Source organism: Polyodon spathula, chromosome 12, assembly GCF_017654505.1.
Source record: "Polyodon spathula isolate WHYD16114869_AA chromosome 12, ASM1765450v1, whole genome shotgun sequence".
Lineage (NCBI taxonomy): Eukaryota > Metazoa > Chordata > Actinopteri > Acipenseriformes > Polyodontidae > Polyodon > Polyodon spathula.
The window spans coordinates 8,005,292-8,075,577 of NC_054545.1; the positions used below are offsets into that span (position 1 = coordinate 8,005,292).

At 36.1% G+C, this 70,286-nt stretch overlaps 6 protein-coding genes and 1 pseudogene across 14 annotated transcripts; 3 read left to right on the plus strand and 4 right to left on the minus strand.

Moving 5' to 3' along the window:
• Positions 1–462: 462 nt before the first annotated feature.
• LOC121324998 (proteasome subunit alpha type-6) lies at positions 463–5,494 on the minus strand. Its single transcript, XM_041267277.1, has 7 exons — positions 5,309–5,494; positions 4,642–4,736; positions 4,003–4,084; positions 3,397–3,552; positions 2,798–2,976; positions 1,079–1,173; positions 463–644 (listed from the first exon to the last, which is right to left on the minus strand). The coding sequence occupies exons 1-7, from the start codon at positions 5,382–5,384 to the stop codon at positions 587–589; spliced, it is 741 nt and encodes a 246-aa protein (XP_041123211.1). The 5' UTR covers positions 5,385–5,494; the 3' UTR covers positions 463–586.
• Positions 5,495–7,750: 2,256 nt separating this feature from the next.
• Positions 7,751–24,006, minus strand: LOC121324092 (annotated as a pseudogene).
• Positions 24,007–25,039: 1,033 nt separating this feature from the next.
• ppp2r3c (protein phosphatase 2, regulatory subunit B'', gamma) lies at positions 25,040–33,142 on the plus strand. The gene is made up of 13 exons (XM_041267128.1): positions 25,040–25,181; positions 25,532–25,656; positions 26,097–26,201; positions 26,437–26,549; positions 26,638–26,735; positions 27,466–27,536; positions 27,908–28,040; positions 28,604–28,659; positions 29,617–29,692; positions 29,837–29,973; positions 30,450–30,587; positions 31,846–31,905; positions 32,041–33,142. The coding sequence occupies exons 1-13, from the start codon at positions 25,133–25,135 to the stop codon at positions 32,227–32,229; spliced, it is 1,350 nt and encodes a 449-aa protein (XP_041123062.1). The 5' UTR covers positions 25,040–25,132; the 3' UTR covers positions 32,230–33,142.
• A 101-nt stretch (positions 33,143–33,243) lies between these two features.
• On the minus strand, positions 33,244–36,088 carry LOC121324505 (protein FAM177A1-like). Its single transcript, XM_041266479.1, has 5 exons — positions 35,708–36,088; positions 34,847–35,020; positions 34,269–34,335; positions 34,042–34,139; positions 33,244–33,788 (listed from the first exon to the last, which is right to left on the minus strand). The coding sequence occupies exons 1-5, from the start codon at positions 35,774–35,776 to the stop codon at positions 33,588–33,590; spliced, it is 609 nt and encodes a 202-aa protein (XP_041122413.1). The 5' UTR covers positions 35,777–36,088; the 3' UTR covers positions 33,244–33,587.
• A 207-nt stretch (positions 36,089–36,295) lies between these two features.
• On the plus strand, positions 36,296–42,422 carry LOC121324504 (F-box only protein 33-like). The gene is made up of 4 exons (XM_041266478.1): positions 36,296–36,904; positions 37,898–38,008; positions 38,350–39,032; positions 40,149–42,422. Exons 1-4 carry the CDS (start codon positions 36,537–36,539, stop codon positions 40,412–40,414), a joined length of 1,428 nt encoding a protein of 475 aa, XP_041122412.1. The 5' UTR covers positions 36,296–36,536; the 3' UTR covers positions 40,415–42,422.
• Positions 42,423–44,695: 2,273 nt separating this feature from the next.
• Positions 44,696–63,833, minus strand: LOC121325054 (melanoma inhibitory activity protein 2-like). 9 transcript variants are annotated; one of them, XM_041267371.1, is made up of 28 exons: positions 63,591–63,833; positions 62,769–62,902; positions 62,319–62,405; positions 59,362–59,691; positions 59,032–59,138; positions 55,595–55,726; positions 55,091–55,112; positions 54,862–54,950; positions 54,688–54,759; positions 53,815–53,925; positions 53,509–53,580; positions 52,808–52,912; positions 52,453–52,575; positions 52,087–52,177; positions 51,766–51,809; positions 51,580–51,670; positions 50,984–51,122; positions 50,776–50,877; positions 50,533–50,593; positions 50,374–50,409; positions 50,094–50,161; positions 49,871–49,953; positions 48,347–48,481; positions 47,604–47,762; positions 46,996–47,124; positions 46,526–46,587; positions 45,945–46,134; positions 44,699–45,781 (listed from the first exon to the last, which is right to left on the minus strand). In XM_041267371.1, the coding sequence occupies exons 4-28, from the start codon at positions 59,627–59,629 to the stop codon at positions 45,606–45,608; spliced, it is 2,667 nt and encodes an 888-aa protein (XP_041123305.1). In that variant the 5' UTR covers positions 59,630–59,691; positions 62,319–62,405; positions 62,769–62,902; positions 63,591–63,833; the 3' UTR covers positions 44,699–45,605. The 9 variants fall into 9 exon arrangements, with proteins under 9 accessions (XP_041123303.1, XP_041123301.1, XP_041123307.1 ...); XM_041267369.1 differs by lacking the exons at positions 62,319–62,405; positions 62,769–62,902; positions 63,591–63,833 and adding an exon at positions 59,775–59,882 and having other exon boundaries at positions 44,696–45,781; positions 46,020–46,134; XM_041267367.1 differs by lacking the exons at positions 62,319–62,405; positions 62,769–62,902; positions 63,591–63,833 and adding an exon at positions 59,775–59,879 and having other exon boundaries at positions 44,698–45,781.
• A 577-nt stretch (positions 63,834–64,410) lies between these two features.
• Positions 64,411–69,886, plus strand: gemin2 (gem (nuclear organelle) associated protein 2). Its single transcript, XM_041266300.1, has 10 exons — positions 64,411–64,721; positions 65,095–65,179; positions 66,108–66,197; positions 66,592–66,651; positions 66,748–66,873; positions 67,097–67,141; positions 67,439–67,507; positions 67,975–68,085; positions 69,162–69,220; positions 69,668–69,886. The coding sequence occupies exons 1-10, from the start codon at positions 64,603–64,605 to the stop codon at positions 69,702–69,704; spliced, it is 801 nt and encodes a 266-aa protein (XP_041122234.1). The 5' UTR covers positions 64,411–64,602; the 3' UTR covers positions 69,705–69,886.
• Positions 69,887–70,286: the final 400 nt, after the last annotated feature.

The window sequence follows — 70,286 nt, forward strand, 5'->3', positions numbered from 1 at the left end:
AGCTTTTCATTTTCATAAAACTAGGCTACAAAGAGCCTAATGTGTATGCAAGTCATGGTGATAAACAGTACTAACAACTAGAGTGCTATTTACATTGTAAATAATACATATCAAGTTCAGTATATACTCTGCTTCATCGGATTAAGGAAAAACAACCTGATATTTCTCAGCAGATGGGAAGGAAGCTAGAATAACCGCAACTTCCATATTTACATGTATGTCAGCAGCCAATTTCAAATACATATGACAATGTACTGTCACTGTTCAAAATGGTAACATATTTGAGATAATGTCTGAATAAGGTGTTAAGAATAATTCAATCAATAAAATAAAGACAGTAGCAGCATACATTTAGAAGGTGGGGCTACCTATACAATTTCTAAGACAACACACTTATTTTTAAGAAACAAATCACACAAAATATTACCTTTTGTTTTATTTCAAAGAAAAAAAGAAGGCATATTTTTCCAAAAACCTCAGCTTTATTTGAACAGGGTAAATGTACAGCAAACAATGGGCATACAGATCTCAACCTGCATTCTATATTCTTAAACAGTGCTCCAAGGAGCATACTCCCAGTCCACTTTCAATCTCTCTCTGCTAGGGACACCAGGTGCGTATCAATCTCTGCTTCTGAAAGAATCCTGGAAAACAGAAGAGACGCCAAACATCTTGTACTGGTTTATGTAATTTAGATAAATATGAACCATAAAATCCTGACTCAGGAAAGTATAAACATTAGTAAGAAATATAAAACCCAAAACATTCAGCCATTTTCACATTCAGTAATCCTGGCAAGATAAACAAACTTTAAGAAGACTTGGTTGTTACACTTTTAAAAACTGAAACCAACCCTTTACGACACTATTATTAAACCTGCCAAAAATCCCCTTTTTCATTAATAGCCTTTGTTTTATATAGCCAAATGAAAGTGAAATGTTTGTGGTGACTTGAACTTGGCCCACAATACTACAAACAAAAATGACAAACTAAAGTTTGTATTAGTAGTTCATCACAACACAAAAAGAATGTTCTCCTCGTCAAAAAGCTGCTTTTTTTTTATGGAAGACTCACTCACCTGAATTTGGCGTTCTCTGTTGTCACAACGCCAATTTCTAGCTCGGAGGGCTTGAAGTCAATAGACAGGACTGTTGACAGGCAGGTTATTGCGGTCTGCAGGACAAAAATAATATTCTCTCATAACATGATCTGTAATGTAAGTTTACAAAACCTAGACCAATTTACTAATCACTTCAATGAACAAAAGCAAAATATCCTCTTTGGAACACTGAAATGTGAGGGCTACTTCAGAATATATAGACAAACAGACAGACATGTGTACAATGTCACGCAACACCGCATTTGATTGAAAATATGGTTGCAAGAGGCTCCCGAGTGGCAGATCTGGTAAAGGCGCTCTGCGTGGATGCACCACATAGCTTCGAGGTTGGCGGTTCAAGTCCAGACTTATGTCGGCCAGGGTGTCCTTGGCTCACTGCGCACCAGCGACCCCTGTAGTGTCACCAGGCGCCTGCGGGCTTGCCTGTAAGCTGCCCAGAGCAGCGTTGTCCTCAGACACTGTAGCTGCGAGGTGGCTGCACGGTGCGTCTACAGTGTCAAAAGAAAAGCGGCTGGCTGAAGGCACACGCTTCGGAGGACAGCGTGTGTTAGTCTTCTCCACTCGAGAGTAGGTGCGGAGGTGGTATCAGTGAGCAAAATTAACTGCACTTGAAATCTGCATGTCCCAGTCTGATCACAGGCATTTTTAAAACACAAAAGCAAGGCGTCTTCAACATCAGGATATTCAGCAAATTGGAAACGCTGACAACTTGCATGCATAGTTTGTTTTTCATAGGCCTGTGTTATTGTACCATTTTTTCAGAATAACTGACAGTGTTTGCAGGAATGTTGAAATCTACAACATCTTTCTTTTTCTTGTATGGTGGTGCACTACCCACTGCTTCCAACACTTACACTTTAGCTGCACATAATGCATATTTCTTGGCACTGGCATGAAAATGACATTGATGTGTGAGCACTATAGCAACAAAACCTGTGACTGACCACTCTAAATGCATCATAGGATCTGTAGTCCCAAAACAGCACTAAAATACAGTACAGATGAGCTAATCTGGATACAAGTTAATACATTTCCCAGTATCCTTTACATTCAGCTGTTCAAATTAGGGCAATTAGTTTAATTCAAATTATTCTACCCTGGGGGGGCTCTAAAATAATTCAGACAAACAGGAAATTTGTGTTAAGTGAATTTTTATCATATGAAGTAATGTCTCAAATAGTCCCTGTTATGAAGAGCATCACAGGTTAGAGAAGTGCCCATCAAACTTGAAAATAACAGAATACTGTTACAAACATGGTTTCTTCTAAATTTTACTGAACACTAACAAAAATGGATTAGATCTTACACATTGCACAATCAATGTGAAACATGGTTCAGCTCCTTAATCATGAACAAAATTAAGGAAACACAGCCATTACTGAGATGATCATACAGGCTACACAAGGCATTATGGCTGTTGTCCATTGACAATAGTTTGGGTTAAATCATGTTTGCAAGCTTGTGATGTTTCTTTAGCCAGACAAGTGATGTTACACAATTAGACGTAGAGGAGCTTTGGCATAACCCAAAATACAATACAATAAAATTAAATAAATAAAAACAGTGGTCATATCTAATTGAAACACAATCTAAACATTTCTTACTTGGCTACAAGAGTCAGTTTTGGAAGATGTTTGCAGATGAACACCTCAGAAGTCATAATGATGAGCTTCTTACCTCTACTGTCTGCTCAAAAGTCCAATCCAATTTCTTCTTTACTTTCTTCTCCAGGAAGCTTGTGGCTTCTGTTTGTTTGACCCCAGCAGCAGTGGCCTTGAACCCACAGTAATAGCCTGCTGGGTCACACTTGTATACCTGAGGACCATTCTCTGCATCCACTCCAATCAGGATCATGCCTACAATGAACCAAACCTTTATAAAAACCTAATCACTTCAGCCAGAAATGTGGTAACTATTGACAATCAATGGGTTAGCAGCTGTGAGCTCACATAACGTAAATCTAAATTTGGGCAATAATAAATAAATAAATAATAAAATACAAAAGACAACAATCTGGTGCATCCACAATTGTTCATTTACTTCTTTTTATTTAGAGTGCTTGGGAGAACTGTAGGCTACCTTCTTTGTTTTTGTCCGTGTTATCTCTGTGGTGCATGGGGCTATCAGATAAGCCATCATAGGATCGCAAAAAGATAAAGTTGCAGTGTGCTACAATAACTAACATATAAACCCTAGGTGAGTGTTTACTACTTTCTTCCACACTGGATCTTTAACTTACACATGCAAATAACTTCTAGTAGTAGAATAATACTTACAACAGCCGAGAGGTCTCATCTCAGCGTTTTGTGTGTACACTTGAGAAATGTCTGCGATTCTCTTACACAGCATGTCTACTGGGATCTCATAGCCGTACTTGTATTTCCAGTTAGCAGCTTCATAGCGTGCTCTCTGGACCTGAGACCTGCTGTCCGCTGAAAGAGGAAGAGAAAACCCGGGAACACAGTGAAATACAGTAAACAATCATGTGAAATTAGAGTCAAGCACCATCTGCTGCATTTGAATAATATACACTATGACTCAACATAAAAACTAATCAGAGGGGTACAGAGCTGTATAAACTGATTATAATGGTCAGCACATCAGACTGCTGGAACCACACAGCTGACAGTGAAAATCAAAATAAAACATCTTCTTAGATAAGCACAGTACAGCTTTCACTAGCAAATATTAACTTGGAAGTATTTGTTTTTCTTGTTTCCACACTCTTTCATTCCCTATATAACAAACTGTACACCATACTCAGCAACCAATGTTTATTACTGAAAGATTATAGTTAAATATTTCCTTAATTCATCCTATCAGGATTTCTCTAAAAATGTTCAATATCTTTTTTACAGGTGTTTCTTTCACAAGTAGTTTACCTGTCATCCCTGACATTACGCAGCCAATGTTTTCAGTTATTCTGAACAAATGAGAGACAGTGTTGGAGTCCAAAAGCTTGTCCTGAAAGACAGAAATAAATTACCTAATAAAGGCTTTCTGTTTAGTCTGTGCATAATCCGTTTAAGGAAAATGCACCCCACACACTTATATCTCAAAGATGCTCTTTTTTTCATTTTTGAAAATTAAGTAATATATTACCTCATTAAAATGGGTGTGTTTCTATGAAAACCCTGGTCGAGTTGAATAAGCCAGTTACCTTTTATAATACTGGCCGTATCCTGTCATGATTACTATTATCAGCAAAATGTAGAAACGACTTATCTTTTGCACAATACATTTCAGTTCGTTTTTTTTTTGGTTTTGTTTTTTTCCCCCCCAGTAGTTATGGAGACCAATTCATTCACATTAAGTTAAACACACAGGAACACAACAAAAAATACGTATATGCAAAAACAAACAAACAAAAAAAAAAACACATTTCAGAAAATGCTTTCACAAAAGTCAAAATTGCTAACTTGACTGGTCAACACAGAGTCTCGAAGATTATTTGGTGATAAAATTGGTCTTACTGAACAGGGTTACTGCTAATTTGGGCACCTGCACCTTTACATACATACCGGTACTTTTTTCTGTGTGACAACGACTGCACATTCCTTCCCACGGACAGCTACTGAGGTAAGGCCACCTTGGTTTATAGCCTTGAATGCATATTCTAGAATATTAAAATTAATACGTTAAAAATGGTAGCAGCAGAAAATCTCCCTACATGCCAAACTCTGTTTATGAATGCAAACGCAAAAAAAAAAAAAAAGTTTCTGTAAAGATGTTAGTATATCAAAACTGTAAACACAGCAATGGTTTAGAGTGACAAGTCAATTCCTGAACAGCTAACATAGCTTCCGTTTGTACCGCTTATGAATGTAACACACATTTACAAAAACATAAAATTAAATAAGCAAATACTGTAACTCTAAACGAAGTAGTTCAAAATGCATATCCAAAGGTTACAAGTTCCTTACGTTACGCTAAATCCAAACATAAGGCCTCATAGCCTGAAATTTCCATCGCAGAACTATTCAAAATAATAACACAAATTGAAACTCGAGGCACACCGTACAAATCCAGATAATATTGAATACCTAAAATAACTCAGTTAAGATGTAAGTTAAAATAAACTCAGTTAAGATGTAAGTTGTGGGGGATGGGAGCACCATAATGACTGGGCAGTTACTAGAGATGCTGCTACAGTAATGAAAGTTGAAGGTAAATAACTTGCATACTGACCTACTTGGTAGAGTCTGCCTTCGGGAGAGAAGATGGTAATGTGCCGATCAAAGCCCGCACTGGATCCCCGGGACATTTTGATAAATCCTACACGTATTTGTATAAAATAAGATTGAACTGTATTGCAAAGTGAAGTGGAGTACACACAACATGCAGAAATTTTAGCAGAATTCACCCGGAAGAAATTTCCCGATGCACCGAAAACATTACTACCGGGGTCACCGGAGAGAGGGAGGCGCAGTTTCCTTTCTTTCCATCTATCGAGAGAGAGAGAGAGAGAGAGAGAGAGAGAGAGAGAGAGAGAGAGAGAGAGAGAGAGAGAGAGAGACTGTTTAACGATTTTTTTAATAAAGTTGATGTATTAAGTTTGATCCGTAAAAAAATAAATAAACACTGAAGCTGGAATGATTTCCTTAAAGAAAATATCTATTTTTTAAAATAATTACTGTATTTATTCACAACGCTCGACAGAGCTATTTTCCAAGTATTATGTCCAAAAGTTTTGCACCACCCAGTAAAATGAACTAATTCTGCTTCATAAAGTCGAATGAAACCTGCTGAACATAAACATATTGAATTACATACCGCGTTGTAGTTTCCCATATACTTAATAAAAAACTGACAAAATATGTGACATTTTGAAATCTAACATGAAATACTGTACCACTGTTATGGCTTCTGATAGACTTTTGCCATATTTTGTAGTTTATATGATGTTGACTAAAATATCTAAATTATATTCAATTATAGGAGGCTGTTTGGTCTAGTGGTTAAAGAAACAGACCACTGACTCATGTTGTGACCCCGAGCTTAACCTCCTTGACATCCATCTTTCCGGTGAGGCATTCTTGTAAGTGACTCTGCAGCTGATGCGTATTTCACACACCCTAGTCTTCTATCTTGTAAAGCGCTTTGTGATGGTGGTCCACTATGAAAGGCACTATATAATAAAGATTATCATTATTATATATTTATTTTAAATGATGTCACATTCCTAAAATGCAAAACTTTTGGCCATAGCTGTAGCCGGGGCCATAGAGGATAACATTAAGAAAATCAGTGGGATGATTTAGAGTGCATCATCAACAAAGAAGTGGGCTGCTTGAAAGGCTATGAATGGACTGGACACTGGTTCATTAGTAACATTGCCTCATTCACAGTATTACATAATATTTTGGCCACGACCTGCACTTAAAATAAATTCAGTTAATGGTACTGAATTTGGTAGCTTCTTAGTCTGCTAAGAATGACATATTGAAAGCTAGAGACTTTGAGGCTAAAATAGAGGTGGTGAGGCAAAAGTATATTAAAAAAAGGTTTTAGATTTTAAACTTTTAGTAAATGCATTTTATAATACCCAATATAAAATGTTCCAGTTAGACACTATCACATTAAGTCCTGTGTAAACAGAACATCAAGTCATGCTAACCTACATCAGTAATTCCTATTTCTGTGTAAAATTGAAGATTAATATTGTCTTTAAAATCAACAGTAAATTACATTACACCAGACTGTTGGAAAGATCATTTGCTTCTTCGTTACTGTTATGAAAGATTGCAATTATTATTTATGTAGGTGTGACACATATGCAAATCTGCCAGAAAAGGAAACAACTTAATTTGCATAGTAAGACTGACACACATGGCTGGTAAATTGATGTTGGTTAAACAATTCATCGTAAAAATCCATATCTTAACAGGAAATTCATACTGGAAAATAGGTCAGTTGACAATAGAATAATTTAAAGACCTTATCATTTAATAGTAAGTAATATATGCAAACTCACTTTTCAGTGCTTGATTACAGTGATAGACTAGTATAGGGAGTTTTTGTTTTGGGCAATATACAGTTCAAACTGAGCAGGCCAACAATTTTTAAGTAGACCGGTTTATTTAACATATTTATAACATTAAAATACATTAGGACTCCCTGGTTCACATAAATGATATTGAACGAGAGAATGTAGTTAAGTACTCTTGGATTAAACCACTTACAGTAGGTAGGGGGTTTGTTCTGCTCTGTCTAAACTATAGGAAGCTTACATTTATTCACTCTCTAGTCAGGAGACTGTGGCAGGCTGGTCAGTGGATAGAGGCCCAGAGACAGTCTGGAGTTCAAAAAAAATAACTATTTTATTATAAACACAAAAATGAAAGTGCACAAGGGCCAAAACAAAGCAATTTAAACACAAAATAAACAAAATAAAGGTTTCCAGGCTGGGCAATGCCTTCACTGGATTCAAAAATCACAAACACCAACCTGCTTTCTCAGCTCCCTCCTCCTCAATGAAAAGCAGAGGCCTCCTTTTATGTCAGGTGGCTGGGCGCTGATTGATCGTTAATTAAACTAATCATCTAATCAACCCCAGCCACCTGAACACAATGAACCAAGGCAGGTAGGGGAATTTAACCCCATCCCTGCCAATTTCTAAAGAGCAGAGCTGTGCTCTGCCACAGAGACATATACAAAATATATCTGTACCACCTAAACATAGTCAGACTGAGTTAAGCTCACTGCCAGGAAGGTAACTGACAACTTAACTACCACTTGTTAATTCCTGCTAAGCATAGCTTGCTATAGTTAACTGCTTTTTTTGTATTTATCTTTTTGAAAAGTGGTAGGTGAGCTACATTTGGAGTTTTAATAGGAGCGTGGCTGTGAAGGAAGAATTGAACGCATGCAGCTGCAGGTGTTTTAGGAGACATTTGGGTTATTTTATTCACAAATACAGATCTGTAGTTGAACTTCGTCCTCTTTACATCAACTGCTTTTATACAAACCCTAAAATGCAGCCCATATCAACTGATGTTCAATGGAGGATTTCCATTTATGAATTTAGTTAATAAAAACAGATCATTAGGTTACTTCTTTTATATAACTATTTTCTGGATGTGTATACTGAGATAATAAAGTTTCATACAGAAAGTTGTACACAGAACTACAGTCCAAGCATGTTTTAGAATATTTGTTTACAGAATTTGTTCCCAGCAGGGTTTTTTGTGTTGTTTGTTTTATATATCACAAAATATGTAACCCTATTATCAATATATACATACATTTTCTGAATACACCTATAGTACTGTAAGATACTGTTAGCACTTTCAATAAAAATAGTAAGGAAAGTGCACAGGGAAATACACATTTTGGTAGCTTTCCTCATCTTTTCATTTCAAGACACAACCATTTTCTTGGCACTTCATAAGAGTATCTCTCCACTCCGTCTTCATCATAAGGAATGTGCCAGGAGTTCTCTTCTGTCTGGATTATAGTGTCATACTTGGGCACAGTCTGGGAATAAAAAATAAATAAATTATTAGAGATTAGCCCTGATTAAATAAATTAAGATTACCATAAAAAGTGACAACAAAAATGTTAGATTAAAAGGTGGTTATTACATTTTGAGTTTTTTATTGAACTACCCTCTAGTAAAATCAATCAGACCTGCCGAGTTACTGGTTCTCAGGTTCTGGTTGTCCATTTCTTTACTGTTCCTTAAGTTATTCCATTTGTTTTACCTTATTTTCAATCATGCGTTTCCTGATAAAACTCCACTACCTAAAAAAGGTGTCATCATCTGCTCACAGAGGCAGGACAGAATGATTATCCCCAGTTTCACCCAAAGCAGCTTCCCCCAGTGGTTCTGCTGTATGCACTGGCCTACTTTCTTAATCTCTACTAACTCCTACATTCTGTCCATTCCCACCTCAAAGCAAATCCTCCTTCCAGCGGTGTAGCTGGACAGAACTAGCTGATGCCCGCGCTGCCACTTAAAGACGAGGCGTCGGGTGCTGCTGTCGGACAGACAGGCCTTATGGTCTCACACAAGGTCTCTACTCAGGAACTTGCATGGTTTCCTGAGTGTAGGGTGGCATACAGCAGGAATGGATCATCTTCTGAACTGGTTCAGAAAAATAAATAAAACGGTTACGCCACTAGATCTTTTGAGAACTTGAGCATTATATGTTTAAGCTTTTAATAAAGCTATGTCATTTACATTTAACAGTTTCTTTAAAACTCCATCAGTACTGATGAACTACCCGCCCCCAGGACAGGCATAATAAGTCTTGAAACTGCATCTCACTTGTGGGTGTATATTCCCTACATTACTATAGCTTGTTGAACTCACATGTTGTCGGTGAAGAAACAGTCTGCCTTTTGCTGAATAACAGACATGTTTTTCCTGACCCAACTGCGAGATCCCCTCAGCATGTGCTTGTGACCCAGAACGAGCAGTCTCAGATTCTGCTGGGCCAGATGAGACACTACCTCCAGCAGCTGAGAGGGGGAAGCAAGGATATCACATACCCGTACAAAAGAACTTACACTAAAAGCACCTCTTGCAAATGAGATTTGAAAGAACAGGTCGAGAGTGGGCGTTTGGTTTTCAGGTGTTTCCACACTGAGCTTTGCTTGCATTTCTGAGCTATCATCTTAGCAAAAGTGACATGACTGGATATTTTCAAATGCAAGCAATGAGAATCAGTAATCGTCAAGGTGTGGTTTTGCAGCTCTCCAAAACAACCTAAACACCCAACAACTAAACCATGGAAGTTTTTTTTTCATTCTCCAATTCCTTGCTATGCCCAGTTGACCAACCACTTACAGTTAACAGTGTTATATTTTAAAACAGAGAACACTTTTTTTTTCAAACTTGCTGTGCATATTACAATATTTAGAACAGCTAGACCCCTCATTACTTATGTACGGCACAAGGAGGAGAAAGGGATTTATCCCAACAGAAGCAACATACTCCATAGAACATGGTAAAGTGAAATCAGAAGGGACCAAATCAATTTATATGTCTGCTTTTTAAAATTAGATTCTCTTTATGGATTTGTAGCAGAAAGAACCTACTCCACAGACAGGCAGGCACGTTTTTATCTAACCACACTTGTCTGTTTCTACATTTCTTTTGTGCATTTCTGTTTTACCTTTTTGCAAAGGAATATTCTCTGTGGTACATACTGTATTTATTCCATCACTAAGTGGTGTTTTGTATTTGTATCTGAACCTAATGAGACCAAGAGATCTACTTGTCCGTCCCCCCCAGTGAATGAGGGCATATCTGTGAAACCTTGTTCGTCTGGTTATAGCTAGATGTACTTCTCCCTTGTGGTCCTCCCCCTAGTGTTGCATTCTTATTCTTTAAGAGATATGTGGGGGGGATTTCCTGATGACAAGGAAGTGGGCAAAATATTTTTTGCAAGGCAGTTGTGAATTGAAGTTCAGTAATGAAGAGGAAGTGTGATGTTGTAGGAGGGACAGTGTGGTGTTTTCTTTATTTTATTTTTTTTAACTTGGCAGATTAAGTCATTGTAATACCCAACTTTTCTGAAGATTTCATCAGATTTTGTAATGAGCCATAATCAGTGGCATCATAAAAAAACTTTACTACTGTCTGGAATGAGCTGAGTGAGCTATTAAATCATATTTTGTGATTATTTTTCCTGCTATTTCAGGAATCACTGGGCTGATGTTTGTATTTTGCAACATAATTTAGGTTAAAGGAGTGATAACCCAGGTTTAAAAGATTTTTTTAGCATTCATAATATTATCCCTACCTCCCTTTTGTTGTGTTTTAGGTAAGTGCATGAATTTTAAAGCCTTGGTAATCACTCAGTTAAAGCTTGCTGAGAATACCTAAATGTTAACTGAATCTACTACAAAGTACACTCAAACAAAGGCCTCCCCTGTAGAAAGGAGAACAGGGTCCTTGAGTTTCTGCTAATTCACTGCAAGGAAGTGGTGTACAGTTAAAGAGGTTTAATGTTTTACCTGGGAAACCACCACTGGCTGAACTTTCCCCTTCCATCACTGACATTGACATGAATAAGACAGACTGCAATACAAACATAGCAGACATTCCTCTGAAAATTCCCCTAATGTCCATTGTTTCACTCGCATGGAGTTATGAAGGATCTACAAACGGATGCACTTCATAGCTATGTGACTTACAGTGATATGAGTCATAAAACAGGGACAGAATTATAACTTGCATTGCATAACAATCTAACACATTTCAGGTTTTACTAAGGAGTTAATTATTCGCGCCTGAGGTTAATTCAGGAAAACCTTGGTGCAAAACCATTGTGCTAAAATATGTGACAGTAGAAAGGGATTTGCTTTGTAAAAGAGCCTACCGTAATCCTTTACAATGTGAAATGGACAACAGCTCAGACATATATTGGAGATTCTAAAGGGTTAATGTGCCCAGTTGGAACCTACCCAGTAGGGACCCGGTGTCATGTGGGTCGGCTATGCGATTTCATACTGCTTTTGATAAAGCAGAGTCAACCTAGGTCACAGAAGCAAATACACAACGTGCATAGGATTGAACTGTCGGCTCAAATGTTGATTAGAGCAAATGTTTCTTCATCCCTGCTGCAATTTGGCTCCATCAACAAAAATATGGCTAAACAGAATAAAAAGAAATGTTCCTTGCGGATGTGAAACCTTCACGCAGGCGTGGCTGTCTGTTATTTCATCAGTTTACAAACGGCCGTCATGCATTTTGTCTCGCTCGACCTGGATCAAAGTGTGTCGACCCACATCCTGAGGTGGGTCACTGCGCCTGGGTCAACCGAGGTACGGCCCAGGTACGTGGTTTCACACTATGCGGGATTGTGACCTGGGTAGCCAGAACCCGGGTCAGGACCTGGGTAGGAGTGCCAGTGTGAAACGGGCTTTAGCAAACAAGTGCAATTCTCAAGTCTAAACTGTACTAATACTGTAGTATCATAACAGCACCTTAAACAAGATTAGAAGTTGAACCAAAAGGCTCACAATGTTCCCATTTAGACAAAGGAATAAAAAAAAAAAAACTAAAAACCTTAGAAACTTGAATAGCTTTGGATCATGTGGATGCCAAACCCCTTTTTTTAACAGAAGGCCCAGAAACTTAAAACCACAAAAACAAAAAGAACAGAGCAGACTATGCTGTGGCAGAACTCAACTTCTATAAGGATTGTGTTACAGGATATGTTAATACCTGTATCCAGATGGACTTAACAAAAGATCCCATTAGATACTAGCGCACCTTTCAATTGTATTTTTTTTGTATTCTATTTTGTCTTGGGGGGAGCTTGATTAACTTGTTTTTATTATTAGCTGCAAATACTGATTTTGGGCAGGTGTAGGTAGGCTGCACCTGCAATGGTGCATCTGATGCACCATGAGGATTCATAAAAGTGAAAGAGCCATTTACATGCCTGTCATCCCACATGTTTCAAAGACACTTCTCCCCCCTCCCTCTCTCTTTCACTCTCACTCTCTCTTTTGTACGGGTGGGACTTTTCTGATTTTGTCACCCCAATTTGAGAAAGTCCCTGAGAGCTAACGGGGGAGGTACTGGTACTCTTTTGGAAAGATATAACATTTCTAACACACAGTTCAGTAAAAACAGGCCTGTGAGACTCTTTCCAGCACACCAGCTTCCTGGATCCCAGCTCTGACTACTCCCCAGAATACTTAAAAAAAAAAAAAACAAGATACTGGTTTAATACTTCTATTTCAATTACCTGTGGAAGCACTGAGACCAAGGCTAGCGGCAGGAACAGCATATGAGAACAGAGATTGCAGTTCAAAAAGCGCTTTTCGTGCAGTTTTCTTTAACAAAACGAAATAAATACAGTAATTTAACAAACAGAATGTAAAGAACAAAAGCAGCACCCCAAGCTAATGCTACTGCAGTGCAGGGACAGAGAGCGCAACCAACTGTTCCCAGTCGATTCCAAAACAAACTCACTACAGGAGCTGGCTCAGATCCTACATATGTGGCCAAGCTATATTAAATCATGACTTGCCAATCTAGCTTGACCACAATGTTCACATGCTTTTTTCTTTCTCCTCCAGTGAGGTCAGGCCTTCCATTCAAACACACATTCTCACATGTTTGGTGGCATGACCAATTGGAGGGGGAAGTACATAGTACTTAACACTGCAGGGATGAGTTTCCACACATAATACTAATTAGTAAGTCACAAATATATACACAATTACATACCACACACACACACAATATACAAATGTACATGCACAGGGCCTCTGCCCTGCCATAAACACATAACCATTATGTGCCTGTTTTCCAGGTTCCTGAAGGTTTAATGGGATCAAATGGCAGCACAGCTTCTGTAACATTGTTTAAAAAAAAAACAAAAAAAATGGGTTTGCTTTTTTAAATTCCATTGATTTTTTTTTTTTTTTTTTTAAACCACCTAATTCATTTGATTTGCATCATGCATAATCTTTGTGCTTCATGTCTGGTGTTTGTTGTCAATACTATTTTCTACCACCAACAAGAAGAACTACATGGTACAACTGAGACAAAGCCACAGACACGCACATAAATAAACAGACCAATTTTAATAATGAGATTGTTTTAATGCAGTAGTCATTTCTAGGTCTGGTGGAAAGAAGAAATTCCCCTTTCAGACTCTGTGGGCGTACTTGTTTCCTGTACAACATGGCCCTCCTGCTAGAAGAAGCACGTGACACAGCCTTTAGATCCGATTTTACTACTGCATTTTTTAACTGTGCCCCATCAGGCTTAGCAGTGTCCCCTTATTGCACTTGTTTAATAAAAGCTGGTTCAACAGGCGCCACATTAGAGATAGATGAGGTACTATTCAAGAAACCTCACAAACATACGCCAAACAACCCAGTGTTTCTATTTGCTAATGTGCCACATTTGAGATCACTACACTCGTTTTATAATTGTATACTCTTCACAGAAAATGTGCCAATGCATTTGCACTTGTTTCAAAATAGGACCTCACAAAATTTCCAAGCCTAAGAATTTAGGTAGTTTTGCAAAGATAGTTTTTCATTTTGGCTGTACTAAATTGTTCTATACTTGGACCGTCAGGTATGTCTTTTCATCTTCCTGCAAAAAAAAAAAAAAAAAGCATAATTAATAAGGGTTTTTCCCCATGGTGCAACAGAAGCGGCGTTGTTGAGGCTGAGCTGCTCCGAAAGCTGAGCACCAGCACTTAGAGCTCCATGACAATATAGCCAATACAGAGAGCTTCAGCTCAATAGAAGGACAGGCTTTTATCCCTTTTATCTGTTTTCATCCCTTTGATATTAAGTAATGAGTTTAAACACAAAGTTTTTCTTAAAACTACAGTACAGCCATTATGCTTGTAATGGCTATTGCTGTAGGGAAAAGTCAGTGTGTGTTTGTTTAAAAACCCTCTTTTTATACAGTAAAACAGTGTACTTTGTATACATAGAAAGAGAGAGAAGCTCAACATTGAGCTATAGTGTATGCTTAAGTTTGCTTCTAAACTGTTTCAGTTAAATATCTAAAAATATACAATCTTCCCCCACAGGAAGTTGCTGTGGTAACAGTGCTCAGCTAACAGAGGCTGCAAAGCACCTACCTACCTCAGACCAAAAGTCAACAAGATTCCACCATGGGCTACAAACAGGTGGAAAATACAATTATTACATCAAAAATTCCTTTGTTAATGTGAATTGGTTTCCAGCCACACACTGGACTGTAAAATACAAAAAGCCCATCACAAGGGAAGCAGTTTATAGAGTACAGGAAACGCTGCCTCAGAAAACTTGCAAAATGCAGTATAAACAAGGGTTTTTAGTTTGTGAAAAGAACTATTAACGTGGCACATGCTCCAGGAGTTATTTAATACCTTCTCATTTAAACAAGCCATTTTAGTAAGCATTTAGGAACACAAAGGAAAAATATTGCACAAAGGATAAAACATTGCATTGAATGACAGATAATGTGTCTAATTCTAGCCTAGGTTATAATAATTAAAAATAAAAATAAAATGATTCAACCTAAGCTGTGACAGGTACTTATATTTCTCTGACAATTTCTACATACCACTATTAGACTACCCCCAGTACTGTAAGCCAACTCTCTCTTGATTTCAATCCACGACAGCTAAATAAATAGATTGCACAATGCTACATAAGATGTAGTTTATAGGGTTTATTTGATTCCATTCAATCAATTTAATACAGAGGGTGCCCTTTTGAGTGTAATGGAATGTAAACTACATGGGGTCTTTACCGATTGGTGATGGAAACTCTGAACAGATCCATGACTGCCCTTCACTTCTGTATTAGCGGGTCTGGAAACTTCCTTTACCTGTGTTCACAGCTAGTCTTCCAGCTCCACTGCCCCCCTGTGGCTGCTGTAGTGTTACACACAGACCAGACTACACTTTTTATTGGATTGTGAGATTAGTCTGGACTGAAGCTTTTACAAATTTGTTATGACGTTTGTTAACACTGAACAGTACATTACCATATAGCATCATTTACAAAAAAAAAAAAAGCCTGATAAATACTAAAATAATAAAAAAAATTAAAATAAAAAAACACTCAAATGTGAAACGTTTTTAACAGCTCTCCAATTTAACCCTTCACTACCTTCAGAAAGTGTGCAACAAAAACTAAGCTCAATTGACTAGTTATTATTATTGCCTGCATTGTTCTGTAAATTGTCTGTTTCTTTTCTTCATACCTCATCAATAGTGGTATTTCCATTAATAAGTTAATTAATAAGCCTGTAATAGCTTAGGTGCAGTCATTGGCTGATTATGGCTCTGCTGATACTAAAAAAGAAAGAAGACTCAAAGCCACCACTACTCCTTGTTCACACCTTGTTGGAAAATTAAACCAGTCAGGCTACCTTAGTTAAAGTACACAAAATACCAAATACAAGGTGCAACAGAGAGCCAAAATAAGATTGGGTTTATGTACTAGTTGTCATCTGACGCATTGCGATGTACTTCTTTCTAAAGAGGTAGATCTCTCACTACCTTTAGTTTTGAAACACAACTGAATATTACAAAGTTGCGGGACAGATTTTAAGTTGCATTCCTGTTGTCATAGTTCCCACAAAACACAGTGAGAATGCCTGCTATGTTGTCACAGGGACACAGCTTTAATAAATAGCGACACACCTCTTGTACTGAAACACACTGACGTTAACAATGATGCAGGCGAGTCACTAAGCAAGCATTGCAATAAAGGGTATCCTTACAGTGTAATGAGAAATAAAACCCCAAACTCCATTTATAAATTTTAATCTTGGTGAAAAAAAGATACTGAAAAAGAAACCTACACAAGCACTATTAAAATGAATATACTGATTTTCACTTTGCAGGGCAAGCTTGCTACAGTGGTTTGATGTTTTTGTATTAATTTTATACAATACACCCTTTTATGCATGTGCCCCTTGTGATGGACAACCAGTGTGGTACAGTACTTTGCTGGTTGTCTAATTCTCTGGTAAAGCATGCAAACTGTACTTGACTTGTAGTTCAAAGGGGTAAAGCCATATATTTGGAAATAAAGACATGATGTAGAATTTAAATAAAAACAAAATGCTCAAAGTATGATGGTAAAATAACAATGCATTTCTAACTGGAGAAACAAAATCCTAGCTCAAAGCTGGAAGCACAGTGATAATGGTTTAGAAATAACATTATACCATATATCTGCTTAGGATTAAAGTTACACTGCACTGCCACTGTAAAGTTCCCAAGATCTGGCTCTATTTTAAAAACAGTGCTTAATGTACACTTTGAGGGACTTTTTGCACTGAAGAAAGAGCTTATTATTTATTTTTTTTGTAAACGTCATTAAACGCTGACACATGCTGTGGTGGCTTGTAGCTTCCTGAGAATTTCATTTCATAAGACAGAGCTGTCCTCCTAGCCAGTGTGAGAGCCGACAACCACAGCATGTCATCTGGTTATCACTGACTTCCGATTTGTACATGTTGGCTTGTCCAGGTTAGGAAGAAAGTAAAAACTACAGTATTTATGACTATATAACACAAAATAAACACAACAGTATATATATATACTACCTACCAACCAGAAACAGGACAGATGAATATGTAAGAAACAACAAGGTGCTGGACATTTGTTGCTCATCGGACCCCTTCCTCACAAAATCCCTAAATAGATAAACTTCAGATACATGCAACCGATTTTCATGAACATTGGCAGTAAATGCATAATGTTTGGGGTAGCATTTCACTTACTGGTCTGCAGTGTTGAAAGAGTTAATCAGTTTGATTTTAACACTTCCCATTGCATTGGTTGACAAAAGGTAACACTGTTGGAACAATGAAAAACCAGCTTAATGGAATAATGCTAAAAGATTCTGTTTCTGTGTAACAATACCCAGTCCTAGTCTAATACAGTGTATACAGTACTACACATTAGGAATCATGAGACAACCCTAAAGTGAATAAGAAAGTAGAAATATCCAAGCACTACTCACTGTTTCTGACTGGTTTCCTTTACTTGTGGTGTTGGCAACATTCAGTCCATCAATTACAACATCAAAGGGGGTCTCTTCTTCACAAAACTCTTGAAACTAAAATTTTTCCTTAAAAATAAATAGACCTTTACATTTCAATCATGGAATATCAAGTGATAACCTCTTTGTGATTGCACCTGAACTACCATCTAATGAATAAGCAATAATTCCAAATAAATATAACTGTGATCAGCCCTCAGAACATTGTAGTGTATTACATTTACACGTTACTAGCTGGAGATCTAGTCAAAAACATACAATCAAAACACATTTGCAATGCCAACAATAAATATAAGCTGTCTGGATGTAAAGAATGAATATTTAGGAACATTAACTTTCACTAGTAGCTATGATAATACTTTTTTTTAAATTTTTTTTTACTGTTTATAGTTTTTTTGTAATTTGAGTAATGATCTTTTATTCCCATAGTACTTGGAAAGGAACACTGTATTGGCCTTGCATTGAACTGACTGTTCCAGGAGATTTACTTTCCATGGAAATGGGTGATGTGCACATACACTATAAATTATTCCAAAGTACGAAATGCTGGAATCCATGAGTTAAGGGAATTCCCAACTATTTGCTTATTCACCTTTCAACATGTAAACAACTCCTTAATGCTGCACAGCTGGTCCTAAATAGTCCACATTATTTAGAAGAAGAATCTCTTCACATTTTTAAACTTTAGTTTATTATGATTTTAAATTTCCTTTGGTCAGAGGGGTACAATACATCACTCGAATCAACAAGCTATCAGCTATACTGTTTAATTGTTCTTAATTATGACAAAATATATAGTTTAGTGTGCTGTGTAAGATACAAGCTGATTTCCACCCACTCAAAGACAGAACGGACAGCAAGATCACTTGTGCGATATTCTATATATAAGCCAGACTACATTGAGCACTCCCCCTCCATCATCTTCTAATGACATTCTTTTTTAAAACTTTTTAAATTCTAGTACTCAGTTCTGCCTTTTCTGAATTTCATATAACCTCTGGACAAAACTATGACTTCTCCTTTTTCAGCATAAAATCTGCAGCTGCTGGCTCCAAATAAAACTGTAGTGTAGTCCCTCTCCTGGAGTCTAACTTGTCACTGCTGGAAAAATAAGAATGAGTGTAAAGAGCAACTACACTTGCACCTTGTCCACTTTTTTGTGGAAGTGAGTTGCAGATGTTTTATCACCAGATAACTGTGAATCCCTGAATTTTAGAAAAATTCTCACTACAGGAAACAGGAGTGAATTTGTATTATCGGCACTGGCACGTTACAGTCTTTGTGTTACAGTAGAAGGGGGGATAAAACATTAAAATAAATATACAGTATATTATCAGCAGTCTACCATGAAACCTTCCAAGGATCTCGTTTCAAAAGGACACACTATGTACTATCTTTGATAAACCCTTTCAAAGGTAAGAAATGCTAGCACCTATTTGAACACAAGAGCTGTATATAGTGAATCGCACAGCAAAAGATTTACATCGATGCAGCATTAAAATGCATTTCAAATTTAAGCAACTGATTCTAAATGTGACGTTTTAATGCAACTAAAAGCAGAGTTTGCTAACAACAAAGTTAACTAATTCCATAATTCTTCTGTACTTAAGTTTTAAGAAGTCCCTAAAGGAGGATGGTTTATTAATTAATTATATGGTTCCTTTCGGTCATTATCTGGCCTGATAAGCAGAACTGCACTCCAGTTGTTGAAAGTGGGGAATCCCAGACTGCGCATGCTTATATGCACTGTACACATTCCAAAGCCTAGGGGATATTTGAAAGGTGTGCCGAGAACAAAATGTTCCTTCTTTAGGTACCTGAACTCGCAAGCAACTTGTTCAGAACAAATGGTATCATTTAAACTTAAAACAACAATCACTTGCTCAACCAGTTTTAAAGACAAAAATGCTGTAACATTGATTTAATTTTTCTTACATTTTGAAAGCTGGCTGAAGTTGAGTTGCTATACTTTAATTTCTTTCTATTTTATTTTTTTTTTTGAATATTTGCTTAAAAAACCTGTTAGGTTGTAAAAGAACAACCCTTTCTTGTTTTCACAAGTAATAAAACAAGATGTTTTCAACAGGTACTTAAGTTGTTACTGATATAGTAGCATTGCTGAACATGCAAAAGGCATCAGGCAGAGTCATATTTTAGGGTAGTATCATATAGTGTCTTGATTGCACAAGCCAGTACTGAAAGTGCCTAGCCATTTGTGGTTTAATATAGAAAAGCATTTGCCACAAAATTCCTACATGTATGTGCAAGCCAGGACACAGGACAGGATTTTACATGTAAGGCTAACCGTGCATGGAAACACTGGTGTATCCCGTTTACAGTGCTTGATACATTTATAATCTCCCTTTTTTTCTTAATCCACACAGGAAACCCCAAGTAGAAAGGAAAATACCAAAATGTGATGTCAAAAGTCACAAAAACCTGCTAGCTGCTAATGCAACAGAAAGTGGAGTCAGCTTAAATTCTGGAAATCACTAGCAAAAATGTTTTTCTTATAAAGATTTTAGTAATTGGTGATAGGTGGAACCACATGATTTATTAAAATTGGGACCATAGATTCCACCTAGTTCTTCATTGTGCTCCTGGGCTTATACAGCTGAACTGCCAGTGGGCTGTAAAGCACAAAGAGAAGGGACTTTCCAGGGTCCTGCTGTGTTATCAGTTAACAGCTGAAATTTGACACCAGTGTCTGTTTATACACTGCTTTCGCTCTAGAACAGATTCAGACAGCAAAAAAGAAAAAGAAAATGTCGACGTTACAAAACATGAAACGAATAACCCCGCTTGAGAGCTGCAATTTATTGCACTTAGGTGCTTCTTGCTAGCTGTGTAACATTACCAGTTTATTGTTAATGTTACCAAAACCATTGCATACTACTGTATGTACTGACGTAAATGCTTAGTGAAACTCCCTCAAGGTTGAAAATCTTAGGCAAGTACATTTTAGCAAAATTTAAAACACAATAAGCATAAACTTGTAGCAATGGCTTAATATTAATTATAAACTGCATATTTAATCATAGCTGTAGTTTTTTTTTTTTTTTTAATTTTTGTGAACCACTGACTTTGTACACAAGTCAAAGTCAAGATTCTGCAGGATGTATATGCGGTATAAGATCAACACAAGGTAACACTAAAGGTGCAAGGCTTTACCACACAGTACTGCAAAACTGCAGACAGATCCTTTTTTTTAATATAATGAAACACGGAATTTAGTAAGACACTTTGGGCTATAAATTAGAGTCTTAAGATATAAATTTATTGCAGATTATGTACTGTCCTGTGGAAATGCACAGGACACATTGCTGGAAATCCCCTTTTAAGACAGAAGTTTGGAGCCAGCCTGGTGGAGGAATGGACAGCTTTCTGTTTTGATTCAAACTGTAAGGAGTTTGTAAGGACTTGTCAATTTGAGAAGCAAACATCATTCCATTGAAGCCACTATTTTCTTTGATTAATAAGTAATATAATCCAGGAGTTATTGTTCCTGAATCTCCAAAGTGAGTGAGGCAAACATACAGAGAGGAATACAACAATGCAAGTGTATAAAATAAGCAAATAACAAGTGTTGGGCCAAGTGCTTTCCAGCTTTTTTTTAGTTTACTAAATTTGTTTTAAAAATGTGCATTCACTTTAGGAAAAATTGGGCCAATTATGTTTAGAAATATTCACAGCATTTTATAAAAAAAAAAAAAAAATTGCAGTGAACTGTGGCCAAAAAACTCCAGAACGGATTTCCCCTCATTTTTTCAAAATATTAAAGGGACAGTGGTGCCATCTAGAGGAAGTCATTTGTTTAGTTTCTGTTTTCTTTTTCTGCTTAAAATGTCGGCAAACTAGCCGAGCTGTACAATTTAGCATAGATGTAAAATGGAGTGAAAGCATGCCAGAGCTACTTTGAAAATAAAAATGCAACTACAGTGCACTTGTTCATAGTAACAGATTATTTTTTCTCTCTTGATATTTTCTGACTGGTATAACTATTTATATTTGCTTACTATTCTGTTGAATCATGTATTTCGTTTTCCCCCCTTAAACTGCAAATTGCCTTTGATACTTTGAAGCAAGAGGAAAGTAATGCTAATGTAATGCCTGGAGTAATCTGCACAGTGGGGAAAAATGCTTTTAGTCCTCTTGCATTTATTATAAATAAGTATTAATCTAATTTAATGCTACAAAATAAGAATTTCACAGTTGATTCAATATAATGTGAATATCTTAACAGTATGCCCCTGTACTTTCCCATTTTCACATTGGTCAATTCATCCCACTTTGCTTTGTACAGTTTAGCAGTCATGACCCCAGCCACTGCCCGCTGCGTCACTGAAATGCAAAAAAGAAAAAAACAACAACCAAGCATGCAAGCAAAACAACATGTCTATTGCAAAAGCATTGCAATTATCTTCAAGAACATCCAAATTTAAGTTTGCAGATGGTTTAAACGGTAATCATATTTAATAGGGGCTTTAAAATACCTTACATGACATTATATTGCCAGTTATGGAATTAAAATAAAGGTTAGATGGATGCATGCTTTTAAAATAACACCCACTGTGAGCTTATCTGAGGAGTTGTCTTCTTAAACACGTCTTTTCCCTGTATGACATCATTCATCACCTTCTCCTTCAACTGGTTATACTCTTCCTCAGTCAGCTGGATGGATTCCAGGCTTGAGCAGCAGTTCCTACAGTGGCCACTAAACCAAAGGGAATGACAAGGGGAAGCATCAGTGAAGCATGAGGGCTGTTGCACTTGACTCAGCATTTATCACTTTTGTCAGACATCATCAGTAGAACAGACTCACTGTGTGAAGATGCGTCTTCTCTGGGTTTTCCAAGTATTATTTCCTCGTATATAAAGAATGCATGTATGTATAATACAATTGCTGCTTGCTAAATAAGTACAAATGACTGTAAAAGAGAACATGCTATGTCTTCTGAAAAGGGTGTTTACATTATGTACCTGTTTTCAGGGGCTGTCCAGCTTCCATTCCATTTGTTAGCTGGAACACTTAGAGAAAAAGCAAACAGAAAAAAAACATAATTTATCTTCATAAATTGGGTATTTTATTGAACCGTAACACCTCACCAGTATCGCTAAATAATACATACATATCCTATAATACTGTGGGATATGCTGCCATTTTGTGACAGCTCACTACTGCTGCCATCTACTGTGCACTTAAAAGCATATCAGCACAAACTGCATGTGGGAATGAATGTATGATCCCTTAGTCTACATTGATAGATGGTACAGATTAGAGAAGCATAGTAAATTCATAGTATGGGTATGGGAAAATCATAGTAAATTGCTAAATCACCATGCAAACTTACCATAGTAAACTATGTAACGACTGGGAAATACAGAGTTTTTGTTACTTACCATCCACACTACAGCGTGGTCATTTGTTTTCCAAGGCCTTTGTCTTTACTGTAAACTGATGCTTTTGTCATGTTACTCTGCTTTGATATGCTCTGCTAGCAGGGTCTATTAACCCTTTAAACCCTTTTTTAAGCAGGTCATATTGATTATAGGGAGAATTTTAATGGCTGCTGCATGTGTTGACGGAAGTACCAATGTGACTGGCTGCAGGACGTGAAGGATGTTGCGTAACTGCCATATGCATCACCTGGGTAAAACTCAAGAGTTGCATCTAATCAGATGGCTGAACAGAACCTTTAAATTCAATAAATTAATCTGTCCATCAAGTCTATAGACTTTTAATCTGCACCTTGCCCACATAATAAACTCACATTATATCCAACCCCTACATTTTTTTTTTTTTTTTTTTTTTAGTTTCTATGATTATTTGAGGCCTGTAGAACTGTAGCCTACCTTTCAAATCATGTCTTGATGCTTTTCACCAGTGCCTCTCCAGGATATATCTGATTGTTCCTCATATACAAGAGAAGTGATGGCATCTTGCTTTCACTGTCATGGGCTGAGCAGTCACTGTCGAAGAATGCCTGCCAGGTTTCCTGATTGGGAGTCAGTCCCTTCTCCATCATTTCTTCATACAAAGCCCAAGCAGCCCTGCTGTCACCGTGTACGAGAGCACCATTGATTGTATATCCATAGTTGCGAGGGGAGGGGGTGACGACCCTCTTGATGCTTTCTAAGAGCAACAGACATTCTCTCCAGTTCTCTGTCCTGCTGAACCCTTTAATGAAGAGGCTGTAAGCCAATGTTTCCAAGGTCTTGAACGGTTTTTTCATTACATCATACACATCAAAGACGTCGTGGTTGCCATGAACACAAAGTGTCAAGTACCTAAACAGAAGTTCGTAGCTAGCCGTCCCTGTCTCCATAGCAACATAAGCCAGAAGGGACTTGGCCACATCAATGTCACTGTTGGCAGCTAACATCTTCTCCATCATGCTCACTTCAAAATTACGACTGTCCCCTGCATCGTCCTTCAGTGTCTTCCATTGGGCTGCTGTCAGGGGTTGGCTTGGGATGTTATTTTCTTTAGGCTTCCTGGGTCCTTACAGCTCTTTGTCAAAGTCGTGACCCCATTTCTGCTACAAAAACTCTGCTATTTTCCTTGCAGTTCTGGCTGCAAATACTGATTTGGGTAAAGCATGCGGTACTTTGCCCAACTGCTCTTTTTGCTTTGCGTTTGGTCTCTTATCATCTCCTTCATGACTATTCCCAACTTGAGTTGAAAACCTCTGCACTTTAAGTGGCACCCAGACTTTAAAAAATGATGGTACATTTTTATGAACAGCAAAACAACTGGAGCTTGAAAGCACCAACAATGGATAGATATTGTTTAAGGTGCATGAAATAAAAAGTGTTCCCATGCTTACAAATTTTGAGTAAACCTTTACTGCACCATTTAGTGGAATTACTGATGACGTATTTGGCTATGATCTTATTAATGGTACCATTAATGGATAACCAAATAGGGCAATTTTCAACTTGATTCAAATTTTAAGATTGTATGTGTAAAATAAAACTAAGGAAGAGTAGGTATTGAGTGATACCCCTGAACTTTGGAAGGTGGATGCTAATTGTATATTTACACGGAGTTCCTCTCATAAAATCTCTTATTGGCTCGGGTATGTTGTTTTCTAATACTTTTTGTCAGAAACAATATTTTTCAAAGATTTAGAAATCAGTTAATACACACAGTAGTTGTGACGTGCTTTTAACAAACGATTCAGTATGTTCATCTCTAAGTAACAGAATGTTAATAACTTATCACTGAAAAAACAGCGTATGGTAATTCACGTATTACATTACCACAAAACACTGGCACCAACTCATTACACCTCTCTGTCAGATTTGAAAACCATGCCTCTAGCTAATCGTACTTTGTGACTTGTTTGGTGACGTCATTCTAAAGAGACGAGGCCACTTAGAGGTAAGCGGTCATTAGTACCCGCCCCTTCACTCCGTGGGAGCCAATCAGTTTTCGGTTATGCGCTTTGGAAACAGACATCAGCTTCTTGGGTATTTTATTTTGTTAATTTGATATTTAGTAAGTCGAACGATAGCGTAATGGACTGGAAAGAGGTTCTTCAAAACAGACTTTCCGCTTCTAAGAAAGGTACAGTAAATTAACCCCCCCCCCGTCATCAAATTAACGAGCGGAGTAGGTATTTGTGAATTTCTTATTTTATAGTGAAATGATATACAGTATACGTTGTATTGACTATAACTGAAGACAAACATATTTAAAGAATAAAATGAGCAGAATATAACTGTCCATTTTTAACAAGTGTAGCCTACGGGAAAATATTACGATACTGCAACAATGGGCGGGTGGTATAACGTATTTTTCATTTGCTTGGAATCGAAGCAATATCTCCGTGGCCAGCAAGCGCTGGCAGTTATATTTTACGACAACCTTAAGAAAATGTGAACAACTGTCTAGCTAAACTTATATATTTTCTACAGCTGAAAAGATGGAGGAAGAGAAGAAGGAGGAAGAGATGGCAATGTTTACCAAGAATTACATGGAGTGGAAAGGGGGAGGAAAAAGAGATTATTCGTATAACAATATACCAAGATTTTACTACAGGGTACGTATACAGTATGCATGTATATATAATAATAATAATAATAATAATAATAATAATAATAATAATAAAAAAAACAGTACCCATATGTATTTTTGTATATTGAAGTACAGTGCTGTGGTATTTTGTGTCAACCTTGTAAATATAATGTAAGCAGTGTTAGGAAATGTAGAGGATATGGGGCCATCGCCACAATGTTCTGCCTAAATAACTAAGAATCTGAAGTTTTTTTTCCAATATGTATTAAGTTTGGTTGCATATATTCTGTCTCAAAACTATCACCATCTGTAGCATAGGGCTCTAGACCACATGTGTGTTTGCTACCTATTTGCTACAGCTGAACAAAAACAAAAAACTATATAAAAGAAGAAAAAAAAAACATGTGGTAATTATATTTATTAATTTAAAATGATTGAATATGAATATTACATTTTTCCCCCAAGCTGCCAGCTGAAGATGAGGTTTTGCAGCAGAAGTTACGTGAAGAATCAAGAGCAGTCTTCCTCCAGAGGAAAAGTCGTGAGCTGCTGGATAACGAAGAATTGCAGGTAAATCAGGTGGTGGCAAATGTCTTGTACTGTAGTTGTTTAGTTACTAGGGTGATGGGCAAGAAGCTTGTTTTGTCAGGGAATGAACAAGGCTTTAGGCACTGGTGTGTCTGGCTGCGAGTCCTTTACCATACTTCTGTGCATGTGCATTATTTAGCAGTGTTAGTGCTTGATTATTTTAATCTTTGTTAATTGTGCCTGTTAGTTGTACAAGTGTTGGTGCTTGTTGTTGTAGAACCTGTGGTTCCTGTTGGACAAACACCAGACACCACCAATGATAGGGGAGGAAGCAATGATTAATTATGACAACTTCTTAAAAGTCGGGGAAAAAGCAGGAGCGAAGTGCACGTAAGTATTATTTATGATTAAGCATGGTGTACATTTACAGCGAATTGCTTTTAGAAATGCTAACTGTATTTTATTTTTTGCAAAATAGGCAGTTCTTCACCGCCAGGGTTTTTGCCAAACTGTTACACAGCGATCCATATGGAAGGATATCAATAATGCAGTTCTTTAACTATGTAATGCGAAAAGGTTTGTACTTCTTTCTAATTGTTTATTAGTAATCTAGAAAATGTGTGTAGTGTGCAAGACAAGTTTGTTTTATTTGATTTTCTATATTATTGAAAATTTGATTTTGACAAGGGAAGCATTGCCCTCTAGAGGCTTTATAAGGCTGATAAAGAATGATTTGCTGGAACTTGAACAAGTAAAATGTATGAGTCTCAACTGTACTGTAACTTTTCTGCTTTAAGGAGTCAAACTTTTTATTGTAGGAAATCTGTTTACTTTATAAAAATTACTACAGTACTTGCACGAGAAGCACACTTACATACCCACTGAGTACCACAGAGTATTAATAGTCAGTCTTTGAGAAGACCAGGTTTGGTTTGGTGTTAACAGTCATCACAGGTTTGTACTATTAAACCTGAATTATTAATAATATTATTGATGATAATTTTCAAATGTGCCCGAGTGACCTAACTTAAACTAATAAAATGAAAATTTACAATTCAGTCATATCACATAGAAAAGATACAATCCACTAACCACATGTAAACAAAAACAGTCAAAGTTAATAATAAGTATTCAACACCTACAAATAGTCATTGTAAAAGAAGGTTATGGTTTATAGTATTGCAGCAAGTATGTATTGCAAATAATTTTAAAAATCAATTGTGCATGTTTATATCGGATACACTGGAAAGTAAATTGTGTATTTCCAGTTTTCTAAGTTTGAATTTCTCTCTACATTACTTTCCAGTATGGCTTCATCAGACCAGGATTGGCCTTAGCCTGTATGACGTTGCTGGCCAAGGCTATCTCAGAGAGTCGGTGGGTGTTTTAATAAAGAGTCCAGTTCAATTAACCTTTTGCTGAGAGAAACATATGTAATAAAATATAATAGAATGTTTACAGTATTTTGCTTCAGTCATTTTGATATTCATATGCTTGAGCTTTACCATTATTTGTTTATGATTACTTTGCTACATCCATGTATGATAATTTATGTTGTATTTATTCATAGTTGCAAAATATTAAAAAAAATATTTACAGAGATTTTCTGGAGTGTGCTCCATTAAAATGGAAGTAGACTGTGGCAGAGTTTGTTTAAATTATTACAGTAACTTGAGTCTTGACACATATTGTTCACAAAAATCTTATATAGAGAACAGTAAAACAGGTTTATGTTTGCTATTTTCTAGGATTTAGAGAATTACATTCTGGAGCTGATTCCCACATTGCCACAGCTAGATGGCTTAGAGAAATCCTTCTATTCTTTTTATGTCTGTACGGCCGTTCGTAAATTCTTCTTCTTCCTGGATCCTCTTCGGACAGGTATTTAAAAAAAAAAAAAAAAAAAAAAAAAAAAAAAAATATATATATATATATATATATATATATATATATATATATATATATATATATATATATATAATTATATAACGCACACTTTAATTTTCTGTGTATTAGAGCCTAGATATGAATAGCACCTGCTTGTCAGTTTATACAATTTCCATGGGTAACATTAGTATGTTTACAAGGTGTTCATGTGACAGATTGAATTACTTTGTAGTTTGCCTTCTCTGAGCCTCTATAGAATTTCTTGGCTTGGCTGAAAGCAAAGAACGTGAAGCTGCAGAGGGAGTAATGGTTGTGAATGGTTGGGACATTTTAATCCAACATATTTGTGATCTGTTCCATTGATCTAAATTGAAGAGCTATTGAGAGAGAATACATGTTATTGATTGCATAATTTTTTTTTTAAAGTGCAAATTAAAAGTTTGAAGAAATAAAAGTATCACTGTTCAATGAAGACTGATATAATTACCATTAATGTATCTGAATTAATGTTTATCCCCCAGAAATATAATTATTAACTTGTTTTATTGTTGTTGTAGGCAAGATTAAAATCCAGGATATTTTAGCCTGCAGTTTCTTGGATGATTTACTAGAGGTAAAAGTTTCTTGTATTTTCTGTAACACTTTCAGGGCTAAATTTTCAATGTCACATTATTTACTCCAATTCGTCATTGGCACAATTTTTTCAGAAAGGAGAAGCATACACAATACAGTTACCAAACCAGAAATAAACAACTAAGACTTTTAGTTCAGGGGCTGAAATTAAGTATGAATTTGTTCCTTATCCGTTTTACATGTTTAATTGGTGTTTTTTCCATTCAGAAAATAATGTGCTAATGACAATTTGGTTTTGAGTATCTAGCCCTCACTTTGCTTATGGAAACTGAATTATATAAACACTGTTAAAATAGTTTGGTTACAGTTCATAGCAGCGCAATGGACTGTGGGACTTAATATAACGTTATCCCACCATGCGTTGTATTTTATATTTACAATCTGGCAAATATTAGCATGAACGTTATGGCTTTGTTTCTTAAAAACACAAGGCACATGCATTTCATTTTGAACTCTGAAGTTCTTGACCGATTTATCTTGATTTCGGCATCTTACCACGTCGCTCCGTGATCCACCATTTTACAACAGGCCTCAGAAATTGTATGCAGTACAGCTGTATTGACAGTCATTCTCAACTCATTCAGGCACCTGTTCTGAGTACTGTATTTGTGATGTCCACACGCGGAAACATATCAGAAAGCATTTTCGGATATTGGACGATATACAAAAAATGCAGTTCAGTATTACAGCATCCACGCTTCTGACAAACCGCACTACGTGATGCAGTCTAATGCAGAACCAGACTCGGGACTACCATGAGGTGGTCTCGAGTGTGGTATTGAACGCTGCGTAGTGTGGGCACATACGTATAGCTGGTTCAAAGGCAACTAACACAGATAAGGAATAGTGTGAACAGGGCCTGAAGCAAGTGATAATAATCGGTGATCCTGTCAACCAAATCAACACAATATATTTACTGTCTTGATTTGTATTCCAGCTAAGAGATGAGGAACTTTCTAAAGAGAGTCAAGAATCAAACTGGTTTTCTGCTCCTTCAGCACTGCGTGTTTATGGTATGTTATAAATCAGCATGTTTGAATTGTGTATGATATATTATCAGAGATAAAAAAAAAAAGGAGGTGTAAAGTATTTTATTGTTATGTGGCATGTTTGCGTCACTAAAATTGTATAATCTTTTTCATTGCTTTGCCCTGCAGGTCAATATTTAAATCTAGACAAAGACCACAATGGGATGTTGAGCAAGGAGGAGCTGTCTCGCTATGGCACAGGAACCTTCACCAATGTCTTTCTTGACCAAGTCTATCAAGAGTGCCTCACTTATGATGGAGAGATGGTAATTTTAAGTTAGAATGAAGATCTCTTTAAATTTTGTTACGTTCCTTTGTATTAACCAATGACTTGGATGGGTGACCAGCAAGGAAACTAGGTACTGACGTTATGGAGCTCTGTGCTGTAAATGGTAGACATTAAAGATTGTCAGGAATCTTTCAGGAAGACTAGTGATTTTCACCATGGGGTCCTGATTAATTGCATACTGCTTATCAAGGTCACTGTCTATCTTCTAGATTGACAGTAACCCAGGGTGTAATACTAGAACAAAGAAAAGTGAACCACATACAAAAAAAAATCTGTATAATACAGGTTGAAGTGTTCTAACAAATTGTGGCATGTATTCAAGTATTTTTTGTGTCAGTTACGTGATGCAGATTGCTGTCAGTAAGACAAAGTGGATGGCAAAATGGTTCATCCACTGGGCCAGTAGCATAACTTTTACTTAACAAGAGTTTGTTTTATTGGGATTGTTTTTAGGATTACAAGACCTATCTTGATTTTGTTCTGGCTCTGGAGAACAGGAAAGAACCTGCTGCTCTCCAGTACATTTTTAAGTTGCTGGACATTGAAAACAAGGGTTACCTCAATGTCTTCACACTCAACTACTTTTTCAGGGTGAGTAGTCTTATTTAAACAGACAAACCAAATGTAGTTATTTACTATTACTGCAGTTCTGTTTTTCACTGGAAATCCAACCCCCACAACACACAGGATTACTGCTGGGAACTAAACATTTAGTCAATGAGTTATGTTGCTTAACCTCTTTATTTGATGTGTTTTTTAGCAGCTGTTGGTGTCACAGAATATTTCTATAAAAACAGCTGTTTCACAACCATATAATGGGTCTGTGACTGTGCCGTTTTAGTCTTTTAAATTACATTGCGTTCTTAGAATATGATCATTTCAGAGACTTGCAAATATTGTTTTTTTAATGTGTATTTGTAAATAAGCTATTTACTATGTACTTCTAGTATTTAGGACTGATATTGCCTTAGTCCCATGTTGACTATATTAGTGTTTCATATGCAGTTACACTTGTTACAAAATAATAAACATAAACCTGAAACAATCATGGATTTGATTTTAATTTTTGTACAAATTTTAGGCATGTTTACTAAAAATCGTAGTTGTATAGTTGGATAATTGTGCAATTAACAATTGAAATAGACACTTCAAGACTCTTGACGACGCACATTTTGTATGTGTAGTGTAAAATAACATCAAATTTAATAACAGTAGTAACTACATTGAAGGAAATGTATATACTCTGAATACCTGTAAAGCTTTTACTTTAAGGATGTGCAGCATGTTTATTTATTTCTTTAAATAGCTGCGTTGAAATAAGTTTGGAGACTCCTCCAAAGGTTACAGTGAAACAAAACCACTGTGTGTGTGTGTGTGTGTGTGTGAGAGAGCTGTCCCGTTTGCCCTTGGCCTTCCTGAAATAATAACTTCTTTGTGGTAATTACAGTAGTGCTGAATTGCTCAGTCCAGTATTTCTCTAAGGGAAAGAAAGTGCCTTTATGCAGCTAACGCAGGTGCTGTTGCAGTCTTAAATTGTAGCCTTGTTATATGTATAGGGTCTCTGATTTATTTTATCCAGTAGTTTGTGATTACTGAAATAGTGGTATTGAATTTTTTTGCTCCACCAGCTGTGCCCAAGGTCCATGGCTTAAAGATAACGAGATGCTAGAGACCTAGTGAAACTGAACCTCATTTGTAGTTAATAGGCATTTTCCTGCTCTGCTTAAATAAATAAGAGCCATCTATCCTGAGCTGCACAATAGTGGACTATAATTTATGACCAAAGAACAGTACCAAAGTGTCAATTAAATTAAGCAGATTATTAGACTTTTTTTTTAATTGCACACAGGCCATCCAGGAACAAATGAAATTACATGGACAGGAGCAAGTATCTTTCCAAGATGTAAAGGTAAAGATGACACTATCATTTTTCTTTGGTGCACTGATGATTGAAAAGTAAAATATTGTTTTTTTTAAACATACTTTATTTATTTTTTTAAGTGGAACATTTCAGATTTAATATGGTCCTTTTCTTGTATTGAAGGATGAAATCTTTGACATGGTGAAGCCCAAGGACCCTTGTAAGATCACCCTTCAGGATTTAGTGAACAGCAGCCAGGGAGACACTGTCACTAGTATCCTCATTGACCTAAATGGTTTTTGGACCTATGAAAACAGAGAAGTCCTTGTGGCTAATGACAATGACAGCAGTGCTGATCTGGACGATACATGAAACTTCTACTTATAAAAACTGCAAAACAAAATAATTTTCTCCCTACCAGTGAATCTGGCCACTGTTACTTTATCTTGGTAAACATATCATTAAAATATTTGTAACCTCTGAAATTGCAGAAGCAGACTATCACTCACCTCCCAAACACCTGGTGCATGCAACAATTAATGCACTTTAAATACAAGCGCAAAATCAACTGTTTAACTAACATTAAGAGGTCATTATTTGGATCGCTCGTGATCAAACAACTGGCACCTTGGAATCAAGCAAAGAAAATGTATTACTGTAGCTTTATAGCCCTTAGGGTCTGCCCCTGCCATTTCATTTATGAACAAAGTCAATTAAAAATGTTTGGTTGTGCCTTTCCTACCATTCTAAGCTGGACTCAACCTACAAGGTTGTTTTAGTTGGTTGTTGCTGGAGATCAGCTGTACATGGAACACACTGCAAATTCTAGTTGCCTATTAATATTTTAATTACATTCTTAGACATTGACATATTGCTGTACAGAAATACAGGTCTGATTAATAAAGTTTAAGCTGTATTATATACAAAATTAAATGCAAAACATTTGCTGAATTATAAAATCCTTCCCCAACATTTGCATAAATAAATTATAAAAATGATTTATAGAAAAAGGTATCTGGTGGAGTCAAACAAAAAGTGCAAAACCGATTCCACTTTTATTTTTAGTTTTTTAGTTGTTTGTAGTTATATACGTAATGAAAAGTTGTAATTTAAGGCATGCACTTCATTTTCTAAGAATCGATTGCAAAAGTTTTGCAAGCAAATATTCTATATATTTAATTTTCATTGCTGTGAAAAATGTAAATCTAATTCACTGAAACCTAATACACATCTAATTCTGTGCAAGAGAAGTATATGGCTGAGGTATACTGCCATCTTATTTGGGGAGGTGACACAAAAATGTTGACCTTCTATACCTATATATCCCCCCCCAAACGATTATATATATATATATATATATATATATATATTATATATATATATATATATATATAATATATATATATATGTAGTGATACTAGATGTATCCCTTACACAAACAACTGGAAGTTGTGCATTATTATAGTTGCCATTTATAAATTAACATTAGTAAATGGCAGTCAGATATTCTGTTAAAACTTGAGTGACCCTGTTAAAGCACTTCACAACCAATTGTGCTGATGCAAATGGTCACATATACACTGCAATAGCATGATGCCAATGTTTCTAACATGAAAAACTGCAATATTGTATATTTCACGAGGGAGATGTTAATGGCAAGAAAAACAAAAATAAAGTACTGAAAACTTTTGCAACTGATTAGATTCAGTTTTTTTTAAATGGCTGTACTGTTATGTGGGAATGGGTGCTGGAACTCTACTTTTCTCTGGAGTCGCACAGGGATCGTTTTCCAGCTCGAAAGTGACATTAACAAATGAAGCAGAACCCTCTGGCTGTTCAGTGTGCGGTTCTGGACTTTCCTGGCTCTGCTGCTCCTGGAAATTACGCTCTGCCTCCTCAGACATGCGGTTCTCCTCCTCCTCCTCTTCATCCTGCAGGAAATATAGCATAATAAGTCAAAGTGAGGGAATACATGCACAACAGTTGTACAGATTGCCCTTAACTGGATGAGGACACCCAGACAGAAAATAATCTTCTCTACAGAGTTAAAAGACTGGCAGATCTAAATAATGTCAATCTTTAAACTAATTCTGATGTTGTTTACCCTTTGGGGTGATGTTACCTGATTGAGTGTGGCTCTGTTTAATCTGAGGTTTTAAAACTATTGCATCCATAAACACACACCTCCTTCTTCATCCTGTAGTACTCATCAATGGCATACTGGTATTTAGGTGTACTTATTCCAAACAGTGAGGCCATTTTTTCTCCAAGAAAGTCACACACTGAAATAAATAAAATAGATTTTACTGTTATTTGAAATATATCTTCCTACAATGATTTTGGCTCTGTCTCAACCTTCCTAGCAGACAGAAACAGTTTCCAGTCTCATTAATAGAATATTATGAAAGTACCTGATATTGTAGTAGTGGCTGCCCTCCACATGTAGAAAAAGAGGTATGGTCTCCAAGTCAGCTTTGACTGAAAAAAAAAAAAAAGTTAAAATTCTGCATTGTAGTTCACAATATTTATTTAAAAGATGTGATTTTATTTGAGAGCAAAACCAGTGGCTCTCAAAACTGTGGCCAACTGACTAGCAGGGGATATAAAGCCATCACAATTTACTACTATATACTCAGTTTTGCACTATTTGATCAATCAATTTATATTGTATTTTACATTTTGGAATAAGTAGTTAGGGTTAGGGTTAGTTAAAAGTCAAGATTGAAAATGATCATGCCCTCAATCTTAGGAGCCTAAAAACATAGTATGTGCAATTGGACAAAAAACAAACGATGACCACTTAAATTAATATCCAGTTTTGCCTAAAGCCGCACAATCAGTAAAGTTACACTTATCGTAGATATTGCTACTGAACTTATTCCCACCAGACAAGAAGAAACAATAATAATAACAATAATAATAATAATGATGCCTTTAGCAGCGTTGTGACTGAGTACTGAATCAATCATGCTTTCAGCAACCCACTTACTGGATCGACTGTAGGAAGCATTTCTTTTTTCTCCAGCTCCTGTTCTTCATCCGTGCTGTACTCTTCCATGGTGTCTCCGCTGGCGAAGTGAATAATCCGCCGTGGCACCTTCTTCTTCTGCTTCTCCTTTCCAATCTCCCCTAGTTCCACACTTTCAAAGTCTTTTCCTACATTCTGAGACATAAAATACAGTTCATGGTGTGCCTGAGCACAAAACACAAACAAACAGCCATTCAAGCCCAAGCTGAAGCCATACAGCCCGAGCCTGCATTTACCATACTGTACACTACACGTACGATATTTGTACAAAAAAAGGACTGCTCAGACATTTAAAACAATAAATAATAACTGTATTACGATCTATGGAAAGTGAAGCTGGCAAATGTTTTATCGTGATGTTTGACTTGTACTGAAATGTAGCCATACTCCATGTTCCTATACACCAGACCGTTTCCGTGTAGCTTTGCCTTGGTTCTTTTGACACTGTAGGATGTACTTCAAAATTATTTAACATATTCGTGTCTTCAATAAAATGGTGATAGGACTATACAATATGTCACTAAATGTTTAATGCAACGGCAAAAAAAAACAAAATAACTTGGGAGGAGTCTTAAACGGAGGGCCTCCCAATCGTAATTAGAAATGCGTAACGCATATAAACTCAAAATAAGTCTAACCTTTGAAACAAAAAATGTTTTAAATACATTTTTGTGAACACATAATTCATTACTTCTGTTGCAGGTACAACAGTTTCTGAAACGCAAACGAACAAAGAAGTTCCACTACGAGTTTTAGAATTGGTGATTAAATCATGTATTGTCAGCAAACAATTAAAATCATAACCACTACAGGCTAATTTACCTTACTGTCATCCATTTTTTGTCCCAATGAAACGTTGCTATTTGTTAGATAAAGCGATAGATCAGCCATCTCCAATTTCTCCTCCTACCGAGTAACTCGTTTGCTGTGCTTTCTTCGGGCGAGTATAACCAGGAAGTAAATGCTGGAGATTTAAAGAGACAGTTCTCGTTATAAGAAGTTGCGCTTTAAAAAAATGGAGGGATGGAGGACTTTGGAGATGAACAAACCGGCAGGGCAGAATATCACAAACGACTCAGTGGCTGAACACATCAAACTACTGGCAGCTGGGACAAATTGATTTTTTTTTTCATGACCTACATATTATTGTTCAAGTATAGTCTACAATAAACTTGTATCTTGCTAATGTTGTTTATCCCGTTCTACAGTCTTCTTTTGAGCATGCGAAGAAAACAGTATAACAGACCCCCCTCTACAGGAAGCAGGCAGGTATAGCAAAAATAACAGGTCGGACCATACCATAACTTTAAGCGTGTTTGTCAGCATTGTGTCACCTTCAAGCATGGGAGTAATATGGGTAATACGACGCACGTGACATAAGTTGTATTATAGAAGCTAAAATCAAGCATTTGTTTCAATACTATTATTATATTTGAATAACTAAAATAAATAAATAAAGTGTTGTTTCCCCCTGTGTTAGGTTTATGGTTCGCGCCAATGGTAGGGAAGGGGATGCTGCAGGGTGCTGTTTGTTTTCTCTAGTCAATCTCTGTTGAGTGGTCTGAGTGTTGTTTCTTGATTAGACTGTGTCTCAGAAAGACGGGTTCGTTAAATTACTTTATCAAGAGCAACAGTACATAGTGTACCGGCCATGGCTCTATGCGGGGGTGTTGGAGCCTCGGCCTTGCCCAGCGAGCTGATAGTCCACATCTTCTCCTTCTTGTCGGCCCGGGATAAGCTGTGGGCCTCGGCTGTGTGCTCCCGTTGGAGGGAGTGTCTCTTTTACCCAGCGCTGTGGCCCCAGCTCAAGCTGCGGCTCGGCAGAGGCACTGGCGGGGCAGGCTCCAGCTCTGACGAGACACCCAGGCTGGAGTTTCTCATGCGGAAGTTTGGCTCGTTTGTTCGTGAGCTGCAGCTGGAGTTTACCCCTGTCGAAGGCTACCCTGTCCGCTGGAGGGATTCCCTGAACAACTACCTGGATCAGGTGTTGTGCGTGCTGAGGAGTCTGAAAAATAACAGGTAATGAAAACCTGACAAGTGCTGCGTTATTAAATATATTGTTGGGTGGACTGTTTTATATTTTGATGGGTCGCCAGTCTATAGCTCAATGTAATGTACCATTCCATTATTAAATAAATAATTTTGTCATTAAAAATTACATGTTGAATGTTTTTAGGTGACATTTAAATATAGGCCTAATGTTTACCTTTGTTGTATTTATAAATACTTTACCGTGTTGGAAAGTACTGTCACTTTAAGTTAAATTATATAACTGCGTGGAATACACATTAAGTATTTATTATGTGTGCAAACCTGCCGCAGTTAAACCGTAGAGCTAATTTTAATGTGATGTCACTTCCATCTGACAAGCCATTTCTCCACTCCCAAAGTGATTTGAGGCTTGACCCTTTTCTAAGATTTTGTAGCAACACTGAATTTATTTTAAGTTGGATTGTGCAGTACAACAAAAGTACAGCAGTAAAAGAAAAAAAACAAACAAACGAAAGTACATTATAGAAGAATGTGATAGTCAAACAATTTACCAAACGTACGGTTCCTTTCTGTGCATTTTTTTTCCTGCTGGAACAATGGGGTTTGTACAATGGGGTTTACTCGTGTTTAAAAAATGATAGAACAGGCCAAGAGATTCGATTTCTATTAGAAGTAATGAATAAGAAAAGATGAAAATCCTTTTACGTGATATGCCCTTTTAATTTAGTTTTGAGCTTTACCAACAAGGCTATGTATAGTTCTGATAAATGGTTACAAAGCCATTGTTCAGTGTTTATTAAACCAGAAACCTTTCTTATGATAATTTTCAGAGACTACAGGCATTTGTCATCACAAAAAAAGTATTCATTTATTCAGCTTCATTACAAAGGATGTCATGGCTACCTTAGCTGAACCTTTCAACTTTCGTTTTTATCTTTCCCAGTTTCCCTAATGTGCGACTGTCATGGTGATTTGCTCCCAGCTAGTCATCCTCATAAGATTCTTGCTTGTGTTTTACAGGAATCTACAGAAGTTGAGCATGTATGGAGACACATGCATCCTCCAGGAGGAAGGGATTCTAGACAGCACCCATCTCACCCAGGTGGACCAGGGAAGCAAGAAAATTAAAGAGTGAGTTAACTTAGATGTGTTCCAGACCAAGGAAGGACAATTCCTAATCTGGAGCTTTGTGGGGCCTAGTTGCATTCCTTTTCCTGCTTTTAGTGTTTTGCTGTTTTGAGGGCACTCATAGTAACAACCAGTTTCCAAATAGTTTATCAGACGCTAATCAACAATAGTTGAAGCATTGAGAACACCCACATTTTAACAAATGCCTTTTAAAAGCAACGGAAAACATTTAATGTACTGGTAATATAATGTACATGAGGTGTGGGCACAGCATTTTTCATAATTTTTTTTTTTTTTTATTGTGGTTTAGTTTTAGGGTTTTTAGCTATGCTCTATGCTTGCAGGATAAAGCAGCTGTTTGAAGAGACCCTGGCCAGCAGCAGGCAGCTGAAATGGCTGTCTTCTGCATTCATGCTGGGTATGGTTACCCCTAACTCTCTGTCGACAATGTCCAACCTCAGTGCCAACTCCCTGGAGCATCTGAGTCTGCTGGACAACCAGGCCCCACCCCTTATTCCATCTATCGAGTTGGGGCGCCTGCTTAACCTGCACTCCCTAGCCTTGGACTTCTGTGACTTCACCTCTGAGATGTGCCAGGTACTCTCCAACAGTGACCACGTGCCTTTGCACCGACTCTCCCTCGTGCTGCACGGCACAGTGTTGCACAATAAACCACTGGACATCACGCCTGGCGAGGTGGATTGGCAGGCTCTAGTCCGCCACAGTGCCAATTTGCGGGTGTACATCATGGCACTGGATGTGCACAGCCAAGATCTGCTGAGTGTACTGAAGCCTAGCCTGCCCCTGGAGAGGATTCACTTTGACAGCTACTCCACCTGCGCCTCTGAGGCTGCCCTGGATCTCATTTCCAGGCAGTACTGCAAGACCCTCTCCCACTTCATCCTCGTGAGGGACCTGATGGAGAGGGATGACACCGGCTTCCCTGACCTCAGTGAGAACCGCAACGAGGACCCCTTGGTCCTCCTCGCCTGGAGGTGCACGCATCTCTCTCTCCTCATCATTCATGGTGAGTCTTGACATTTTAATTTGTATGGAAAATTTAATAAAAATCTGGACATTTTGGAAAGACCGTAATTTTTTAAAATGTAATTGTTAGTGCTAGATGGCAGAGACTGAAAAAATGCTACAATTACACCTATTGACAGAAATTCCAAGCCATAAGAAACTGAGTCATGTAACCTTTTAATTAAGACTGATATTGAGTAAAGTTTGTAGCATCATAACTTTAACAGTGTTTCTTTGGATTGTATTTATAGATTTCAACGCTTTCTTTTAAAAAGCTTTACATATACACACACACACACACACACACGCGTGTGTTTGTGGATCTGATCATGTTTAGATTTTCACTGCTTGTAATTTATATTCTGTGAATAAAGCATGTATGATAGTGGTGGTGTGTTCTGTAACTTCACCAGTATACCTAGGAAGGTGCATTATAAAATGATGATTTGCATCCCACTAAATTGCCGAACTACAAGTTTAGTTTGCAATTTTAGTGTGTCATTCAAAGCTGTCATGAGTAATGGTTATGTGTTTGTTTTTGTTTTTTTTAGTTTTTGGATTAATATTGTACTGTTCTGTAACACCAGGGATATTTTAATTGTTCATAGCAACATGTTTGTTTATATATATATATATATATATATATATATATATATATATATATATATATATATATATATATATATATATATATATATGTATATATTGTGCATTAGATTCATGGAAACACAACCCCAATCAAAAAAGGGAACATTTAAGGTATATTGTTTTGGGGTATAAGCAAAGTATGATTGTGTTGAAGTGTGTGTTGTATTTGGATGAAGACCTAGGCTTTTTCGGGGAATAATAATTATTCTTATTTGTGGTCTGTGAACCAGAGAGACTGTTCTCAGCTTTTAAAAAAAAAAAAAAAAAAAAAAATTGTGAAATAAGCCAAGTAAAAATAGTATCAATTTTGTTTAGGTGTTGCCATCTAGGCTAAAAAAAAAAAAAAGAGAAACATTTTTGTTTGTTATCCACAATTATCCATTTTCCGTTTTGTTCAATGTGTGTTTTTTTTTTTTTTTTTAAAACCCCAAACACTTTTTGAACATATCTGTTTGTACATTGTATTTAGGTTACACTGTGTGGGCTCACAATTTGATTGCGATATCTCGGCTCCGTGGCTCCAACTTGAAGGTGCTGGCAGTATCTGAGGAGAGCATCGACTTTGACCAGGATCAGCTGCTGTTCCAGGATGAGGACCCCATCCACAACCTGATCGAGGAGGTGTCCTTGGGCCTTAGTCGACCCTGGAACCCCATGATGGACACCAACATCGTCCTCAGTGAACCAACACAGCACTTCTTCCGGGAGATGCAGCGTTTTAGCGAGGGCATTTAGCTCGTTCTCCATGTGGCTCCTTTAGACAAATAAGGGCCACATCTTTTTCATTATTCTTAATTATTATTTTTGTTTTCCTGTAGTGTGAACTAACAATTTATGTGCTGTGTTTAATCAGTGTTAGCTCTATATTTATATCTATCTATATATCTTGCTTTTTAATCGGAGAGTATAGTCGGGTATTGGTTTAGCAGCTAATGAGTGAATGTGAGGGAAGGGGTTTCATGGCTAGCTAGCAAAATGTTTGGACGAGTGATTCTTCATAGGGTTTTTAGAGCAGTCATAAACTAGTAAGCGCCTAGTCTACCATTAGTATATCCGTCCCTGCAACTTAAATGATTGTGATCCTGTTCTGTGCTTGTCTTCCAGTGAAGGAAGGAAGACTGATGTAAACTGGTACTGTCCTGTCCTTCAGCCATCCTAAACATTTTCTAAGGTGTTGCTGAACTTAGGCAGAGGAACCTGATGACTCCATTCGATATTTACGAGTATGTGGTTATGTTTTTAACCTTCATTCCCAGGTCACTGTCAAGAGTTGCAGTCTACAAGAAGTGATGGGCAGAGCTGGGATCTAAACTTTCAACCTGCTCTGCCGCACTTGGGTCAGTAGTTTTTTAGACTCATTTTACCTCTCTTACAGATCAGATATTGTGGAAGCAGCCTATTTTCAATGCTGTCTCAGAAAGGCAGCACAGTGCTAGCTGTATGACGCAATTTATTTATTGGTCTTGAGTCACAGTTGCCTTGGATATCCAGTTGTTTCTATAAACTGCTGATCTTCTGCCTGTTACAGGTCCTGCCAGTAGTCTGCGAGTATGTTATCTGCCAGCATTCTTCAAAACAAGTTCAAAATATGACTAAAATTATTTAACATCATAAAATGTCAGGTAACAGCAAGAGTGAGCTATTTAATGTTTGTGTACGTGTGAGTTGGTTATCTGAGGTCAGTTGTCCTGCAATTGAAATTTAATTTATTAAACTACCTTTGTTCTAAACAACCAGTTAAATAGAACATATGCACTTCTTTGGTACCAGTACTGTTCACACTGACTTCATAGGCAAAGGCCTCTTACTGCAAAGAATGATGAATGCTTTAAGGAAACTTTATTTTTTTTTTTGCAGTTTTTAAAATCTTCTAAGGAATGAAATACGTGTATACTTTTGTTTGTTGCAGTTTAAACTTATACTAATTGATCATGCTGTGCCACATTCCAGAAAGTTTATTCATATAACCAATATTATCTGTTTTGTTTTCAATTGCATTTAGTTTTGTGAGTTAAATATAAGTGATGATAGTCTAAGAATATACAAACGCTTCAATGTGTTTTGCTAGGAGTAGAAATGCAAGAGTTAATGATAGAGGTTTGCCTGATGGAAATCTATCAAATCTTACCAGTGAACAATGAGCAACAATCTTTCTCAGGGTTACTGTTAGACTAAGGGGTGGGAGAGGAGTTTAAGTACTCAGGCCTGTGATTTGAAAGCTAGTCGTGAAAACCCCTTCTCAACAAGTTACTGGATTTTAATTCTGTCAGCGCCTGTGTTCGCTGCCAAAGATAATGGTAATAAAAACCTTATGAAGTGCCCACATACTGGCAGGGGCAGACCAAGGGCTGGTCAGCCAGGGTATACTGCTAGATTTACGTACTAAGAAGTCAAAGTTCGACCTGTGTGGGACACAGCTGTGCTGTGGCTTGGTCAACTACTTTAGAACTATTTAACCATGCACCTGTTTCACTGTGAAGAGTGAATGTAATTCATGAAAACAACTGAAACCGTTGGTTCTATCAAACCTGTAAGCTGCTATGAAATGTAAAGGAACATTCCACTGGGGAGTTGAAAGGCCAAATGTCTGCATGAAATCATTTTTATTTTTTTATTTGTTCTGTTAGAAAGGGGTCCAAAAGCATCCAGATAACTGGTCTATCACAAGTGACTACAATTTTTAAAATGCAGTCCTAAAAAGGGGGGGGGGGGGGGGGGGTAGTGTTACCATTAAGGTAGATGACCAGTTATTTCTTTTAAAACTTGGTGCCCCATTTCTCTTTTTTTTCTTTGTTTTTTTCTTTCTTTGCATGTTTTACCTTGTTTTTAAGGTAAGACATACCAGCCAGGTAATAAAATCCGTGTGTGGCCTTTTACAGGAGGAGATGACTGTAGATGCTTCCGATTTTCAGGTTGACTCCATTTCAGTTTAAAACCAGAGATGGCTGAACAAAATCAATCTTGCATAACAAGAAATAGCAAACTATGCAAGAGGAATGCATAAAAGTGATGTCTCAAGTTGTTGTTTTTTTATTATTTTTTTCTGTATGTATATCATTTAAAAAGGTAAAAACATATTTGCATTGATACTTGGCCTTATTGTTTTAAAATCTTGATGCTTCGGAAGCCAATTTAGTTTCAGGGGCAACCGCGGGTACAGACATGGTCTCTGTGAGACTTTCCACCTGACCCCAGTTTTAAGTGGTACGAATGTTGTGCATTTATTGTTTAAATAAATCAGGACAGTTTGCAATAATGAAGTCGTAAAGTGGCTACCGTGGGTTACTAGCAGTGCTAAGACCTGGCTGCTACCTTATAAACTTCTTTGAAAATAAATAAATAAACTGTGTGTATGTATGTATGTATGTGTGTGTCTGTATACATACAGTACATACATATATATGCATATGCAACAGATGTCCAGATTCTATTTATGAACAAAAAAAGTTTATAAGCGTATCGTTTTACAAAAAGTGGTTTTACCATCTTAATGTTTAATATTTTGACAGGTGTGCACTGTCTCTATTTTTGTCTCCAGTGAGCACATAGCGTTCGGATTTTATATGTACATCTGCAAACGTGAATCCACAGGCACCATTGTGAACAAGCCAGATGTGGTGAGATTTTATTGAATGAAAGTGATCAGATTTATCTAAAGGGGGAAAAAAAAAAAACCCTGACAGACATGGGTAAGGCAAACCAGACGAATGTTGTTGTTTTGATTTAATGTTGAATGCATTTTACTTTTAATTGGTGAATAAAGCATTTAAGAAAACACATTTTTTGTTTTGAATTTATTTCAATTTTGATTTCTCCTAACCAGCTAATGTAATGGAACTAGTAATTCTATCTTTTAGTAGTTATTTAATAACCACAGTGCTCTCGTTTGACGATTTGGTAATTCACAAATTGAGCTAATTAACTGTTGGACCACCTTGACAGTAAAATGCACTGTGTGCAACTACTGTGTAAGGTCCGTTCAGTTTTTTTTTTGTTTTGGTTTGTTTTGTTGGAGACACATGGCAGAATTTTGAGTTATTAAAAATATCCCACTATTCCCTGGATGCACATGAAATTTACACCCCCCTCCCACCCAAATATTCCTCAAGCACAATAAAAACGAACAGTCAATCTACCTTGTGAAGTAGAGGGTTAAGATTTGGATGGAGCACTGCAAATTGCCACACATTTTTTTGACGGTGAGGTAGGATCCAACATCATACAAGTTTTTAGAAAGCACTTTCACATTTCACTTCCTGAAACTGCATGTTTGTGGGGATTGAGATGAAGTAGGAAACTCTGGTTCTTTGGATGTGATGTACTTTTGCACAGATTAAGTTTACAGTAAAATGTAAAATAGAATAGAAATGCCTATGCAATAGAATATATTCATCAATGCAAATGTTTGCATTATTCAAGACCAAACCCACTGCCCCAGTTTTATGAACATACCTTTAAACACTACGGTCTATTCAACTGATCCATTACTGCGAAAGTAATCTTTCATAAAATAAAATGTGTCTAAGTTACCTTGAAAGGGTAAGGCCATGACTTTCAATAAAGAGTATCAACCTTGGAAGACGTTTCCAAGATTTTAAAAGCTGTATCTATCGGTTATCTTTTCTATGATGAAGTGAGTCACCAATATCAAGTACAATAATACATCCTAGCAATTGAACATGCATAAATTGATCCAAGTTAAAGTGCTTCCAGAGCTGTTCAGAAGATAATGTCCATCTAATGGTGACCTAGTTAAATCAACTGGCCAATCTGTTTATGATTCCCAAGATATAACTCAAACGAGATGTGAGATACAAATAAACTATTTATATTACTGGTATTGTAAATTACTTTGAAGATGTCAGCCATGTGTTTTTGGTTCAGTTGACATGTTCTCTATTTTTGTTAGGTTGATTTGCTTTTTTTACTTAACACTCCTATACTGTGGAAGTAATAATGAGGAAGTTAAAAAGAATATTTTATTATATATCACTAAAACTTGAACACATGAAAGATGTCTGTAATACATCTTTATTTTCACAATACACAATTATGTAATTTAAAAAAAGTATCCTCCCAGTCTCAACTGTACACATAATTACAATGCAGTGTGTAACATGGATGGTTTAAAGACTTGATTAAATAGATGTAAAAAATGAGAACACCTCAGTAACAGTTTATACATTTAAAAATCCTGAGTCCAAACAATTCAGAAAAATCTGAAATGATTTAAAAATTAGTTGAAACATTTCATGTGCAAAGCTGGCAAGATGCTCTGGGGTATATTTGCTCATTTTGTGGGTTGTCTAGTCGGCTAGCTGATTTTGGTACAGTTGCAGAGCAAGTCATGGGGAACAGTGACCAGAAAAAAAAAAAATATATACAAATGTTCAAATCAAACTGAAAATTAAGTACCAAATACAAAATTCAAATAAAAAAAATATGAAAATATCTGACTGTTGTTGCATCATTTTGTTTCACATTTCTTTTCTGTGCCAGCACCAATATTCAGAACTTGTCGGCTAGATAAGCCAAGGCTGTGTGGATAAACCTTCTACATGCTACTTTAGTTTAATTGTATGCAATGTTTACAGGAAGCCATACATGTGGTTCTGTTTCTTACAGCAAGGAAAGTCTGTATGAAATATTCCTGGGCTACAGTATAGAAGGTCCCAAGTCAGTTTTGAGTAATGAGCAAAGAATTTATTATGTGACTAAAATTTTCTTGAACACCAAATCACACCGGACCAACATGGTTATTTCTTGGTGCACATCAACTCACTCTTGTATGTCTATATAGGCTCACTACCACATTAAAACCAGTACTATGACATTACCACAATAAAAGAGATAGTGGCACATCTAGCACCCGACTGGACTACATCCACAGTTTAATGTAATACGTGAACAGTGTCTGGAAGCTAGTTCAAATAATATCCCGAGGTGGTGGTGGGGCTGCATGTCCTCCGGGCTGTGTGGGAGGAGACGGTCTGGGTGGAGGTTCACTTGCACTTTCTGTTGGGTACGTTGCAGGGGGGTATCCAGGATGCAGTTGAGGAGGAGGGAACCTAGGGAACATTCCTGGTGGAGGGGGGCCACGCACTAAATAACACAAAGGAAATAAAAAGAGGATTGTCAAGGGAGGAGATAATGAAAGATGAATTGCTTGAAGTAAATGATTGTATCTATTCTATTTTGGGTATGGACGAATATTAATAACTTCCAGTTGCCAGAACTGTAAGGAAAGCAAAAGACTCTTACTAACATAGTAGGGAACCACAAGGCCCTCTCGGGGGCAAAAACTCTGGAGGCCCATATGGGCCCCTATGAGAAAAGTGACCTCTCGGATCCATTGGCAGAAGAGGTCCTCGCATCACTGGAGGCCCGAAACCAGGGTCCACCCTTAACTCCGCATCAGAGGGAAGAGGCAGATCTCCAGACATAGACAAGAGACTCTATAAAATAACCCAACATCAGCATAAACAGTTACACTGATATATAACTTGCTTTCATACTATTCATATTCATGTTGCTACCCTTGCCAGCGATTTCACCATAAGACAAATCTAGAAACGAAAAACTTTCCAAAAATACCACCCCCCCATTTGGTGTTTGTGGAATTTTATTTGGGGGTGGTGGGGGGGAGGACAATTATAAAATACATACATTTACATCGAGTTGCTATATTGACTGCATTTTATATTGTATAAACAGAATAAAACGATCTGGTGAGTTGCTTTCACTCTCAAAAAAACAAAATCCCAGACAAATACATTTTAAATGTCTAAAATAAAAAATTACTTTAATTGTTCTACATTCTAATAACAAATTAACAACATTACTTACGTCCTTGTTTTCATTTCCAGCTGCCCCTGAATTGTCTAAACTGTTTAGAAGATACGATCCATCTAAAAAGAAATTGAAAAGTTATTTAAAATACTGTACTTATGTATATATTTATGTATGTAGTGTATAGATGCATCTGCTCCATTTACCTGTAAAATCTTTGCCAATGTTATTCCTTGCACTTATGATGTAACCCTATTTTAACAAATTGTTCTTAGACAACATTTTATGTTTGTTTCAATATTGAACTGTAACATACACCGCAAATTTAATAATGTGCATATATACCAATTTTTGGGGCACACTACAGTAAAATTATATATGTATGCATTTGTCAATTTAGTGATAATGATATTTCAGTACAACCATTATAAAAATAAAATACTGTATGAATTAATTTAGACTATTAATGTTCAAAATATGCTTGTACCAGTTGTTCTTAAAATTAAACATTCCTCAAGATAGGTCACCTGCTGAAAGAAAGCTGTAACCACGTATTTCAGCTGGTCCTGATAATCTTCCTGACGGCAGAGGCATGGGGTATCCCCTCTCTGGGGGAGGTCTTCGGTAAGGAAAGACAGGGTCTGGGTAGGGGTATCCTGTTACCACATCAAATAAAGAGAAGTCTTAACAGATTACATCTGTTTGAGCAAACTCATACAAAACTGAGAGGGACAAACAGTAGGTTGCAGGACTGTGAGAAAATGAGTCAAGTAACTTAGAAGTGCAATATACAGTGATGCTTACATGTATTAGCACCCTCATAATAATGAAAAACAATGTTTTTTATTCTACACAATTAATAACAACATTTAAGTATTGTAAGAGACACTCAATTTTGGGAAATATATATTATCTGAAGTATTTAGAATGCTATGTAACCATTAGTCAATTATTACTTGGCGTATGCCACAATTTAAGTAGTGTTTTCCTTGTTTTATAAATCTCCAGATTTATAACAACAACACACCAGTTGATCAGTTGGGTTCTGGGAGAATCTGTCTGCTAGGTCAGCTTTTCTACAGTAAGATTTGTTTTTTGTTTATTAGGATGCCAATACTTCTGAGCATCGCTGTACCTGGTGGGGGTACATGAACCCTCCGTTCTCTTTCCCATGTAGGAGACAATGATCCACTGTCAGAATGAGTGCTGTAGTTATCCAAATTCCTGTCACAGTTTGGGTCCAAACTTTCACTAAGAACTGGATGAGCTGCATGATTTGGCAGACCTCTTGATGCTAACACAAATATAAAAAATAGCCTTTTGTTAATCTTTAAACACTAAATGTATTCCATAAATACTGCATCAATCAAAAGCTGGGGATATTGAAATATACTGTATGCTATTGTATGGAGTTCCGTTTGCACAGGAGGTTGCTCAGATTGCAAGCTCCTAAATGGTGCTGTAGCTAGAATAATCCTAACTGCTTACTAGTACAATTTTCTCTAATAGCCTTCACATAACAGAGATCCTTGCTTCTGTGTTAAGACAATGTAACTGAGGATTAGTCACATAATAGCTCATTGTGTGGTATCCTTTAAAATGTGCAACATTTGTGTGTGTCAGCTAACAAGCATCAGTGAATAGCAGATATACATTATATGTTCATTTCATAGCGATGCCTCAGTTTTGTATTTAGGCATGATATGCTCTTTCATGAGAACTACTTCACAGTGTTATGCAGTAACAGGAAGGCAATTAAGTATTTTAATTCCTAGGGGTTACGTGGAGGCAGCAAGAAGCAAACAATAATACATGATCTATTCTTATACTATGTCTGGCTAATTTAAAGCAAAAACTATTTACACCAAAATACTATACCTCTACCGCCGGGCTCTCCAGGAAACGGTGGGGAGACCCTGGGCGGACCATCCATCAGCGTTGGTGGAGAAAGGAAGGCCCTTGTTTCAGATGCAGGTCTTCCCAAAGGTGAAGGTCCAAAAGGGGATCTTTCACCTACAAATTATTGGAGTAAGTTTTGTTTCTGCAGCTCTCAGTTTTAACCCCCCAGCAGGGTTGGGGAAGCTACTTTGAAAAAGTTTGAAAAAAGTTTAGCTAAAGCTAAAAGTTACTTCTAAAAAAAGTAGCTAGCTACACTTAATACACTTACTTACTTTATATATATATATATATATATATATATATATATAAACTGTGATTATTATTTCTAGAAAATAAAGATCGTCTCATGTAATCCTCAATTTCAAGTTTAACTCGATACTGTTCTCATTGCATTTGGCACATCATCAGATAAAGCAATAAGAATTGTACTCCAAGCCTTCTAGAAAATGTGCTCTTTCTCACCACTTCAGATAGCAGAAACACTGAGCATTGTTATTGATTCGAATAAATAACTACATATTTATACTAGCTCCATCTTCACACTGTGATGTCCTGTTTTTTTGGGGGGGTTTTTTGGAGAAGAAAAAAAAATTCGGAGTCAAACTAAGCTGTTCGATTAAATACTTCTTGAAAGTTATGTTTAAGTTAGTAATTCAGTGTTTGTGTGTGTGCTATACTAGCTGCCAGCATTCGCTGCGGGACATACAATGAAGAGTTTTCTCTTTTTAATTGAAACAATTGTTCCACTTGTTGTTAAATTGTTGTACGGTTGCACTTAATTTAACGTACATCTCTTGTCTGCCCACACCCTCTTTGTGTGATCCTCGTGTGTATTTCTCGCTCCCAGTGTGTTACGCTTGCCGTTTCTTACCCTTTCCCCTGTTTGTGACTTTATTCTCTGCTTAGTTCAGCACTTATAAATGCTACTGTTAGTTAGTAGTTAGTAGCAACAACTTGAAATTTCATTTGCTTGTCTCATCCTTCTTTGCTGAACCTGTGTACACCAACGCCGCAATATAGCCTACCAAACTATACAGAGAACACACAAACAAGGAAGTATGATAGTTGTCCACAGTGCTCAGTAATTAACACATTCGGGAGCAACTGAGTTATCGAAACATTTTATGTTTCTGCTGAAAAAGAAGAAGAAAAGTTGCGACTGAAGTAGCGGTAGCGGCAATACATTTTGCAGGAAAAAATAGCTTGCTACTGTAAAAGCTACGGTACAATAAAAGTAACTTGCTACAGCAAAGCTACACAAAAAAGTAGCGTTGGTACTATTAGCTGGCTACTCCCCAACACTGCCCCCCAGGCCAAAGTAATTAGTCTGTTCCTACACAATGACATTTTACTGGTTCTGAATAATTTCATTTAAAACAAAAGGATGGTACTAATTTCAGTTGGGTAATCCCTCTATTAAAATGTGCCTTTATACTTGCCTTTAGGCTTTAATGGTACAAAACAAGACAAAAGTAAGTATTACAAGTAGGGAAATATTTTTACCTCTGAACAGTGGTCTTCCTGGAACATCAAGAGCATATGGGTCCTTCTCTATCATCTCCAGCTTAAACTGTGAATCAGTTAGCCTGTGGGAAGAATAGCCATTTCAAGACTGAGTGTTTCTTGTGTAGTAGCTTCCAAGGTTAATAATGTACATGTAATTAGCAAGTATTCTTGTAAATAGAAAATGTTAGAAACTCCCTGTATGGCTTCAGTAATTACTTACCGCTGTCTGAGGTGCGAGTTCTCTCTCTTTATTTCATTAAGATCTCTATCAGCTGCCCGTGCCGCCAGCTATAAACAAAAATCAAATCTCAGAAATGTACGTTGTTTTTAAACAAAATATTGTATATATTTAACTACATCCACTTTCCAGTTAAAAAAAAGAAAAAAAAAAGTTTTTACAGCTAGTACTGTAATTACTTTTATTACAATGTAACAGGGTAATATGATCATTTCTGAGGTCTGTTGTTTTTCAGATAATTAAAACAATAGGTAGAACTTACCCAGTTATCATTTGCCTTCTTCTCATGAGAGGCAATCTATTGGAAATAAAAATAAATGAGCAAATAAAAAAATCCAGCCAGATATTTGCACATAAACAGTAATATTTACATCAAGGGGTAGGCATACACAAACCCTTAAAATAAAATTGGGATTAAAACCTGGTTTTTGTAGGCTTGGTTAGTCCTCTCTCGTTCTTCCTCAAGGTCTTTAGCTCTTTGTCTGCAAAAAGAAAAGAAACATGACAGAAGAGATAACATGTCGGTGAAGAGACAAAACCCACTGCAGTTTTACTTATTAGATATTTTCTTTCTCAAGGCTTTCTTTCTATTGCTTCATATGGCTGAAGTTAAAGGACACTATTTGTTTTTATTAAAGCTCTTGGTGGTATGAAGTGGTGTTACCTGTAAGTGCTAAGCTCTTCTGCTGCAAGGGTAATTTTCTCATCTGCTTTGGTGAGCTTCTCCTCTTTCTGCGTGCGTTCTTTTTCTTCCACAGTAAGCTTTCTATACAATGCAAATGAATCAAAGTCTGTCACTAGGAAATACAAGATCCAAACAACAGGTACACAAAAAACAGTTAAACCATTGCTGAAGAGTCTTGACTACCTACCTGTGTAATTTCAGTTCATTTTCCTGATACATCTCTGTCATAATCTTGAGTTTTTGCTGCAGTTTCTGAGCCTTGCCTGTGTACTTCGTACATTCAGACTGCAACGCGTCTTTATCATTCTTAAGCTTTTCAATATGCTCTGAGAAAACAAAGGGTCAATAATCTTTAAAAACTGCATTCTTTCCAAGGGACAGATTTTTCATGTACTGTATATTCAAACCATAGGACAGAAAGTGTGGAACATAATTTCACTTCAAGAATGTAGCAATATTTTCTAATAGTATAAAAATATACAATTTTAAAATACCTAATTTTCTGTAATCCACTGAAGATCAATAGACAGACTGTCTAGCCAATCACATTTTATCTCTGCAACCTACATTGTGGATGTTGTCAAGAATCCAGAAGGATAGAGTTCAGCTTGACCTGACTCCACCTGGTATTGTCTGATGCCTTTCTAGTGGGGCACTGTGACATGGTGAGGCAATCTATCATACGATTATCCCTCCCCATGGCAATTGTAGTGTTCTTTATCAGCCCCCAGCTAATACAGCCAGCTGAGGACCTCCTTTATCACCATTACCTCAGCAACATACCTTTGAGATCCTTCTTTGCTTTCTCTTCATCAGCTAGTTTGGTGAAAATCCTGTTTTTATCTTCTTCAATGGATTTCAACCCAGCATGCAGCTGAAAAGGTGTGACAGTCATTTAGTGAAACTTTTCTTTAAAAATCACCAGGTGTATTTTTTATTTGGTGGTGCTGGTTAAAAAAGTAAACGTACCTTCACTGCATAAATAAGATTCTGTATTTGTTCTTTCTGATGATCTGTTTTAAAGAGGAAAAAAAAAGCATATATAAATCTTTAACAGTAAATAGTACATCAGCTTAACTTAGTTTCTATGCATTTTCTACATGCATGTTCAGAGTATGACCTAAACGAAATTACTACTAAGAAAGCTTAAGTTAATTAGAAATCTTGGCTACTGATCAATGGGTTAAGTCTCATTTCTACAAGACCTAATTTAGAGCTAGAGGTATTCTCTAAACTAAAAGTATGATCAGATTTTAATTTCATCAAGATGGCAGGTTACATAAGTTGTACCTAAGTATTCTCCATTTTCGGTTTGAGTCGTTTGGTCATCTTCCAGCTCAGAATCCCAATCTTTCATCTTGAGCAGGCAGTCTGTAAGATTCTTTGATCATCAAGGGAAATAAGGGTTGTTAATACCATTACAAACTGGCGCAGAGCAGAGATACTTCTATTCGAGTCTTGAGCACTCACTCTATATCCACCCTTTTTTGATAATTCTAAGGAACATACTGAATTAGACTCAACACCGTCATTTTAGTATAAGCTCTGTATTGTTGAACTAATACAACTGAATCATTACAGGAACTATGGCTATACAGTAGCATGTTATATTCTACATACATAGAGTGATGATATTGTACAAAAATAGGTCCTTACCTTAATCTGCTCATCCTTATTTGAGCAATCCTCCTGCATGTCTTTCTGAGACTCCTCACACATCTTAATCTGTTCAGTGAGTTCATTTAGTCGTTCATCCCATCCTTCAGCTTCTTGCACAAGCTGCAAAAACAACAACTTTTTCGTCTCAATGCATACAAAAAATAAAAATAAATATATATATATATATATAAATAATGTCTAAAAAAACACTTGAACCTGGTAATGTACTGCAGCTCTAGAACCAAAGCAAGAATATTTAAAAAAAATAACAAAACACAACAAAGTACTGTAATAAAGACAAATGCCTGTAGGCTGGTTGAAAACTGAAAGCCAAAAATGTGTTCCAACACACCTGTGCTTTGCTTTCTTGAAGCTGGCAATTCTCTTCCTTTGCAGCTTGTAGATTTGTTTGCAGTCGTTCGTTGTTGATTTGGTAGATTTTTAATGTAGTTTGGGCCTAAAAATATTTTTTAAAATATCTGTATTATCTTTAGAAACAGGTTTGATATGATGACAGTGACAAAACAGCATTCACTAGCTCTTCAGTACTTTATTTTTGTGTTTATGAAATGTAACCCAAAGGTTCAAATTTTGCAAAAAGTATACATCCTGATCATCCCAAACCAAAACAACAAATAACCAACTCCTCACGAAAGCACAACAGAAACTGAAAAAAAAAAGTGCAAATGCTGGGTTTCAACTTATCTTGATCTGTTTTTTGTTTTTTTTAATAAATTATAAAAGGGGAGTTTCTGATCACTTTAATTATTAAAACAATGACGTAATATTTTATAAACCCTTACGAGGCAGTAAAAAAAACTATATGTTCATTTATACAATGTCTGGAGATTAGGGTGTGTTTATCTAGTTTGTAAAGGTAATAATAATCCCCAGTAGCCACATTAGATCAGAGATCAATGCCAAAAACACTTTTGCCTGTGTTGTTTATTAATCCTGCACATAAATAGAAAGTATTCCCATGGGGGTGTTTAAATATATTTCTTAATATTTTACACAAACAGTACATTAAGTTATGCAAAGCGGTTCAAATACCTGCTCCATTTGTGACTTCAGGCCTATTGCCTCTTCTTCTAAACTTTTCAAGGATCTCTGTATTTCTGCAAGCTGTGGAAATCAAATTAACACATCATATTTCTCTTTATATTACATGCAATTACAATCTGAACAAAGAACTGAATTTGCACCCACATTGTCTATCTCAGCTATATTTAAAAAACAAAGGGCTGTAATAGCTCATTAGAGATAATTAAAAAAAAAAAACCCATATATTCCAATGTACTTATTGGGTTTACAAATCTATAAAATGAATATAATAATTAAAATAAAACAAAATCATACCAGTTCATCTTGTTGTGATCTTGCAGTTCTCTGAGAATCCAGATCCTGCTTTAGTTGCTCAATTTCCTCTTTTAAGTCAGAGTTTGAGTGTTCCAATTTCATAGACATAACCTACAATACCAGATAATTAAAAGTATGAATTTTGTTTAATCTGGAACATATGATTTTTTTCTACAGATATAGTATGTTATGTTTGAATTCATAAATACAAAATCTGTCTTTTTTGTCTTCACACAATTTTGATGTATTCTTGGGAACTTTTAGCATTTTTGTACAGAATGATAAAAAAAAAAAAAGCTTCTAGGCAGACAACAATGACCATATGTTTGTTATTTAGGTGGATGTAATTTCAAAATAAGCACACAACCTACTCCTATAAATAGAGTGAAAACTCTCTAAAACCAATGATCACTCTCCTATCCCACAACAAAAGTTATACTACACTTTCTGGGTGCTACTATCTGTGACATATGTCCTCTGTAAAATGGTGCTATGCCTGAGCTTCAATACAATAACATCTAGAACTAACTTGGCCATCTTACCAACACCAAGTTCTGGTTGAGGAAATGGAAACAATGAAGCTTAAACTAAAAAGTATGCGGGAGACTTGTTGATGGTTTTTTTTTGTTTGTTCTGTTTTTCTTTAAAGTTAACCCCAGTACAAACCAGGAGCAGAGGTCACATTTGGAAGTTAAGTGAAGATGGATTCAGGGCAGAGGGTCCAATTGGAATGGGTTGTCAAGCAATGCTGTTGCAGCCAATTCACTATGATCCTTCTGAATTCAGTCTTGGAATAGCTAAAGGCCAAATGACCCCTTATTCATAACTTTATCGTGCAGAAAATGTGCAGTACAGTTTTACGGTGAGGCTTACCTGAAGATTTTCTCTTTCTGAAGCTTGTTCTGAATGGCCGCCATTTTTCAGGGTTGCATCAAGTTTTTCATACTGTGAAATATAAAATGCTCAGTATAAATAAAACAAAATATAAGGCAGCAAGTACAATAACCATTTAAAAAAGGAAGTACAGATGGATGTTGACCAACTTACTTGCTGTTTGCATTCACTAAGTGTTTCAAGAACTTGGCATTTTTCTTCAAGTAATTCAGCCACTTTGGTGGCAAGTTTTTTCTCCCTTCCTGAAAACAAAATTTAAAAAATTAATAAATAAAGCAGTGTCTTACCGTCGACAAAGAACAGACTGAAATAATGTTTTAAAATTGATTTTAAAAGAGGTTTAAAATAAGTGAAAGTTCAGTTTTAAAATACAAACACTCACCAACGTATAAGCTGCTTTTAATCTGCAAGATAAAGTAAAGAAAAATGAAGATCTATGACATTTCTTAATTTTAAATATCTCAGTTACTTCATGTATTTAGAACATAATTATTACCCATTTTCTCTCAATTAATAATGATGTTCAATATGTTTCAATGACTTTTGGCACCCAGAATGGAGTGTCATTTTTTTTCTTCTAGAATTGTGATGTCATCATACCGCCATCATACTATACTTATCTAGATTGTGGATAAACAGATTCCAAGCACGGAACATCTGGAGGGGGCAGGCCAGTGCCAATTTGGTAAGATTAACAAATTCAAGGGTCAAATTTACGAATCATCATCTTACTAGACAGAAATACACTTCCTCATCACCTCTGTTTGAAAATGTAATTGATTTGGATAGACATTTATATTCACATTTAAATAGAGACTTTTTTTTTCAAAACAAAGTTATTCAAATTAAAAAAACAAAAAACATACAAACAAAATGATTAACTTACTGATTGACAGACTCTACAAAGAAAGAGAAGTGCAGACAATATTCCCACAAATGCTGTTACTATCACCACTTCCCATGGTAATCCATGCAGGTCTGGGCCAGGTCTCATGTCCTCTGGAAGCAATGACACAGCCTTGGGGGGGATAAAAGCAAATATAAGGAAAACTGACAGTTATCACAATGATTACCCTACATTTTGAAACAAAAAATCTAATAATGTCCTGATTTCTTCATTAGTCCTAATAGGTTACCATACATGAATTATTTACTAATAGTAAAATTAGTTGCCATAAAAATGTATTGGACGTACACTTCCACTGCATTATTCATACAATCATGGAAGACCCTGGTCAATTCCATAAAAATAACTGAATAGCACAGCTCCTACATGATTTTTAGGCTTTTGCATTCAAGACACGCAGACAAACACTTGTGCTTGTGCCTTCAACAGAAATGTTTTCAGCTTTGCCAATTTCCCCTTTTAAATTGAAGGTTTCAATGTGTCTACTGGAATACTCAGCTCAGAACCACACAAAAAGGCCCTGCTTCAATCACTTGAAGCCCCCAGTTTTGCTTACACAGTGTACACTTACCTGTGTGTGGGAATTGCCAGGTGCTGAACAATACCCAACCTGCACCACACACACTGCTGAAAATCTAACTGCCAACAGTAATGAAAATATTTCAAAGTATACTCTGAAGAGATCATGTTTTGCGTTTTTTCAGGTCTATATTATTAATTTCATAAGCAAAATTATATGAAATGTTACTATGTCCTTCAGTGAGGCGCACCAGCCTAGTCAGAATTCATTATTAAAAAGAAAAAACAACACTTAAATCTGTAAAAAAAAAAAAAAACTTATGAAAGAAGACAAAACTATACTCTTCCATGTATGTATGTATGTATGTATGGACAGAAGTCTGGATGCATTAAGAGACGAATTAAAATAAGCTATTACAGATCTAGAAGCAAACAATTATTCTATACGACAGTTATTAATAAAACATAACAATTATTACTTATGGAACACACAGCTCAACAAAGCCAGGCTAAACTGAATTACACCTCCTTTCTAAACTTAGGAAACGTTAACTGTTTTTATAGTCAAAAGTAGATCAATACATTAATTTCATATGTATACCGATATATAAAAGATACTACAGATAAATAGTAATTTTGAGAAAGCGTTATCATGACAACACATAACCATAAGCTTGCTAGTTATGGTCTTGTCTACACGACACTTCAATAACAAGCTCACAAATTAACTATTTTCCACATAGTTTCAGACTAAATACATATTTTGAAAAATAAAGAGTGATATGATATACAGTACTCTTAATATTAAAAAAAATTCTGAGGGTACCGCATTTACATCTTTCACTTTCTGTAAAGCCAATTTGGCTACCACGGCAAAACCGGGTTCCTCAGTGGGCGCTCCGACTAAATCGCGGGTTTCTTTATCTGTCATTGTTATTATTTGTTGTTAAATAAATATATTTTACAATACAGTGGATATAAATCATAATCCACTTCTGCAATCTGTCGTGCTATCATTCACCAGGACGGGCTTAGACTACAGCAGCGGAAATGGGAATGTCTTAATGCACATACTACGGGGAAGCGGGAAGTATTATAAAAACAAACAAACAAACAATCAAAAAAAACTTGTTTTCTTTCAGTCTTCAACAGTTACGCTATAATCTTTAGTTAAAATATACTGAATAATAAGATAATTACGGTAAATGCGTATATATCTCTTACATTCACTCTGGCCCACTTTCGAAGAGTTATTTAAGAATGACCCTCCTTTATTGTACACTGAATTTGAAGTTGGTTTGTTCCGAGGGTCACCAATGGATTGCCACTCTGCCTGACTCTGGTGGTGAAGATAGTGTGGACAGTTTGAAAAACAGCTTGCTTATTATTACAAACTTGCCTCGGTGTAATCCGCAAAAGGGTAACACTTACACAGATTGTCTTACTGTTTAACGTAATTCTTAAGGCCAGTCTATCATACTTAGACAGGATATGCAGAATGTCTTAAACAATAAAATACACCAGACAGTAATTCTACTAAATACTGTCAACTGCAAAAATAAATGATGAATGTTCTAATGTAATTATTATTATTATTTATTTATTTATTTACTACCGGTAGTACTATTTGACATAATATGTGCAATGCAAATTTTCTCAAATTAGTAGTTCGATTTTTGAGAATGCCATCATTGGGCTGATATTGCAAGCTTTTTACAACACGTTAATTTTGGATTTAAAAAATAAATAAATAAATAAAAACGTGGAAAAAAAAAAAAGTAAAAAGTTAGTGAAACTAGTAGCTCAAGGTGTTGGGCCAACAACCTGATTAGAATACATGTTTTTCACGCAGCCTACATCCAGTACAATTCAAATGGTTATATCAAATTTGTCCATGTATCAGCTACCTGCCTTTGGCTTCACAAATAAAGACATTACATGTAAAGTTTAAAAATACTTATCTCCGCGGTGACCTCAAGTGTCATTTTGATTATTCACATTAGCCATTTACATGCTTTCAAACGAGAGGAAAATGAAAGAAAAGACTCACAACCCCTGTGCTATCCACTTAAAAATAAATAAACGACGGACAGTGAGGACAACAATTCAGATGAAACTGATCCTGCCACCGACATCTGATTTGAAAGGGGTGGCGCTGGTAGATAAACGACAGCCAACAGGATTTTCCAAAAAAACATAAATCAAGATTTTTTTTTTTTTTCCAACATTTGATCAAAATAAATTGGGCAAAGTGAAAGTTATGACGTGAAACAACAAGCAAGAGACTGAAAACACTTTAAAAGAATTTAAATACTAACTGATACACCTAGAAATAGAGGGGAATTCCCTCTACTGGAAGTACTGCCAAGCAGCAGTGGTTCACTAGTGAACTATCTTATTGCAAGGGCAAACTGGGCCTTTTGTACAATACTCTACAGATGCAAATGATAAAGAGATTATTTCAATATTGGGATCAGTTTATGAGAAAACAAACATTGCACTATTTAACTCACAGTTTGGTGTAAATGCACCATTTCCTACTGATTCATTGTTATGAAACCCTTGACATATGTTCCTTTTAGTCCCAGTAGTCATGACAGCAGATTACTTTGTACTGTTACCGCATAAACAAAATCTCTAACTTTTTCTCGTCCAGGTGTCATTTCTATTATAGTGGATATCTCTATAGCAATTTTGTTTTCAGAAAGACAAGAACATGACCCACTGATTAAGCACTCGAAACACCTAACACACTTGTCATAGTAATTCAGTGTCATCTTGACTGCCTATGATAGCCCTACACTTTATTTACAGTAATATGGCATGTTTCAAATGTATGTCAGATTGCCAATAATGGGGCTGTAGATTGAATGTCAGTTTAATAAAACATTACTTACCGTTTTGGCAAAATGTTGAACACATGGCCAGAGAGGTCTAAGAAGGCTAGATGCTTCATACATGGCATGCAGTGCTTTCCTCACAACAGACACACCTTCTGTTTTGTCTGCAATATATACAGAGATATATATATATATATATATATATATATATATATATATATATATATATATATATATATATATATATATAAAAAAGGTTTACTGAATTTTCGTTTGTAAGGATAAAGCATAGCAAATAAATACATTTACCCAGCATTGCCAGAACAATATATTTCTTAGATAATATAATCACAACAATAGTTCACAATATTTAAGTTTTTTACATACCGTTTTGTGAAGACGCGTCCTCCTTTAACTGTAAAATAATTTGGGATGTTGTGTTCCTGCTTAAAGTCTTATCTTTTCCTTCTCGAACACTCTCTGAAGGCCATTCGGTTTCTGTTTGCAAGGTTATTGTAGTATCTTTAATACCTTTGTGAAGTCCACTTGTACTAATAGACTTTTCATCTCCCTTGTTGCTTCTTACCATTACAGAACTGAATGTACTGTCTTCTTTAGTCCCTTCAGTTGTTTTAGCTCCTTGATCACTATTCATCTCTTCTGCAGTTTTATCTGCCTGAAGGCAAGTGTTTGTGGTACATCCTGAGATGTATTTATCTGTAAAAGAAAACAGCTATTGATTGTCTTAATTTTAGTTATAAAAATATGCCTCATTAGCAAATGCATCAAGTAACCAGTACCTTGGTCTTCAATTCTAACAGATGTCTTTGCCATGTATTTACTTTTCAGGGTAGACAGAAGACCTTCTAGTTTTTGAAGTGCCATGTTATTGTCTTGAAGACCGTCTCCTTTTATGTTTTCTTGAACACTTGATTGTTTTGCAGCAGAAATTATTCCTTGATAATGTTTGAGACTGTGTTCAAAGTCAGAAATTAAAGTAAGAATGTCTTCGTCATTTTGGCTAGAAAGTTCTGCCTCTGTATTGTCAAGACAATAGCCGAGCCATACAAGCTTCCGATATCCAAATGCATGTATCAGATACTCGATAACTTCTGCAGTCATATATTTTCTCAACCTTGTAAGATCCTTAAAAGCCTTTGTAGCCTTGGGGACTGGTCTATGTATCTGATCCTGGCGTTTAGTTTCTTGGAGTGAATCTGCTGTCTGGGTTGAGGATAAGTTTGTTTCTTCTTCACCCTCTAACGAAAATGTAGATTTTGTACTATGATCGTGTGGTTGTAGACCTAAACTCCCTTCATCTCTCAAGCTATCGCTATACACTGTCTCATCACTATTTAATTCCACATGGTTAATACCTGAATCTTTCTTTCAACAACTGGGTTATCTTCTTCCCCACATTTGGCTTCCAAATTATGTTGTGTCTTATCTACCCACTCTTTAAATGTCAATGAATCTAATTTGTTTTTACCTTCTCTTTCAGCAGGTAGTTTGTTTTCTATTTTACCAATACTCGTTTCACTATGAACATTGTTAGTTTTAGTAGCTTGTGTAGATCATGGACCACATTTTCTTTTTTGATTAAGTCAGAATGAAACCCTGCAATCCCTGATTCAATGTTTGTTTTATCTGTTTGATGCTGTTCATCAACAGTTTTGCCACAGTATTCACTGTGAGTTTCAATAGATGTATCCAGAACTGCACCAAGGAGGCACTCACTACTGGAACTATTCTGTGCTAGAGGACCATCTGGAGCATGCTTCTCACTAGCCTGTTTGGCTTCAATCCTGAGGTTCTGCTCAAAATTTAAGGAACAAGGTTGTTCGTTTTTCATTTCTAAAAGTAGTTTCATTTCAACTCTATTTAACCCTTGTGGAGCATAAGGGCTTTCCTCAGAAACACGCAATACAGATGTTTCCTGATTTGGGGCAGAAACAGACTCCGATATTATAATCTTAGTTTGTTGCTGTGAGAATGGTTCAGATTCCTGTTTTTTTTGTATCAGTTTGTTCTGTTGACAAAGCTGCACTTTATCACTGGGTTGATCCCCCCTTTCAGTGATTCTGTTTTGTGCCAACAATACTGGTTCTTGGCTTGAATGACTGCTGTCTTCATAATCTGAATCTAGTTTTAATCATTTACTGTCTAAAGAATGCTTATCATTGTCACCATCACGATGATCATTACTGGTTTCATGCAAAAAAAACAGATCCGTATCTATGACAACTGTTTTTTCAGGTTTCAAAACTAGACTCTAACAGCATATCTTGAGTAACTGGTGTCCTCTGTGCATTGTCACTGTTGATAGATTCGTAATGATCTTTGATATCTAAAGATGACTTTTCTAAAGACTGAAGTTCTGTTAGATGTTTTGTTGTGCTTTCACAAATACCTTGGTCTTTATCGTTTACATTTTGTTTTTTCTCTTCATGTGGAACTACTACTTTACTGTCACGTGTTTGTGGTAAATACTCGTTTGACATATCTTTAATGCTTAAGTGATTCAACGACTTATCTGCATGAGCTAATGAGTCACGACAACTTAGCTTTTCTTCATTTAACATTTCGTGCTGAATCTTCATTATTTCTTCAGCATCTTCTGGCTTTCTGACCTTTCTGACCTTTGTTTTTGCCTGAGCTTCAATTGAAGGTTGATCCTGACTTTGAAAACCTTCCTTTATAGACAATTTCATTTTTACTAATCCTTCTTCCTGCACGAATATGGAAGTATCACTAGAACTAACAAGCTCCTTCAGTGTTAGTCATGGTGTTGTGTCAGTTGTTTCAATTATCCCTCCATCAATTTCTGTGCCACCCGGTTGATTTGCGTGATTGTTGTGTTCCTGTTTAGAAACTAAGTGCAGTTGATCTTGATTTTCGTCTTCATTTCGCAGTTGTTTAGTAAAGTCTGTAGCTGACTCTTTATTGAATAATGTGCTTTCAGAAGAATGTATAGTTTCTTTTGAATTATGGTTCACAGTAGTTTCTGCAGAGCATTATGTTTTTCAAAGTCACTTTTGAAAACATCCTTATTGAGTGCAGCATCATTTAAATGATCATGATGTGACTTGGTACTTGGTTTCCCCACAAAAGAGCCTTCACAAAGGTTTAGTATAGTGTTTTTAGTAGTATATTCTGTAATTGTTCTTTCAATCTGTTCATGCTCTGCTTCTTTTTCAATATCATTGTAACTGTCGTTTGGAAGATCAGATTCCTTGCTAAAATGGTTTCTGTTTCCAGTTAATTTTACTGGATCTTCTGAGTCTGAAATAAAAACATCTTGGCCTATATATATATATATGTGTGTGTGTGTGTGTGTGTATTACCTTTGCAGGAATCTGAACTTCATCTGATACATAAACCTCTTCAGTTTCCACTGCATTTCTTGGGAAATAGTCAAACTGTTTGTCAATCTACAACATTAGAAAAATAATAATAATTTGGAGAGCACTAATGTTTACATGCATATAGTTAAGTGGTAACTACAGGGTACATTGAACCTGGATAAAATATACGACAAGTGTTTGGTCTTTCCTTTTTTTAAGGTTATGGATTATAATAAAAAAAAAAAAAGTCAGATGAGAGGCAATTCCGCACTAAGTTTGACTTCAACTGAATCAGTCATTCGATTCAATGTCAGACTGCTGAAGCTCTACTGTAACAACTTTTTTGGTAACTTTTGTTTATGAAAAATGTTTTGGTCAGATACTGTAGTATATGCCCTTGACTTTTAATAGCCCAATAGATACTGTTTATTAGTTCAATCAAATACTTACACTGCCAGCCCACAGGTCATCTCTTTGTCCTGACAGTTTATAATATACAAATATCACAGCACCAGATTTAAAGTTTAGGAATCTACAGTCAGGCCCTTTGTGGTCTCTTATGGCTTGCACACCGCTTATTAAACCTGAAAGCAAAAAACATATGAACAAGTTTTAAGTTATTTAAAGACTTGAGCAAACAATTTGAAACTATACTATGAAGACTGAAAAATATTGACCATACTGTACTGTCATATACAAAAACGTTCCTTGGTGCAACATGAACTCCAAAGCACATAAATGTATAAATACTGATACTATGACATGCATTAAAAAGTAATAAATTTGACAAAGGTATGGATAACAAGTCTTTATCAACAGGTTAACTTAAATATGAGGCAAACAAGGTAACACTACACATTTTTCGTGTTCTTTTTCAAACTGAATTCAATAGCTATTTAGTATTTATACATCTCTGTTTTCTCGTTTCGACTATTGGCTCAGTTGGTTTTGTGAACTTTGTCCTGCTATTTGCAAAATCAGTGCCACACAATCGAGAGACAAACCGTGTAATATGCACCACTGGACCTGATAAAGAATGTTAATGATTTAACACGTACGAATATGCCAGTATTATATGTTTTTTTTTTTCAAATGAATTTCCAACAAAACATGTAGGCCTACTATATTAATTAATACATTTAAATTACTAATAAAATTAATACCATACAGCCAACACATCATATTATTTTTGGAATACAAATGACCACTGCAAGAATAGTTTAACCCTCTGCTGGAACTCTGTAAGGTACTGTACTGTATGTTATCACTTACTTTCACATTCGGCATCTCCGCATGTTTTGAAGTCCGACAGCAGCCGTTGACTTCTTGTCGAAATTAGCAAAACCAAGAGCTGAAAGCAACCCCCCCAAACTGCCATGTTTTCACATGCATGGGAACGTCGTGTTAAGTTACGATGTGGCAACACAAACTAAATAACACATGAACAAGAGTTTAACAAACGCTAATTGAGAAAGTTTCCAAAAGGAAGTTTGCCAAACGTTCGCAAAAACGTCGTGAATACTGAAGCAGGCTGCAGAGTGCTCTAGATATAAATCAATAATGTCTCTTGCTGAGTGCAAAGGTTTAATGATTAACTAATTTCTGGTCTTACACAAAGAGCAAAACAGAATGTATCGGTGATCATGTAAATTCCACACTAGGTGTGTGGAACTTTTTGGTCACACACACACACGAGGTTTACTAATTTTGTGGAACATTTTGGTCTCAATTTTAGACACACACAAGCGTGTGTGTCTATATATACACACACACACACACACACACACACACACACACACATATATATATATATATATATATATATATATATATATATATATATATATATATATATATTTTTTTTTTTTTTTTTTCAAATATCAATATCTTTTGATGCTCTGCCTTGGCATCTAATTTAGTCTGTCAGGATTCTAATACATTCTACTTGGTCATCAATCATGTACGTTTATTTTTAATTCTAAAATCAATATTATATGGCAATCCATATTAATGTAGAAAGTTCTTTGTTATCAGTGCTGCGCTCAGCATGACGGGGCAATTTCTGGCAACAACACAGTAACCATAGCAGCGGGCGCTTGATGTTAACGTCAGAGTTAAAATGGCAGCTGGCAGAACATAAAAACGTAGTAAGCAAAACTTCTTTGTAGCCAGAAATAAATTAAACATTTTGTATTTATTAAGTGAACTTTGCAAACGGTACATTTCTTGTTTACTCCAACTACCCATACAAAAGTATATTCGTATTAATACTAGCAAGGGCACTATGAAATCAGATGAGGAGGAGTTGATGCCCAGGCTCTTGCCTGTAGAAGAATATGACGTTGAAGATTTTGATCCCACAGTGCCCCCGAGGAACCCCCAGGAATATTTAAGACAGGTTCAGTAAGTCAGTTTTTATCATATTGTGGTTCTACTTAATGTATAAACAGGTTTGCGCCTATGATGGTTTTTGTTAGTGAAAGCGTTGAGATTTGGGCAGTGTTCTAGTATAAATGGATAAATTCGGTACGTGGTAATGCCCCAGTGGTGGGTTTCTCTGTCTGGATTATGTTTATTAAAGTATTTTAATCTTGTCTTTCAAGCATTAGAAGAAGCCATGTTTATTTTTAGAGTGATATTTATGAAACTACATCAGCACTAGAAAACAAACCGAAAACGCCACTGATAATATTATAAAAAATATAGACCTTGATTTTTAGTGTCACAATAATGTATGATCTTCATCTTGTAAAATACTGTCCATTTTCTTTAATAGGCTTGAGGCATCAATGTGCCCTGAAGTTATGGTTGCTCAGATTGACCCAAAGAAGCTTAAGAAGAACCAGACTGTAAACATTTCAGTAAGTATGACCAGGGGTTAATTTGTGCCGAATCCCACATCTGGAACTGTTTTGTCTGACAGGCGAGAATTATACAGTTTGACAGTGAACAGTATAGAAAAAAAAATGTAAACATTTTTCCAAAAAAATAAACCATGGACATTACATGAACAAGAACAATAATAAAAAAGCTTTCCTGTTCCAGGAATTGATTGACAAATTGATTGTAACAGTAAACTGCCAAACGCCAAAAAACAAGTGCTCTTACAACAACAATATAGTCGCTCCTACTCATCAGATTAGTAGGCCCACCCCTGGTATTGTTCAAAACTGAAGATCAGCTGCCGACACCAACAATAAGGCACGAAACCAACAAGCAGATGCGAACTTGAAGCTACTGTAAATCAAGGTCAGTTCATTAGGTCTAGATACTAATACAAATGCTCTCTCTCGCCTTCATTTTAAGATCCGGTACCAATTTTTTTTTTTTACATATTAAACATTGAGTATGGAATATGGAAACCTGAATTTGTGAAACTAGTGACACAATCCAAGGATGTTGTTTTTTAATCATATTTAAATAAACTTTGATTAGAGGTGATTAATTTGGTGATATAAAACAACAGTTTGAGATGATCAAATCTGTGACATGTATAAAAGAGCACTGGTTGTTTACAGACAGTACCAATGAGAGATTAGTTTCAAACTGTGTTTGACTCCACAAAACACACACATCTTGAAGGACAACCTTCATATGTAGAAAAAGACATGCCTTTGGGTTTAATAGGTTGGTTACATCCATTGCTTAGGTTTAGCGGGTGAAAAGAGGATTGACTTTCATGACATAGACCCAGTTGTTTGCAGGTTTGTATGGCCATTTCAAAATTAAGAGAAAAAAAGAACAAAAAAAAAAACATTCTGCATCTTTGTCTGATTTTTTTTTTTAAAGCTTTTGGGATGCCAGCCAGCCCCTGAAGGTTTTTCACCCAGTCTCAAGTGGCAGCAACTGCAAGTTGCTAATTTTTCAGATGTTAGACAGGTAAATATAACAAAAAGATTATGAAGGATTCCTACTGAATAGCTGGATTGGGTATAGGCTTATTTTATAATACTAATTAAACTCATACATGAATAATGCTAACTCATCAAGTGGTTTTATAGGTTAAATGCCTGAACATAGTAATTTCTGGTAACTTTTCCACTGGATTATTCTGAAAATATAGGAAGTATGAAAGTTTAAAAAAAAAAAAACTTTGTCTTTTAATATGCAATTTCTTGCATGGGAAAAGTATTATTGTATAAGAAGATATGCACTATGATTATTCAAGTAGTGTTAAAGTAAATATTTTTGTATAGCTGCAACTTTAAATGTAAATGTTTTTAATGGCTATCTATGTCAGTATTCCCCTAATGCTTGCTGTTACACTTTATAGAATGTTAACAAGCACAGAGAACATTGGAAGTTACAATCTTTGGACAATAATGTAGTGATGGTGAGTACAGAGTTATCATAAATCATAAATAACCTACCAAATACTTAACCTCTATTTACGTATATCATTAAATTAGTTTTGTTGTCTTTCTTTTAGCCAAATCCAGAAGATGAGGAAGGCTGGAAGAAATTTTGCCTGGGTGAAAAGGTGTACTTTGATAGGCTGCTTTCACAGGATGAGGATGAGAACGAGAATGAGAACCCAGGCATTGATTATGTAAAGGTAAAAACCGTACAGTGGTGTTTAAAATTAAATGTGTTTTCTGTCTGTCTGAGGGCTAAAAACTCTCAAGTGAACTTACACAGGAGGAGGTCTGGTACCCATCTAAATATGCTGTATGAATGTTCTTGTACTTTTTAAAAATAGCATTTAAAAATATTACAGCATGTTAAGAAATTAATGTGTGTATGCTGTTATGTCCTTTTGAAGACGGTATGTTTTTCAGGTAGGATTCCCGCCTCTGCTTAGCATTGTCAGCAGATTGAGTCAAGTAAGTGTCACATTATGATATAGAACTTCTGTTTTCATTTTCTTAACCTTTCTGTTGTGCTAAGATTAACAATAGAATGCAATTGACACCAACAATTTACCAGATTCTGTTCCCTGACCCCATAAACCTTAACTATAAAAACTGTGATATCTTTTTTTAAGTCTTCTTTATAAGCTACCAAAAATATGACTGTTCTTCTGATGTTTTGAAAAAGAGCATATGTAGCCAATGATGACCATGGTATTGCTGGTCTGTGAGATGCTTGTGTTTATCATGTTTTTCTCTTTGCTTTTAAAGGCGTCAGTAACTAGTGTTTTGGAGTATTTGATGAACTGGTTAGGAGAGAAAGACTTTACTTCTGAACTGGTGAGTCTTGATTAATATACAAGATGCTTTGTGGACCGGTTTACTTTATAGAGATGTTACTGTACATTGTAGACTCTAGTAGTGTGGAAAGATTATGGAAAGATTATAGATGAGGATGCAGAATGTGTAATTGGAAGAGCATTGCTCTGTATTGTGATGCCATTCTGCAGTTAATCCCAGTCATAAAGTTGGAGCCAATATTACGATAACAGCAGGCATTGTAGCTGCCTTGTTTGGAAACCAAGTCTACGGTACCTACCTAGAGTAGTTGGTATAAATGATTATAATAGTTTAATGCTAAAGTCTAAGAAGTATATAGTGCTGCCTCTGTATCATGTTTGTTTAATGGGGAGAAATTATGCTTTTTAATCAAATGTTGATTAAAATGTTCTCAAGCCATTAAAACATTGGCCAGTGTGAATTTTGCATTCTGTTGAAATTGTATTGTGATGATTTTGCATCTACAGGGAAGGTGGTTGTATGCATTGCTGGCTTGCCTTGAAAAACCTTTGCTACCAGAAGCCCATTCCCTTATCCGACAATTGGCAAGACGTTGCTCTGAAGTCCGTGCCAGTCTTGTACGTTTATTTTTTCTGGAAATAGTTTAGTATACCACAAATGTTAAGGCCTAAACTCAGGCACAGTGGCTCTCAAAAGTATTCACCCCCCTTGGACTTTTCAACATTCTATTGTGTTACAACATGGAATCAAAATGGATTTAATTAGGAGTTTTTGCCACTGATTAACACAAAAAAAGTCCATAATGTTAAAGTGAAAAATAAAATCTACAAGTTGTTCTAAATTAATTACAAATACAAAACAGAAAATAATTGATTGCATAAGTATTAACCCTCGAGTCAATATTTGGTAGAGGCTCCTTTGGCAGCAGTTACAGCCATGAGTCTATTTGGATAAGTCTCTACCAGCTTTGCACATCTGGACACTGCAATTTTTGCTCATTCTTCTTTGCAAAATTGCTCAAATTCCATCAAGTTGGATGGGGACCTTTGGTGAACAGCAATTTTCAACTCTTTCCACATATTCTCAATCATGAAACACCTTAATTGCACATAGGTGGACTCTATTCAACTAATTATGTGACTTCTAAAGACAATTGGTTGCACCAGAGCTTATTTAGGTGTGTCATAGCAAAGGGGGTGAATACTTATGCAGTCAATTATTTTCTGTTTTATATCTGTAATTTAGAACAATTTGTAGATTTTATTTTTCACTTTGACATTATGGACTTTTTTTGTGGTGATATGTGGTAAAAACTCCTAATTAAATCCATTTTGATTCCATGTTGTAACACAATAAAATGTGGAAAAGTCCAAGGGGGGTAAATACTTTTGAGAGCCACAGTATATTTGGGGTTTTGAACTTACTGATTAATTGTAATGCATTTCTGAATACTGATGTATATTACTTAGGAAGGATTCATCATTTTCTTAAGAATGTATTAGAGTGTCCTGCTCTAAAGGCTACCGTTCATAGAACCAATATTATGTTACAATTAGTACAGTAACTATGCATTATTACAAATCCGTGGTCCTAGTATTTTTATTACACAAACACAATTCCTAGATCAATGATAGAATTGTGACAGACTGGCTTATGGTTTTAGTATGGCTAACTTTTTTTTGTTTTATTTTAGGAGAGTAAAGAGGATAAGAGACTATCTGCGCTGAATTTATTGATTTGCCTGGTGGCCAGGTAGATACAGCAGACTTTATTTAATCTATATTTTTACAATAAAAAAGTAATAAACCCCTGTTTCAGACAGAGCAATGTGAAAATGAAATGTGTGTAGCTAAAAATGTACCAAAGCACAGCTATGCTTTTTAAAGCAGTTTGATTGTATATGATTTTACTTATAACTAGGGTTTCATCATCCTGTAGCCAAAGCTAGAGTTTACTGGAGCATTTTACAGCACCCTTGATTAAGCCAACCAGCTTTCTGTGGCCATCTTGGGATTGCCCCTAAAATAGATGGTTCATGAAATCCAGGGTGATTCCCCACTGCAGAAAAATGCTCCAATAAAATCTTTATATGGTGTAACCTAGCAGGGTATAGGTTGATAAAATCAACCCCCAAATTTCCCATTTAGAAATTACTAGTCTATTTATGTGTAAGTTAACAATATCCTTTATTCTTTTCAGGTATTTTGAGCAGAATGACTTGGCTGATAAGGAGTGATGCTTTGGCAGAATTGTGTTTGAGATTTTTCAGTACAGTAACCACAGTGGAATGTGAAGCTGGGCTACAGAACCCCTAGTGGTAACAAAACTGCAGTCTTATTGCAGTTTGCACAGCAAGGTCACTGATCCTTTTATATATATATATATATATATATATATATATATATATATATATATATATATATATATATATATATATATAATATATGTCTTCTATGAAGTACTTTCAAACAAATCCAGGTTGTTATATAAAACCTTGACAACTATGTATTGGAATTATTTGGTCCGTATATTTCACAACATACGAAGACAATGTGCTTCTGTTATTTTTTTTCTTATCTACATCGTAAGAATGAGAATGCAGCCAAACCTAGACCACCAAGTGTAAATATGGATATGGTGTATATCATATATATATATAATATATTATATAATATATTCCAGATAAATAATATATATATATATATATATATATATATTTTTCAAAATTAAATTATTTTGTACTAGTCATCCTCAGTTTTCTTGTACACTTTTTAATTAATGTTAGAGTCCATGGCAAATACCCCTAGATTACATTGTT

What these genes read in the sequence shown, in the direction of transcription:
- LOC121324998 (XM_041267277.1), bottom strand. Translation starts at nt 5,384, where the DNA reads ATGTCCCGGGGATCCAGTGCGGGCTTTGATCGGCACATTACCATCTTC. An exon ending in AGGCAGACTCTACCAAGTAG is followed by an intron (nt 4,737 to 5,308) that starts GTCAGTATGCAA and finishes TTAATATTCTAG; the next exon opens with AATATGCATTCAAGGCTATA. An exon ending in CTTTTGAGCAGACAGTAGAG is followed by an intron (nt 1,174 to 2,797) that starts GTAAGAAGCTCA and finishes TTTGTCCTGCAG; the next exon opens with ACCGCAATAACCTGCCTGTC.
- ppp2r3c (XM_041267128.1), top strand. Translation starts at nt 25,133, where the DNA reads ATGGACTGGAAAGAGGTTCTTCAAAACAGACTTTCCGCTTCTAAGAAA. An exon ending in TGGATAACGAAGAATTGCAG is followed by an intron (nt 26,202 to 26,436) that starts GTAAATCAGGTG and finishes TTGTTGTTGTAG; the next exon opens with AACCTGTGGTTCCTGTTGGA. An exon ending in TTCAGCACTGCGTGTTTATG is followed by an intron (nt 29,693 to 29,836) that starts GTATGTTATAAA and finishes TTTGCCCTGCAG; the next exon opens with GTCAATATTTAAATCTAGAC.
- LOC121324505 (XM_041266479.1), bottom strand. Translation starts at nt 35,776, where the DNA reads ATGGCTGATCTATCGCTTTATCTAACAAATAGCAACGTTTCATTGGGA. An exon ending in AAAAAATGGATGACAGTAAG is followed by an intron (nt 35,021 to 35,707) that starts GTAAATTAGCCT and finishes TTTATGTCTCAG; the next exon opens with AATGTAGGAAAAGACTTTGA. An exon ending in ACTACAGGATGAAGAAGGAG is followed by an intron (nt 33,789 to 34,041) that starts GTGTGTGTTTAT and finishes TATTTCCTGCAG; the next exon opens with GATGAAGAGGAGGAGGAGGA.
- LOC121324504 (XM_041266478.1), top strand. Translation starts at nt 36,537, where the DNA reads ATGGCTCTATGCGGGGGTGTTGGAGCCTCGGCCTTGCCCAGCGAGCTG. An exon ending in GGAAGCAAGAAAATTAAAGA is followed by an intron (nt 38,009 to 38,349) that starts GTGAGTTAACTT and finishes CTATGCTTGCAG; the next exon opens with GATAAAGCAGCTGTTTGAAG. An exon ending in CTCTCTCCTCATCATTCATG is followed by an intron (nt 39,033 to 40,148) that starts GTGAGTCTTGAC and finishes CATTGTATTTAG; the next exon opens with GTTACACTGTGTGGGCTCAC.
- LOC121325054 (XM_041267367.1), bottom strand. Translation starts at nt 59,859, where the DNA reads ATGGCACTTCAAAAACTAGAAGGTCTTCTGTCTACCCTGAAAAGTAAA. An exon ending in AGGAAGACCACTGTTCAGAG is followed by an intron (nt 48,482 to 49,870) that starts GTAAAAATATTT and finishes AATAATTTGTAG; the next exon opens with GTGAAAGATCCCCTTTTGGA. An exon ending in TTACAGCTTTCTTTCAGCAG is followed by an intron (nt 46,588 to 46,995) that starts GTGACCTATCTT and finishes ATTTCTTTTTAG; the next exon opens with ATGGATCGTATCTTCTAAAC.
- gemin2 (XM_041266300.1), top strand. Translation starts at nt 64,603, where the DNA reads ATGAAATCAGATGAGGAGGAGTTGATGCCCAGGCTCTTGCCTGTAGAA. An exon ending in ACCAGACTGTAAACATTTCA is followed by an intron (nt 65,180 to 66,107) that starts GTAAGTATGACC and finishes TTTTTTTTAAAG; the next exon opens with CTTTTGGGATGCCAGCCAGC. An exon ending in TTGATTTGCCTGGTGGCCAG is followed by an intron (nt 69,221 to 69,667) that starts GTAGATACAGCA and finishes TATTCTTTTCAG; the next exon opens with GTATTTTGAGCAGAATGACT.